Source organism: Xenopus laevis, chromosome 1L, assembly GCF_017654675.1.
Source record: "Xenopus laevis strain J_2021 chromosome 1L, Xenopus_laevis_v10.1, whole genome shotgun sequence".
Taxonomy (NCBI): domain Eukaryota; kingdom Metazoa; phylum Chordata; class Amphibia; order Anura; family Pipidae; genus Xenopus; species Xenopus laevis.
The window spans coordinates 147557688-147625037 of record NC_054371.1 but is presented as its reverse complement, the minus strand read 5'-3'; the positions used below and the strand labels follow the sequence as shown (position 1 = coordinate 147625037).

The following is a 67350-nucleotide window of genomic DNA, read 5'->3' as shown; positions in this document are numbered from 1 at the left end:
ACCTGGGGGACGAATGTGGTGCTACAAATAAAAAACACTTGATTCATCTTTACAAGAGTGTGCTGATCCCTTCATCATTTATATTACTTAAATTGATTGTGCACCTCATCTTCAAAGGAGACAGACACCCCAAGCACCTTTCTATACATTTATAGACCAGCAACACCGAGATGATTTGCAAATATCATATGCAATATGCAAAACCTCATGAACAGCCAACGCTCCCCACTGGGACCTTTCTCAAGGTAACCATGCCTACAATCCAAACACATATATATACCCATAGCAAACCAATCAATAGGAAGTGATATCAGTGACTACTGCAGTAAAGCAAGTGCTGAAAAGTGTTGTAAAGTGACCAGTGCAATAAAGTGATTCTGTGCTTACAGTCAACCATGTCAATTATAAAAAGTGCATATTAATATCATGTGCATCCATAATATATGTTACTTATGCCATGTATACAATACACAGGGGCACATTTACTTAGGGTCGAATATCGAGGGTTAATTAACCCTCGATATTCGACGGACGAAGTTAAATCCTTCGACTTCGAATATCGAAGTTGAAGGATTTAGCGCTATCCATCGATCGAACGATTTTCCTTCGACCACAAATTTGTTAGAAAGCCTATGGGGACCTTTCCCATAGGCTAACATTGAGGTTCGGTAGGTTTTAGGTGGTGAACTAGGGGGTCGAAGTTTTTTTTAAAGAGACAGTACTTCGACTATCGAATGGTCGAATAGTCGAACGATTTTTAGTTCGAATCTAAGTCGAAGGTCGAAGTAGCCAATTCAATGTTCAAAGTAGCCAAAAAAATACTTCGAAATCCAAAGTATTTTTTATTCTATTCCTTCACTCTAGCTAAGTAAATGTGCCCCACAGTGTATGTGATAATATGATTACACAATTACATAATTGTCTATTCTACTTCGTTAATCTAGACCCACTTGGATAGCCAGATATAGTATATCACTTTCACAGTCAGGTATGTCAGTAACAGGCACAATCAGCATACAGTGAAATACAGTCAATAATACTATAATAACATACAATTAATTGAAACGCATCTGTTAGAAGTCCAAATATTTCCAAATGCATTGGTGCACAGAAAATAGTTCAAGGATAGTGAGCTATTCAGTCCCCTAGGGGTCACACAGTTGAATTCATATGTCCAAAATACCCTTTGTAATAAAATACAATAAATGTTGCCACCTTTTGGTAAATCTGAAACACGATTAATAGGCATACATTTAAATGAGGATGCTGGCCTGAAGCCAGTGTTGTGCCACAAGCTGTTTAGATATTTCCTGTTTGCCCTACTTCCTTGTTTAGGAGCAAGGGCTGCTCTGATGTTTGCACAGTGCATACTAATTCACTCCTTTAGTTGCCTACAAGTCTTGCCACAATATAGTACCTGGCAGGGGCACTTAATAATGTACACAACATTCCTGGATGTACACGAGAATCTATGGGGCAAATTCACCAATCTCTGAAATTTCACCAGTGACGTCCGTTCGCTAAAGCGAAAATTCACCTGGCGTTAGAGTGTGCAGCAACGCTAGTGTCTATCTCCTTCGCTAGCGAAGTGACGCCTGCGCCCATTAGGTAATCGGCGTTGTTATGAAATGACGCCACACTGGCGAATTTTCGTTAGCGTTAGTCACTTCGCCCTTTAGGGAATCTGCCCCATTGTTTGTACAAATATGCATTAGCTGATGTGCCCCGTGAAGACATTGTCCTTTGAGTCAGTCCTAAACTAGTTTAAAAGCAATGTATCCACATCTGCTATTTAACCCTCTCAAATGCTGAGCTACTGGACAGCCCTTATACAATAGAACCCCCTTTTACATTTTTCATGGTGTAAAAAATGGTGTAAAATCCAGGAAAATGTAAAATTAGGGAAATGTATTATGCATAATATAAAGGTGGGACCACAAAACAACAATGTAGAATGAGGGGAAACTTAAAATCAGGGGATGTAAAATTGAGGTTTCACTGTATATAGTTAGCGAATCTGCTGGAAGTCACCATGTGAACCACTTACTATATATTTTCCATTTGTTCGTGTTTTCCAGACTTCTGAAAGGCTGTAAATTCTCTGTGGTGCCTTGAACAATATTCCAAAATCCTAAAGAGAATTTAAGGGCAACAGCAGCAGCACACTGGATAAATTAGAGGGTGTTAACTGCATGTTATGTTATGAAATAACTATCTCTGTTGGGAGTTTAAAGCCAATAAGAATATGCCAGAACAAACAAGATACAGTCATGCTTCAAAGGTCAAGGTCAATATAAAATCTCAGAAATCCAATAACTTGGAACAGAATTGTGTTTGTTAGCATTACTGTTTATCTGAGCCTTTCACAACCACCCACTGAGCGCATTTGTTTAGTATATATTTGTATGTTTATTCTGCTTGATTGCTTTCTTCAGATGTCTATGGGCAGCTAGTCATTATGGTCAGCCTCTAATCAGTGCAGCTGCTGTAGACACACATTGAATGCAGAAAAAAAGATGTTCCAGATATGCACGTGTTTAGGATTTGTCTCTGTCCCATCTTTATGTACGGATGTCTAGAAGTGGCACAACCACTATGACAGTCATAATAAGGCTACTACTGGATAATCTGATGAACTACTCAGATTATTTTGCATACAGGATTAAAACGAATACCTGATATTTACAAACCCCAGTCTTTCAAAGGGACGTAATGGTAATAATAGAAATGTATAGAATTTTTGTTGGAGTAAAACAGGAATACTCCAATATCAGAGAAGTGCTGCCCTATATAGGGCAGTGATCCCCAACCAGTAGCTTGTGAGCAACATGTTGCTCTCCAACCCCTTGGCGGAATTTCACTCTAGAGGACTATGGCGATCTGTAACTTCACGTTTTGATAAATATATACCCCTTTGTGTTTGATCATCTACTTGAAATTATAAGCTTCCACATTGCTTGCTCAGAGACATTCTCAATAAACATAAATAAACCTGTAATAAAGCATGGCTAATGGTTATTAAAATATTCTGCACTTCTTTAAATGTGGAGAGAGGTTTGTAAACCATACAAAGAACAATTTAGAAGGCCAACATGGCTGTTTTTTGGAGACTCCAATAATACTATAATATAATGTTATTCAGAAAGCTCAACCTTCAATAGATATTCCAATCAAATGATTACAATTTTTAAAAATGTTTTTTCTCTAAAACAATAAAACAGTACCTTGTACTTGAAACCAACTAGGATATATTTAATCCTTATTAAGGGCCAAACAATCTTTGGGTTTATTTCATATTTTAATGATTTTTTAGTAGACTTGGTATAGAGATCCAAATTACAGAAATACCCTTATCTGGAAAACCCCAGGTCCAGAGTCTTCTGGATAACAGGTCCCGTATCTGTATAGACAATCATATTTTATCTTGTGCCTTAAAGGGAAAAAACTGCAACGGTTGAGAATATTTACCCCCTAAATTTATTTTCTCTATATTTCACCAAATGACCCATAACATGGTGTATCTAATTCTTCATAGTTTTCAGTAAAGCTTGTACTTGCCAGACTATTTTAACTCTAACACGTTCTTTCTTTTTAAAGGTAATGCCTGACAAAATCTCTGCAATAAGCAGATTCAGCTGATTGTAAAAATGTTCCCTTGGCCCATTTAAATATGAGCTTTTAAAAACCCATGAAATTATATCTAATGCAGAAAAGATTAACCTGCTCATGCTTCCATCAGCAATGAATTAGAACAGCAGCGCCAACCATTCCTCAGTAAAGTTTATAATGCTACAGAAGCAGATGCTTCTTTTTAACATTTGTGTTTACTAAGAATATTTTTTTTCAGCCTATAATACCTTATGAAGAAATTTTCCTCGGGGTAAATAAGGAGAAGTTTGTACCTGAAAGATAAGGCAAGGAATGAGGAAAGTGTTTGGATGTAATTGCAGCCTTCAGACAACTTGTTTATCTTTACATTCTTCTGAAAGCTGGCCATAGATGTAAAGATTTTTAAAAGATCCAATCGTTATTGTGAGACCACGATTATCTTGAAATGATCGTTTAAATGTACGATGTGTCCAACTAAAAAGACCATTTCAGGCGATATTGCCAGCAAAACTGAGGTTAGCTGCCTGCTTGGCCCTGCAAACATAGATAGATTGCACTGGGACCGATAAAGATTATCGTGTGGTTAGTGGGATTAGTGGGGGTGCTTAACTTTTGGCACCCCCAAGTGTGAAACAACTTTCCTTCTCCTTTAAAAGAGAAAATGGCAGGAGCACTAGATAAGCTTAAACAGTATCTTGTGTGGTAACTTAAATTTACACAAATAATTCCTAGCTAAAGATTAGATTAAGCACAGTGACAAAATATCCAATCTGCCAGGGTTCATTACCTTGAGACAGATCATATTGTTGCCCAAAAACAAAATGCAAAGGTTTGTATTTTTGTTAACATTTTAGCAGGAATCCAACCTTGTACCCTATCACTGTAGAAAAACAAAGCTAGCCCTTGCACTGCCATGAAGCATTGTTCCTTTAAATGTTCTTCAAACTCCTCCTGATTTAAAGTACTTTACAATATTTACCATATTTAACGATATTGCAATTATTCCACATATTGTGTATATATATATATATATATATATATATATATATATATATATATATATATATATATATATATATATATATATATATATATATAGTCATTTTGTTGGACTGGCACTCACCATTAACTGGTCATATCCCGGGTGCTTCTTCAGAAAAGAGCATATAGAGTAGTTAAGAGCACTCACAGGTATTGTGACAATACCCGTGAGTGCTCTTAACTACTATATATATATATATATATATATATATATATATATATATATATATATATATATATATATATATATATATATATATAGATAGATATAGATATAGATATAGATATAGATATAGATATAGATATAGATAATAAATATATTTTTTAATTTAGATTAGATGAGAACATTTGCTAATACTTTTTTTATCCATGTTTTTCTTTTCAATAACTCTTCGTTTTTGTAACAATACATCAACTTTAGTGACTCATATTCCTCCTAGTAGCAGTGTCTGACATTCACTTATAATTTAGATAACACATTTGATAGATAATATGTTGACAATCCTGATACATAAGCTCTTGTGTTCTACAAATTAGAATTCAGTAAATAAATGATATATCATGTCTGAATTATATTGTGCAGGCATATTTTGTCTTAGTAAGTTTGACAAGGTGACATTTGCCAGTTTGCCACTCAAATTTATGTTGGAATGAAGATGGCAGGGATTCTGAATTGATTTTAGTGCTGTGTGTTCTATTCTGAATTGCCACTAGCCTCTGTTGTAGCTAACTGAAAGTTTAGAATAGTAAGCAAGGTTGTCCTGCTAAACAAAAGAAGATTAGTTGCAGATGTTCTAACTTGTGTAAGTATCAGACCACTTTGTAAAGAAATCCCTGAGACTTTGCAAGTTTGCAAGTTTGTACAAGTATGGGATTCATTATCCAGAAAGCTCCAAATTATAGGAAGACCTGAAGAACTGAAAAGGATAATAGGATTGCAGGCATTTCAGACACATAGGGAGGAATTGTGTTGGTAAGCACACAGTGTCAGTCGCCAAATTATAAAAAGGTTGTAAGTATAACAATATTACAGAAGGTATCGTATAGTTTTATGGATTTGTCATAACACTGCCAAAAAGTGTCCTTTACACAGCAAAAACAAAACCTGTTGTTACTGAGTTATGAAAATGATGTTTGTGGGCCAACTTTTTTTGTATACAGACTTTTAAAGGAGAAGTAAAGGTTAACTAAAGAAGTAGGCTAGAAATGTTGTACGTCATATTTTGAGCTTCTGTACCAGCCCAATGAAACCACAGCAGTAAAGATCTGTGCTACCAAAGATGCCCCAGTAGCTCCCCATCTTCTTTTCTGCTGATTCACTGCACATGCTCTGTGCTGCTGTCAGTTACTGAGCTTAGGGACCCACTCACAATATACAGAACACATAAAATATAAATGTCACAATATAAGGCTGATTAGTACTTAATATATGGCAGCACAGAAACCAGTGCAATTAGCATCAGAATTTAATAATTAGTCCAGTAGCATCATCTTATATTACAGGCCAACATAATTTTCTGCTTGATAATTTGCAACAACCCCTAAGCTTAGCTTCTCAACAGCTGCTCAGAACCCACTGAGCATGTGAGTGTCACAGACACTTTCCAAGATGGTGACTCCCTGTGACAAGTTTGAAGTCCTGGATCATTGCTGAAACATTGCTGATCAACATTTAATTTTTTTTGGGGAAAAAATCCTGTAAAAATTACGTTATTATGACTAATTCTCAAAATGGTTGTACATAAGACACAAAAAAAACCATGCCAACTTTTAAACAACAATTTTTGAAAACTGTTAGTAGAGGTGGTGAATAAGTTGGTGCAAATACAACATTTTTATATGACATTTTTATGACATTTTCCTTTAAAGACATTGTTGTGAATTCCCCCCCAAAGAATTATGTTTTCCACCACAGATGAATAAAAAAGTAGTTTAAAGGACCCAATCACACATGAAACATTTAAGGCAATATGTGAGGACCGAGGATTTTGAAGTTGGTTGTAATTAAAGTCATTGGTATTAAGGGGACACATTGTGGGATTCCCCAGACCAACTTTTGCTTTGAGATCCAAGGACGTATAATTATGCTTCTTGTTTTGTGTTAAATATCACTTATTAACTATGGTGTGTTTAGTGTGTGAAACAAGAGAACAAGGAAAGGACACGCTCTGGACACAAAGTACACGAGTCAAGTGTATCAAGTTATTCATATTTTCATTTCACTTCCTGACCTCATTTTAGTAAAAGGGGAAGTTTAGGGTTTGATATTATACTGGGGTATAGTTAGCAACAGGCTGCAGGCCATCTACTGGGAATCGTTTACTTTCCCCTATTCTAATCCATTTCTGGCCATGGCGTTGAAATTAACCAGGATCATGCCCCTTAAGTGCAGTGACCTAATGTATGTTAATTCCATAGGGGTACACACACACAAATGGGGCTTGACTTCATCTCTGGCGGTATCTATTAACAAGATATATTCTGACACAATTCATTAACATTGTCTCTTTCTGTGGACAGGGTGGGTTGTTATGTGATAATGAAGAATGCACGTCTAGATTAACAGTTCCAAAGAACAACATATTTTCAGATGTCACACGTAATACAATAGCCAACAGCGAAGAGTCAACATTCCAACTTTCTTCTGATTGTAGTATCAGGTTGCAAAAGTTTTTATTTACTCTATGAGATTAAGTAAGTGGCTGCTTTGGGTTTAAAGAAATCCCTGTTAAATTTTGTGCAGTAAGTTTTTTATTTAAATGCAATTGGTGGAGGGTCTCTCTAGAGATCTGGACTCTTGATCTATTACTACAAGCTTCATGCAAAATGGGTTGGGGGTGTCACATTAATGGACATGGATTAAACAGAAGATCATGTAGGTATTTGCAATGTGACTCCAAATGTTGCCATCAATACCTACATTGGGGTGTAACTTCCAAAATGTCCAGTTGGCTGAGCATAATGAAGAGGCAGTACTGAAACTATTTAAAGTCCATACCGCCAATTCAGGTCTCCATATCCAACAGAGTGTGGATGTTTAAAATTTTGTTGTCTCATGTGAAAAAAACTGAAGGTAAGTGCTTATTGTTGCATGAATTAAATATTTCATTATCTAACAACGCAAATTCTGTCCCAAAAGTATTAATTTATTCTTTAGACTGAGAGTTTGTTATACATATACAACAGGTAAGATTCTATTTAAACTATATTACAATATTATAGTCCTTAATGTTTCAAGTTGTTACAGTCTCCCCTATAGTATGCGATAATAATATTGGCTCATGGGCCAGGAATAATCTTTTTTTCTCTAGGTTGATTTTTTTGTTTTGTTTTTGAAATTGTACATTGGATTGTATCACTTTAAGCAACTTCCTAGGATACTTGTTTCGGAGTGAAGCAGATTTGAGCATTTGTGGTTCTTCTGTGCTTTTGAGAATTGCTGTGTTTACTGTTATGATTTAATCAAAAATTGTAATTAGCTTTAATGCTTCAAGCATATTTCAAAGCTGAAAATCAATTGCCAGTAAATGCAATGTTCCCTTTATGCATAAGGAAAGTGAGAATAAATCAAAAAAACACAGAGCAGCTGGTATCGGATTACTGACTAAGCGCTTGCTTATGCTATGACTTTGGGTGTTAAGTTAACTTTGTATAGGAGATGACATGCTATGGCATGATGATTGAAGCTTTATTTCTGTCAGTGCCGCACCTCTATCTCACATAGTGGACATTATCTTTCAACAAGAGAAGCAGATTAGTATCAAACATAGTTTTGGCATTTAAGAGCTTTTTATTCCTGGACATCTGCAATATCTCTGTGTGCATGATTAGTTTTGTTTAGGCTATTCGTATTAAAGTTATTTCTCTGTATTTAGAACATCTTATAAAGAGGCAATTGCTTTGCAGTATTACTGCATTTAATTGCTGAACTACAATTTAAATGCAATTGTGAACCGATGATATTGTTACAAGAAAATTTAGCCTTTGGTCATAATTTGGGATCTTAAAATCTGTGAAAATACTAGTAAGTATAACAAATTTCCTCTTGTGCTTTACTCATTACAAATGCAAAAGAAAATCTTCTCTACTCTCAAGGCAACTAACAACAGGAATGGTTATTACATGTATTTTCATTTATGGAATTGGTGCCAGAGGTGCCGTATATGAAAAATATTATGCAGAATAATAAATGGTCATTTTATGTAATATTTGTAATAAAATGAAATTAAGTAGAAATATTAATCAGCAGTTATCTGATAACTTGAAACCCATTTTAAAGGTTAGTTCACAAGAGGAGATTCGGGGAGATTTTGTCGCCTGGCGACTAATCACCTCTTCTGGGCGACAATCACTCCGAACTGCCTCTGCGCGTCTTCCCATCCGCTATAAATACACCCAGAGGCAGTTCGGGGAGATTGTCGCCTAGAAGAAGAGGTGATTAGTCGCCAGGCGACAAAATCTCCCCCAATTTCCTTGTGTGCACTAACACTAAAAAGACTAGTACAGGTATTGAACATATTTTCCAGACCAAACCAGGGGTCTTCTGGATAAGGGATCTTTCCATAGTTTGGATCACCATACTTTTTTTTTATGATTCCAGTGAATACAATAAAAAAGTATTTACACATAAATTATAACACACATCGTAACATTCCACAGGATATTATATTCTACTGCATGCATTAAAGTTTAAACTTCAATGTATGGATGACCATACTTAAGTCTACCAAAAAATCCATTTGAGAGTCTATGGAAGAGAGTCTTCTCTTAATTTGCAGCTTTCTGGATAATGGGTTTTCGGATAACAGATCCCATACCTATACCGACCCAAGTAATGCCAATAACAAGCAGGGATTCATCTAGTCAGAATAAAACGAACATATCTAAAATTGATCAGACCCCTATATAAATATTCCGTGCACCCGATTGTTGGGGTAACCGGCTACTGATGCCCGGGGTCACCTTCACACTATTCTCTATTTTCTAAATTAACCCTTCTACTAGCAGCTTTTCTTGTTCCTCTCTTTGCTTTCTAGCTTCCTCTGATTCTACAGAAAACATTCCTAGCATAGGGAGTTGATGGCTCTATGTATGCCATATGAGTTACAAACACTCAACTCTTGTGGGGCTAGAGTTATGAGTCTCATTGCCTTTAGTGTCTCTTTACCCCTGTTACTTTCACCCACTGATGGTAAGATTGTCTGAAAGTCATGGATTATAGAGGGATCAGGGGGTTTAATTAACTAAACTTAATTATGAAAAGGACCTTGTGGATACTATAGGTATGGGACCTGTTATCCAGAATGCTTGGGACCTGGAGTTTCCAGATAAGGGGTCTTTCTGTAATTAATTAGTTAGGATCAAGTACAAGGTACTGTTTTATTATTACAGAATAAAAGGAAATACTTTTTTTATCATTTTGAAATTGATTAAAATGGAATCTACGGGAGATGGCCTTCCTGTAATTCAGAGCTTTCTGGACAATGGGTTTCTCGATAACAGATCCCATCTCTGTATAAAGATGACAAAAAGGCAATTATACAGTCTTTTAGCATGTATGGCATCATAAATGATAGTAATGATATTCCTTGAGTTAAACACTTTTAAGTAAAATGTTTTTTTTTTTGTTCCTGAATTACTTCCAAAGTAGTTTTAGAGAGTCTCTTGCAGAAAGTGATATGCTAAACAACTTTGGGTAAAACATAATTTATAGTTGATTATATATAGTGGATAATATTAAATATTATTGTAATGGGGTGTAACAATATAGACAGCAGAAATAGTTAGTGCTGGAGGACCCAAAGGACTTTTATTTAAATGGAGTCTATGAGAGATGGTCTTTTGATTTTGGAGCTTTCTGGATGTGGGCTTTTCGCATAAAAGATCCATACATAATTACAAACTGTAAAGTGTGTTCTTGTAGCAATGCAAACTTTAAAAACAAACTAGAAGGTCGTTTGAGGCGTTTTTTTCAGACAGGAAATTATTTAGAGAGCCTTTAGAGAGATTCTTCACCGGGATGTACAAAATGAGCTAAAAATGTGCCACTGCATAATGAGATAAGGATATGTTCCTGGTTGTTTCATAGGATTTTGACAGTGGTGCTGAGTCTGGCTCAGTATAACCTTCATACAGTATTATAACATGGAGGGCACTCCATTAATCACTCACTTTTTCTTTAGTACGTTAGTGCAGTATATAGATTTGTTTTGCTGATATAACATAATTGAGGATATATAGCCCTAACTGTGTTTGGCACATTCATAATGTCATTCGTGTCTACAGTCTGGACAGCGATGAGTTCAAGGCCATGTGCAACATGACTTTACACTGACTCATCAATAACTCGTTTTTCTTATAGTGAATGTCAATTATTGCATTCCATTAAAGAGTATATCTTTCATTTATTATCTTTTTACAATATGAAGGTATGGCCTATTGTGTAGTGAAAACAGTCCTTCCATTTTGTGTTTCATTTCCTTATAAATTTGTAGTGGATTAAAGATATGCTAGCAGAGCCAGGACCATGGTCTTTGGTACCCAAGGGTAGCATTCTGCACTTCCTATGCAATCTATCTACCTCTTTTCTCCTGTCTAGAAGAGTTAGTGGTGGACACAGAGCAGCTGACCACAAGAAGGGTGAGAATGGTAAAAGGGGAACGCCACAAAAACATAACTTAAGCTTTTTGAAAAGTAAACATAATTTCAAGCAACTTTGCAATATACATCAATTAAAAAATATGCAGACGTTTCATAAATTGTAATGGTTTCTGATAGTTCCCTAAGCCTAGCTCCCTGTTCTCCTTCTGATCTCTATGACTACTTTGCTGAGCTAGCTGACTACTGTTACTTTGTATCAGCAGCCATATGCTGCTGTGGGGTAGTATGTACTGGATACCTTTTTAAATGTGAATATCAATAAATTAATTTTGTTTTTACTCTAAGAGGCCTTGGGACTAATATCGTTTTTGATATAAACCTTTCTATAATTGATTGCCTTTGGAGCTGGGGCGGGTCCCTTCGGCCTGGCTGGATAACTATGTGGACTCCCGAATTTTGAATTGATATAAGCCATATGTCCTTAGCCTGCATTCTCCAAACCCCCAAATTCCCTGCACACATGATTTCAATAAGGAAAGGAACATCATAGTGCAATGCATTGTGGGTTATGTAGTTCCTGCATTCTGTCTGTAAGCTGTGAAGTTGTTACAATCGGTGTTTAGTCCCTCCTTCCCTGCCAGGATATAAAATGATGCAGAAAGAAAAGAACTGTTAAACAGCTGGATTTCAGCATAGAAAATTACATTTATTCATACTTTTTGAAGAAACAGGTAACTGTGATGGGTATATTAGGGGTGTCTGTGTTATGTGGGCCTCTAAATCAGATTTTGGTTTGGGAGCCGGAGTTCCCCTTTAAGGTGGTGGTCTTATGATGAGCCTTTAAAATTGTGTGCTGCTATATTGCAAAAACCATGTTTTTCAACTGTATCTAGCCCCTTCCCAAAAACTGCTGTTCCCTACGTCTCATGTACTGCAAAACTGGAGGTTTACTATACATATACATATATATATATATATATATATATATATATATATATATAGATATAGATATAGATATAGATATTTACATAGTAACATAGTAAGTAAGGTTGAAAAAAGACACATGTCCATCGAGTTCAACCTTTTTTTTTAATTTTTTTTATTATCAACTACTTATCTGCCAGTTGATCCAGAGGAAGGCAAAAAAACCATCTGAAGCCTCTCCAATTTGCCTTAGAGGGGAGAAAATTCCTTCCTGACTCCAAAATGGCAATCGGACTAGTCCCTGGATCAACTTGGACTATGAGCTATCTCCCATAACCCTGTATTCCCTTACTTGCTAAAAAGTCTATCTAATGTATCAGCCTGTACCACTGATTCAGGGAGAGAATTCCACATCTTCACAGCTCTCACTGTAAAAAAACCCTTCCGAATATTTAGGCGGAATCTCTTTTCTCTTTTCTTCTAATCGAAATGGGTGACCTTGTGTCAGCTGGAAAGACCTACTGGTAAATAAAGCATTAGAGAGATTATTATATGATCCCCTTATATATTTATACATAGTTATCATATCACCCCTTAAACGCCTCTTCTCCAGCGTGAACATCCCCAATTTGGCCAGTCTTTCCTCATAGCTAAGATTTTCAATACCTTTTACCAGCTTAGTTGCCCTTCTCTGTACCCTCTCTAATACAATAATGTCCTGTTTGAGTGATGGAGACCAAAACTGAACGGCATATTCTAGATGGGGCTTTACAAGTGCTCTATACAGTGGAAGAATGACCCCCTCCTCCCTTGACTCTATGCCTCTTTTAATACAGCTCAAGACCTTATATATATATATTGTGACATGCCACTGGCCTGCACATGCACTTTTTGGGGGAATTAGCGTTTGGTAGGCAGGTAGCATAGGATTGGAGCTTAGAGACAGGGACACCAAGGTTTAGGACAAAACACAGGTTTATTAAGCACTGGACATTCCCAACAAGAAGGCAACAGAAAAATGTTCAGGTTACGGTTCAACTTCACTGTAGAACATGCAGGGTACAGTCCAGCAAATACACTGCAAAACATTCAGGGTTTCCCCCCTCTGGTCGCTCACCATCAAGGGAAACTCACCCTCTTGCACTTTGAAGTATTTGGGTTTCACACTCAGCCCTGCTGGCTTCCCCTTCTGGGATTCAGACTCACTAGCCTCTGCCAGTCCTTTTCTCTTTCTTTCCCCATAAGGGATTTAGGCTCCAAGCTCTGGAACTCTCTTGCTGGCAGAAAAGCTCCTTGTGCCCAGCTCTGTCTCTCACAGCCCCTCACTTCCCTGGAGAGCTCTGAGCTATGCTCACACATCCCTTTTACATTGTCAGGTAGATCCTCTCTCAGCTGCCACTTAATTACCTGGCTGAGAGGGAATATTAACCCTACCTGAACCGAGTATCTCTCTGCAACACCTATCTTGCAGTTTAAATGTACTCTTTTCCATGTACTTTCGTGCAAGACAGTGGTGTTTTCCAAACATGACTGCAAATGGCAAGCAGTATAGCTCCTCCAGCAGAAACAGTTTTTTTTTGCACAATGAAGAAACCTGTATAATAAGTCAAAGCAATTTTCCTATATAAATTAATTAAATTATTCTAGTGGTTGTAATGTTACTTGTAATTGTAAATGCAACTGAAAGCAGCATAGATATGGTTTATGCTACACAGAAACTCTCTATACATACTGCAATGCAGTTTCTCACAGTATTCTATTTTATTAAAAAAATTCAAACACAAAAATTCTTAATTTTTGACTGATTTGCTGTCATGAGACTGTGCTTTGTATTCAGTATTCACTAGGCTAGCATAAATGTATGCTTGGGGCATTAAACACTATTTTTAAAAATGTTTTAGTACCCTAAAACGTTGTGCTCCACACTTCAGAAAGATTTCTTATCCAGAAAACCCCAGGTCCCAAGCATGTATCTCATACCTTTAAATGTAAGAAAATAGCGTTTTTGCAGTCATTTTTTTAAAAAAGATTTAAAGATCTTTTATTTTTTGGTGGGAGATACTCCAGTTCAGCAACAGCTGGGGTGCAGAAATTTCAACCTCCTTGCTTTAATAAGCTAAAGAAAAATGTGCAATCTGAAGCAGTTCCATGGCTAAATTTGATGAAAGTATTCGTGGTTGATTTGATTATAATGGAAGCCTATTGTGTAACTGTTGGACCTTTTTAACATAAAAGTGATACATTAACCTTGTGCTAATTTGGCAATCATGCTACTTTACTGTGACATAAGAGGCAATCAGAGTCCATGCTATTATCCTGATCCGCACTTATCTACACATATGGGTTTCTAAAAGTGCAGTGCAAGTATTTGTCTCAGATTACAATATGTACCCAATGGATTAAACATTACATATTTAAAGAAGAAAGAAGGAAACAGATTTTATTTTTTTTCTTAGTGTGTAGCCCCCCCCCCCACACACACTCTACAATCATGGATTCTAGGCATTAATCAACACTCCAATTGCTTGAGAGCTATAATTCATCATAAGTGAACATGTACTTTAAATATAGGGTAGGTTAGTGCAAATCTGCCAGGTTATTACACTGTATTGTCCAACGTTATTCTTGGGCAGCCTGTAAATGCTGCTGCTACACTTCATTTATCTGATGTTTCTAGGTCCCATGTTGCTGTGGAACCTGGAACCTTTCCCAGAATCTACTGACCTGATGGCCACCACTTAGATTTTAAGTTCTTGGGTTCCATTCCAGACTATGAAGACAACACACTACCCAGCAATGTGTAATACCTTTCACTACACCTGTTTTACTCCAACCAGTGCACCTATGTGAATTCATTCCATTGGGAAGTGTTTATATCAGAAAGTTATGCAGTTTAAAAGGGGTTGCATAGGCTTGAATATACAATGGGAATTTTATAAAGGATTTCCAGATCTTTTCACAGATCTAGGCACATCTATATGTAGGACAGACTACATACCCTTTTCATAAAGAACCATTTTTATGCTGTTGCAGGGTTCTGCAAAGCCCTGTAACTAAAAAATCATACACACATACACAAAAATCAATAATGCAACATATAGGCCACTTTCAAAGGGCTACTTAACAGTGTTGATTTTTCTCAAGTATCAGAGTCTCCTTTAGGCAGCAGGCAGCAGGAGACCTATCCATGTCATTCCAATATATGAGAATGAAATATGCTGTCTGCACTGACCTTTGTACTTTAATCACTTCAATCACCTGTTTGCTGAACCTGGGACTTTACCTGTCTTGCTTGCTTGTGTGCGTTATTGCCTGCCTATGCCAATACTTTCCCTTGGCCTAGCCTTCTTACCTGACTGTCCTATATAGTGCACTAATGCTGTTTGTGTCTAAATAAAGTATATTCTAGTTTGTCCTATACTGGTTCTCAGCCCAGGCTCCTAAGAAGTCCTTGCTTTAAATACTACACCTGTGGCTTCTGAGACTTTGCTGTGGCCCCAGGTCATTACATCCATAATTGGTCTGTAAAAAAACTATAATGAAATGGCTTTGTGTATATATATATATATATATATGGATAACAAATCCAAAGGTGCACTCCATTGACTCAGTCGAAACCTGGGTGCCAACCGAAAAGGGTAAATATTTGCAAAAAAGAGCGACACTCACAGAGTTGTTTTCAATCAGGCAAATTGTTTTTATTCCACTCAACGTTTCGATACCCCACAGGGATCTTCGTCAGGAGATTACAAACTCTCGACAGGAATCTCCTGACGAAGATCCCTGTGAGGGATCGAAATGTTGAGTGAAATAAATACAATTTGCCTGCATTGAAAACAACCCTGTGAGTGTCGCTCTTTTTCGCAAATATATATATACATATATATATATAGCCTGTATACCAGCATACCCCATGTAGAGGGGTTAAAAGCAGTGGAAAGATCACTGATCCAGAGCAAGATGTATCGTAGCCCGCCTGTACAGTTTGTGATTTCATTGATGGAATGATTTCATTGATGGAATTATGTTTACAGTTAAATTATTTTCGTTTTGAAACTACTTTCTACCAACAAATAGAGGGTACGGCAATGGGGGCACAGATGGCACCCTCGTATGCAAATTTATTTATGTACCAGTTTGAAATGGATAATATTATACCTCATTATCATAAAAAAATCCTACTGTACAGGCGATTCATCGATGATATCTTTATTGTATGGAATGGGACAAAAGCTGAGTTTGAAGATATGGTTCATTGAATCAATGGAGTCTCAGAAGGGGTTAAATTCACGGCAAAATGTGGTAGTGAGATTGAATTCCTAGATCTTATGCTTAAGATTGATGATTATAAGATTGCATATTCCTTATACAGAAAATTAACTGACCGTAACACCTTATTACATGCCAGTAGCTGCCATGCGCCAGCTTTGAGACGTTCACTCCCAGTATCACAATTTTGCCGTGTCCTTAGAAATAATTCAGATCAGTTAATATGTGAACAACAGCTTATGGAAATGAAAGAAAGATTTACCCAGAGGGGACTTTGGATAATACTTTATATAGAGCTAGAAATACATTTCGACAACCACGTAGGAGTATGGATAGAACCCCTGGGCTAATTTTTTCCACCTGTTATAATAATTATGCCACCCCGCTACAGCATGCATTGAAGACTAATTGGAAGATTATACAGGCCGATGAGACTCTGAGGAAAATGTGTCCAGATCCACCTATTCTAGGTTTTCGTAGAGGCCAGAATTTACGTGATTTGTTGTTGGTTAATGACCCCATTAACAGTTATAAGAATGAAGTCTCTGGTGCCACCTGGATGCCCCCTAAAAAAATGGGTTGTTTTAAATGCCCAATGTGTACATCGTGTAGATATATGTCTCCTGGCACCACGTTTGCGCATCCACAGACTGGAAAACGTATGCAGATACAACATCATATTACCTGTACCACCACTCATGTGATTTATTTAATCACTTGCCCGTGTGGACTTGCATATGTTGGCAAAACGTATTTGACCCTGCGCCAGCGTATGGATGCCCACAGATCAGCGATTAATACAGCATATCGCGATCAGAAATCGAATAAACCAGTTGCGAAACATTATTTAGAATTGGGGCATAGATTACCGACATTTAAGTATATAGCAATAGATCATATTCCTATGCCCAGACGTGGAGGTGATAGATCAAGACTGTTGCTACAGAGAGAGTCTTTTTGGATTAAGAAACTGGGAACACTATCACCGAAAGGCCTCAACGAATACTGCTCTTTCAATTGTTTCTTAGACATCCGTTAGCTTTGGCGTAATCTGTGAATTGGGGCTTGTAATGCAGTGGGCTATGGTGCAAAATATTCCTCACTATTTAAAATGTAATATTCAAAATGTATTATTCAATATTTAATATTTATTAATGAATAGTGTCTAAAATGTGGGTTCTTGTGGTTCTCTTGTGTGTGTTGCACTGCTTCACACCTGCTTCCCTGGGTCCCAGGCTAATAGGTTGCTATGGTGACGTGTTTGGCTTGGGACCCAGGGGAAGTGATGTGGGAGAGGTGGGGCATATTATGCTTTATATTGTGTAATGAAATGGTTTAACGGTGAACATTTTGAAAAAGGTTCGAGACCAGAATCGAAACGTCAATGTAATCGTTTAAATTTTGTAATAAAGACTTCAATTTTCGACAGAGTGCGCACATCTTCTTGGATTTTGGTGTGTGTATATATATATATATATATATATATATATATATATATATATATATATATATATATATATATATATATATATATATATATATATACACACAGTAAACAGTAAAAACAAAACTTGGGGAAAAAAATCAAATACAATATGTAAGGATTGAAAATCACTTGTTTGTATATATGATTGCAGGCAAACCAACAGCTTGCTTATAATACATCAAACATATAAAATATAAAACATGGCACAAATGCTCTCATGTCATCAAAAGTTACGCCTTGAAATTGTGTTACCCACTGGCAGAATGGGAATACCTTGCATGATTTTAAGAAAAGTCTATGAATGTGAATTCTCTGTGGCCAAAATGTACCCTGTGTTTTGTGTATATATATATATCATCTACAGTATGTATCTATCACATATACATTTCTACTTATATAGGATATTGCTATTCGTGATTTATAGAAAACGTCTGCCCTAGCCAGCTTCCAGTTCTGGGATTCAGTATAAGGAAATAAGAAGAAGAAAACTCAGATGAATCTTAGCATCTTTATTGCTTAATCCTTTGCCATAGCTTTGCAGGAGATTGATTGCTGTCGTGTATAGTAGAACAATGCAATGTCACACTGCACAATAATCACACTTGATGATTACCAACATAATTATATTAAATTCCTTCACACTGATCTGCCTATGGAAATTATTCTTCAAGCACAGGCAAAATGCCTTAAAACTTCCTGTCAAAATGCATTAGTGCATTGTCTCTGCCTGGAAATACTGATTATTATAAGGCGACATCTCACATCCATGGCTTTAAAAAAGAACCCTACACAGCAAGATTAACAAACTTTCTGATCTTTACCTGCTGTAGAATACATTATCCAGAAAATGTTATAACCAATCAAAGAGCTTGGTCCGTGATTTTTTTTAGTTCACGGAAAAATATTTTTTCTCTTATCATGGGAAGACCATGTACAAAAATTATCTGAAATGCTGATCCATTGGAAATTGCTATTTTCAATACAACCCAGGCTGACAAGCGCCTATACCCCCTACTAAGATGAACACTTTTAGGTTGCTAAGACAATGACTACGAGGATCTTATTTTATGTAGCCTCAGCACCAGGATTAATGTCATTTGATGTAGAACATATAGGGGCATATTTATTAAGGGTCGAATTTTGAATTGAAAAAAAAAATTAATTAAATTGACAGTACATGATAAATTTCTATATTCGAATTTTCGAATTTTTTTTACTATTTTTTACTATTTTGGACTATTCCCTAGTCGAAGTGCACAAAAAATAGCTTGAAATTAAAACTTTTTTTCATTCGAAAATTCACCTTGACCTTTGATAAATCTGCCCCATAGTGATTACCTTCTTCATTTCTGTATCTCTGATGTATCATCTATCCTTATTAATGCCTGTTACATGTTTTTGAAAACAAATAAAGAATGCATAAAATATTTTAATATTAGAATGGTGGAATTTTCAATCTGCAGATCGGTTGCCTGTTTTGATTTACCAGGCAGGGGATATTTGAATATCTTTCAGTTGCCAATAGATGGATAATAAAAAGGCCCATTTGGTTCACGATTCATATCATAAGAACTTCTTCTTATCGAGAAGACTGAATCTTATTACATTAAATATGTTTTGAAGTCATCATCTTTACAAATGTTGCCACTATTGTCAGAAAGTAGAAAATAAATCCAGAGCAAAGTATGGCAACTGTTTTCTTAACTTCTTCCACTAGATCTTAATGGGAAGTAGCTCCTGTGTGCTGCGAATATACATTTGTATACATATCACTTTTGTACACTATTTACATCCATTACATGTTGGCTTGTGATAGGAGCAACCATTCTGCAATAGAGGTTTTGGAGAGAAGGTCTGGCAGTTGGCCTTGGAGGCACAGAAACTTGAAGGTCTCTTCCTGTGATCCCTTTGTGTTCAGTTCAGGTCATTTTCTGAAGCAGCTGCTATAGATATGCTTCTGATCTACAATTCCAACCATCCGAATGTATTGTTCAAAAAGCAAAGGGGCACATTTTGGGATACATTTGCTAATATTGAAAAAAAATCTGAAATCTGGCCATATGTTCTTTTAGTTACTCCTTACCATGGCTGACCAATATGTGGAACCTTGCACTGGACCAGCTTTCATACATTATCATTTATATTTGGATAGGGAATAGACCATTTATTATTTGTTCATTTGTTTCACTCATTCAGTAATCACCTAGACCCCTTTGTTATACTTGCAGCATTAAATCGCTTGGCCAGAAGTGCATTAGCCGGGTCCAGGTGATTACTGCGAAAGTCTATGTGAAAGTCTATGGGGCAAATTTTCGCCAGCATCAGCTTCGCACCCATTGCACCACTTCTCCAGACGCAAATGCGCCACAAATACACTAATTCGCTAATATGCTAAGTTCCATTCCGGGCGTCGAACGCTAGTGACTTCGGCTGTGCAAGCATTTTATAGCGAAGATGTGATATCGTTCATTTGGGCCTTGCGAAACTTCGCTAGTGATCTTGTGCTTAGGTCAATTTGCATAGGGCGGGAAATTTTAAGTTGTATGGACATCTTTATTATAAATGTTGCTGCACATGGTTTTTTGAACTTTAATACATTTTTGTCACACAGGATATGATGTAAGTGACAGAAGATTGAGCAAGATCTAGCTGCTTTATAGCACCTTGCTTGGTCTGAGGTCAGGGCCGGATTTACATAGTGGGAGTCCCCTTCATTCGTTTAAATTTTCGGAGCACTGGGGATTGGCGCACTGGAAGTTTAATAAAATATTGTATCTCCTGCTCATCACCAGTGTTTATAAATCCAATGTGGGTATGGTTGGACAGCATGCCGCCCCCTGAAATTCTGCTGCCCTATGCCCCAGCCTTGGTGGCTTTTCCACAAATCCGGGCCTGTCTGAGGTGCGAAAAGTCTCCTGGAGATAGAGTCCAAATGACTACTAGCGACGGTCTGTTTCGCTAGCGAATTTGTGCCTGCACCTGTTAGTTAATTGGCAATGTCCCTGCGGGTGCAAATGTTAGCAAATTGTCGCTAGCATTAGCCACTTCGCTCCTAAGTAAATCTGCCCCTATGGGTGGCAAAATGCTGGCAATCCCTCTGTCTGCCAGTTCTCTTTGAAAGAGAATAGTCATTGCTTGCATAATAAATTGAGCTTTCTGCAGAGGCATATTGATCATACAGGCACTTAAAGGTCTGTGTCTAGAGCAACAGCTTTAAGGGGCACATTTTCCAAGCCCCCCACCACTTCCCTGGTTGCTGGAAATGTTCCTATCAAATCCAGCAGCGGAGGTGGGAGGTCCCTGAATCTGCATGGCAGAATGGACGTCAAGTGCATACATGTTGCACCATGTTGTCACATATGCTGTTGTCACGTGCATGCACAGATGAGGGCACCACCAGGCCTAAATGCGCTATTGTCTTTCCAGGAAGATCATATCTGTTTTGTCAGTGAACTACATATTTCTCTAGTGATCTAAATTTTTAAAAAATATGTTGTTTAAATTTTAGGGATTTTTTTCACTGGAATGTCCATTCATGACTTCCCACCATATATAGTTTCCTGAAAGTGATAATGCGCACAGCAAGCTTTACATGGTCCAGTCATGAAAAGGCTTATAGAGCTTAGAAACCACATTCCATAAAATAATCAAAAGCAAGAATCATAGCTTAGTGAAAGACTACATTTCTAAATACAGTCACCGTGATATGATATAGCAGAGTTAGAGTATTAGTATGTCACACTGGTATAAAGCAATGTGTCTAAAGCTGTGTATGCTGGTGTCAATTAAATTAAGACCAAATCAATGTGCACCCATCCTTGAAACCAACAGCTGTGCATTAATCATATTTCTCAGATATGATTTGAAATAAACAGTAGCAGCAGAAGGAGGCCTGTCTCTTGTCATATAAACTACATGTGTTGACACTAAGCAGAAAATACTTCAGGAGATCTAATTCATCTCACATGAAGCTGGCACAGAAGTTATCACACAGTAAAATATGTTGAATACAAAAAGGAGAAGCATAATGTTTTCATGCCAAACCTTTTATACTTCCTGGGTAGATTTATCAAAGTGTGAAAATCATTTTAACATTTTCTCGCTGAAGCTCACGAGTGTAAAAAATTATGTAAATTTTTACTTTTTTTGTGGATATTTATATTTTGTTTCATGAAAGAACACATGAAAACTGCTATTGAGAATTGCACAAGGCAAACTTTAATGCTAAAGCAATTCAAGAATTCAACAACTTTTGAAATCCATTTGGTTTGAAAGGATCTCGGCAGTTTGGACCTCCTGAATATTTTACTTGGAAGAAACACAGCCAAAAAGATTTAAAATAAAAAAAAAAATTTAATTTGTAGTAAAAAGAAAAAAAATATAAACTTGACTTTTGATAAACTGTCTATTAAGTGTGGGGAAATCTCCTGACCATAATGCAGCTACAGAAATAAAAAATACATGAGTTTAACAAAAGTGCAAAGTGCATTGATACTCTAAGGATACTCTAAGGAGCATGTTCTTGCTTTCTTGCACTTCTGCCTGGGTTTAGGGTAAATGACCCCTAATGAAACCTATTGTTTCATTAGGGGTCATTTACCCTAAACTATTATAAGTCTGTGTAAAATGATCTTAGCTGGAAATATGGAAACAGTATACAGTAGCGCATAATACAAACAGCCGCGTTTGAGTTATGCGATTATGAATAGTGAAATATATGGTTTTATAACACATTATACAAATTATAAATAGGTCCTTTATTTGCATATGTATGTTATATTTAACATAAGGGCTCTGTAAAGGTCATGCTCAGGGATATTAAAAAAGCCATCAATAAACATTTCATGTATTAAATGCATATTTCCCATAGTGCTTTTATACAAGTCAAAGAGTGTAGAGCAGCCCTGAGATTACCATGCTCCTTGTATCTTGTCATCTACTGGGGAATACATACTCTAAGCTTCTATAACATTATGTGCAAGGACCATAACAGGCAGCATGTTTCAAGGGCAAACATGTTATCGTTACAGTGTTATTTCTGCTGTCCTGTAAATTTGTTGATAGGTCTCTATCTCACCAATGGGCAAAGATGATCCCAAATGTATGGGTTTCTCATTACTTAAATAGAACATCATACCACTATATCGCCAAAAGTAGGCACACATTTTTATCCAAAAGTAGTACTTGCTCTAAAATCCCATGTTGTAACAATCACTGCAACATCTATGCTATCTCTGGAAGCAATATGAGCACAAAAACCCTTCTTAAGGAGAGTGGGATTTTTATGGGTGAAGGCAAGCAAGCCTCGTTTGCTGTCATTAGACTCTCAAGGGATAAATGGCAATTATGTGAAAATCTGATGGAAAAGTCTGGCTTTGGAAGATGGCAGGAGAACGCTGTCTGAATACACATGTTATTGGTAGTTTGGTGTAAAAAGAATAATGGTGTGGGGCTGTTTTGGTCAGGACTCCTGGTTCCATTGAAGGCTAAACCTCCAATGTACAGTGATATGCTTGACATGGCAAGAATTTTAGCACAATGCAAGATCCATACAGAAGGGATTTTCTGAGATGGCAAAGGAAGAATAAGGCTTATGGACGAATGAAAAAAATTACCTTGAGGTTTTGGTTAAGTCTTCTACTTTGATCACGGCAGTATCAATGCTTGTGCTTCCTAGCACCAACGTACCATTGCCATTCTTTCACTGTAATACTGTAAATCTAATTAATTGAATGCTGTTGGTAATAAAATGTTGGTCCCAACCTAAAGGAAACAAAGAGTAATGTTCATATAAGAAATGATTGGGTGACAACAGTGCAGTGATGCTTAAAACAAAAAAAAAATGTTCTCCAATAATAATATCTGATTTTTTTTTAGACCATGAACAGCCAGTACATGAGGGTAGAGATTTTTGCTTTCGAAACCTGCGAATTGAAAAATGTTTGGGAAGAGAGAATCCAAAAGCAAACGGAAGAAAGAGAAAATGAAACTGCCAGAAAACAACGCAGTGCTTTACAGAGGTTAGTACAAGAAACAAAAATACAGGCAAATAAAGGCAGTTTTCTTACCAAACAACAAAAAATATAGCTTTTGGCAGCAGTATTAGTTCAAAACAAAAAAAGGCAGTGTATGTACAGACCCTTCACCCGATGACTGTGTGCACAGTCAGATAGAATCCTTTGTGTCAAAATCCTAGACACTCTTTCCCTGTCTCTCCCAGCTAGTGATTCTGAGAGACTGACCAGCCGGGGTTTTAAGGGCTCCTGATTAGCCACCTGAGGCTAATCTGACCCAGCTGGTCAGCTTGTAGCCCCTCACTCTGGTAAGATCATTCCTGAATTATAACTTAGCAGTCATGATGTATTTGGGATAAATATGAGGCCATCAAAATGGAAGAGTAATTCGCTGGTATTGGCTGGTGTTTTGCTTGATTTATACTAGTCACCTGCAAAACAAAAAGTTTTTTTGATTCAACTATCACTCATAAACCAAAACAGAAATCCAGACTGAACATAACCCTAATCATCTCTTGTATGAGGTCATTAGTCTCTGCTGTACTTCCTTATGGGTTAACACATCACTTGAGTTTTTTGCGAAATAAAGTCAAATGCTATTGCCTGCATGCTAATCCCATGTGCCATGTGTTATTAGTGTGATAGTGTGATTAGCAGACTTTCAAATATAAAATCATACATTAAAATCACAATTCATGATTTCGATCTGCTGCACTCAAGACCATAAGTACAGGACACCCTAAAGAGATGATGGAAAAGGAAGAAAACATATGTACAATAAATGGATAGTAAGTGAGAAAAGAAGAAAGTATATGACATCACTTCATAATTGATGAAGTGATTGCTGCAATTAAAATATTTAAAAATAACCACCAGTTTAGCTTACAAAACAGGTATGACCCTTATAATAGAAGCCAGGGCGAGGTGACTATATGGTTGTGCTTGGTACCACCATTATGTAAACTGGCCTTCTTTTTTTTATTGTTTTTCAATTATTTGAATTCTTCTAACTCTTTCCAGCATTCAACAGGGGCCTAATAAACAAATGCTCTGTAAGGCTACAAATGAATTGCTTTTGCTACTTTTTATTACTCATCTATTCAGGCCCTCCACCTCTCCTAGTCATATTCCAGTCAGCTATAGGATAATGTGGACCCTGGCAAGCAGATTGCTGAAATTGCAAACTGAAGAGCTGCTGAATAAAAAAACGAAATAACTCAAAAACCACAAATAATAAAAAATGAAAACCAAATGCAAATTGTCTCAGAATATCACTATCTGCATCATACTAAAAGTTCATTTAAAAATGAACAACCCCTTTTTAGTATGTGTATTGAATATTGGGAACCCTGAAGCTACCTCATCTTTCAAGCTGTGTGGACAAGTATAATATGGGCTCTTATTTCCTGAAGTATGGAACACATGGAACCAGCTAAAGACTTGGTTTACCTACACTTTAAATAAATTTAATGGCATCAATTACATTTTTATTAGCATAATATCTCATAGTATATTTGCCAATAAATACTATGCCAGTTTTCCAAGATTGTCTTTGAAGAAGTTTGGCGAACGAGTTGAGGGCTTGATTATAAAAGTACTTTGCTAATGCTTTTCTGCATGAAAGGAAAACATGAGATGGATATTAGCAGCTACAGAGCTAGATCAGGTTTTGGAGAGAAGGAGGGAATTCTGGCAGCTGAATTTATAGCAGCTTGGATGTGAGACAGAACAGAAGCCAGAGAGCTAGCTATATTAGTCTTCATAGCATTGCTGTGACTGTAAACTTATTGTAACATTCTGTTCTCTATGTAATTATACTCTTATTTAGCACTCTGAATAAAATCTGCACTTTAGATCTTGTTTCTTATTCATATTCACTCACTCAGGGAAGCTTGAATATAATTACAGAATTGTAATCTGCCACTTCTAATTCCCATTAAATGGCACCAAGAGTGACAGAAACATTGCATGTTCAACAAGTAAAAATGTCTTAATACTGCAATTATTTTTTTTACCCTTAGACACTGAGGATTTCCCTATACTGAGGATACTGAAGGAAATTATATTTGACCCTTTTTTTATTAATATATATATACAAAGCACATTACATTCACAAACTGCTTATCACTTATCTTCAATGCAAAGTGGCCCATAAAGCCCTAGAGCACGAGTACCCAAACTTTTTTTACTCAAGAGCCACATTCAAATGTAAACAGAGTTGGGGAGCAATACAAACATGAAACATGTTCCTGGGGGTGCCAAATAATGGCTGTGATTGGCTATTTGGTAGCCCCAATGTGGACAGGAAGTGTAAAGGAAGCGCTGCCAGTACACCTGGTTTTTATGCCACCAACACTTGCCTCCAAGCCAAGAATTCCAAGTCTCATCTGAGGCCACTGGGAGCAACATTGAAGGGGTTGGTGAGCAACATATTGCTCACGAGCCACTGGTTGGGGACCACTGCCCTGGAGAATGCAGTATGGCTATTTGCATAGCTACAAACTATATTTGAGCCTATCTACAGTATATCAAGCCCTATCATTTTTAATACTAGTGGTCCTTTAATAAACTATACCATATATACCTAAATTTGAAAACTGTAGATCCCACACTGTCCCCTTTAAAATGTAATGTACTGAAAAGCTGAGCCGAATAGTCCCAAAATTATTTTAAACAAATCTATCAAAAATGTCCCCCTCTCTAGACATGAAGGGAGCATGAACGTGCTTTATGATGCAAAGTGAGCATAATGCTGCTAATCCTCATGCTGCACTGGGACTTTGAATTTGGTAGCGAACACAATCTTTGCAAAAGCAACATATTTGTTACTTCCAATCAAACCACTGGATGTGGGGCACTAAGACTTTGTTTTAATCCCAGGTATACAGTCAAACTCACAGACAATAAGAAGCGCTCTGTTTAGAAATTATGCCGGAAGTCGAACTGAAGCAGAAGCAGAACCAGTGTGCATTCATGAGAACTAATATCACTCTTTTAGATTCCCCTGTGGAAATTTACAGCATTCCTTTCTTCATTGCACACCTACTATATCATATTCTCTCACCTTTTTGTTTGTTTATTTTTTTTATTTTTCCTTGCAAATCTAAAGCTAACATATTATTGCATTTGATGAAGTTTGCATTATTTCAACTGGGTTACATAAATAAAAATATAAAATGATAATAAATACTGTTGCACATATCAAAGAAGTAAATGCCCTCCAGGGTTCTCAAGTGCTGATCAAAAAGAATAAGGGTATTTTACATAAACTGACAACAATGATTCAGACCAATAAACGTAATTAATCTGGCAATAAATCCACAGCATTCTGAGCATACAACCTGTGCTGCTTAACATTTTATTTTACCTAGTGGGAAAAATATGTTGTCACTTGCTGCTTTAGTCGCAAGAAAAACAAACAATTAATGGAAAAAGCAAAGCAGAGACCAGTTTAGAAATGTTCCTGTTGCACTTTACATGAGGTTCTGGCCTATTTAAATGCAGAATGATAGCTTATGTGGCAATATGCTTTAAGAGACAGAAACTGTTATTTTGCTTTTTTGCTCAGCCTCCAGCTGATCTCTGTGTACTAAAAGACAAATCACAGAGGGGAACTATAGTTTTGAGTCGTGGTGAAATGTGCTGCCTTCAGCACCAATTACTTGTGACCAGAATACGTGCTTTATTCTTAGATTTCGGCTATAGATGTTGCAGCACTAAATAGTACTGCACTTTTTCATAGCCCAGATGTCAGCTTAGGGTCATTAGTGTGGAAAATAATTCAGTCCTACTATTGGAATGGAACCACCTGTCATCCTGTTCCAAGAATTTCTTCTCTACTTTATTCTAAGATAAAGTTAGTGGTTAGTATGGGGTTGCAGATAAAGCTGTAAGAAAAGTACCTGTGCAACAGGGTCGCCCGCCGCGGCATCGACGGGGACGCCCGCCGCATGGTCCTTAATCGCCGGCGCCTGTGCCATGTTGTTTCTAGGGCGCGCGCGGCGCGCCTGTGCGCCTCTTAAAGGCGCAGGCACGCTGGCTTGTTTGCGCCAGCACGTTTTGGCGCACGTTTTGGTGCGAATTTTGAAAGTTATTTAAGGGCCATTCAGTGTACAGCCCTTTGCCCGTGATAGAACTTGTTCTAGTGGTTTTCCTGAGCCTTGTGCGTCTGTCTTTGAAATTCTGATCTGATTATACGTGTTTAACCCTGCCTGTTCCTCACTATTCTGGATTCTGTATCCTGTCCTTTGCCTGCCTACGACAACTCTCCTGCTTAAACCCCTTGATTGACTACCTGGTTTTGACCCTTGCCTGCCTGACGATTCTGATATCCGCCTGCTTCAACCCAGCCTGTCTGACCATCCTTCTGCCTAATCCTCTTGTACCTGACCTTCGGCCCAAAAAACTCTGCTACCAGCCGTGCCCCTTTGCCAGCCAGAACATCTTGCCTTGTACCCCTCATTAAGTCCAGGTGGTACCCAAGCAAGCTGAGGGCTCCTCACGAAGTCCAACGGTGGTCACACTACTGGTGAAGCCGAGCCGAGACCAGGGTACTTGGCACTTGTTCAGGTATTGGGTGCCGGCCGTGACATTATCACGGGCCATGGAGGACGACGGTCACGAAGCTGCTGCTACCTCTGCTACACCATCTCCTCAAACTTCCACTGAGATGTTGCTCTCTACTTTGCTGCAACGTATGGAAGAGCAAGAGCAAAAGCAGAACTATTTACTTCAAGGGTTCCACAATCTGACCCATCGGTTGGGGCCTTCGCAGCAGCCGCCTAATCCTGTCCCTGCACCTCCTGTGGGTTCTTCTGCCAATTGGGGTAACTCATCTAAACCCCATGAACCCAAAATTGTGTTCCCCGAGAAATTCAGTGGGGATCGCACTAAATTTTTCGTCTTTAAAGAGGCATGTAAGTTATACCTTAGTTTTTTCCCTCACTCATTCCAATCTGGTGAAGAGAAAGTAAGGTTCGTAATGACCCTGCTTTTGGGTGACCCCCAAATTTGGGCCCTAAGGCTGCCTTCCTCTGACCCTGCTCGTTATTCCCTTGACACTTTCTTTGACAGCATGGCAATTCTTTACGATGACCCGGATTGTGCATCTTCTGCCGATACCGCGATTCGTAAGTTGCGCCAAGGGAAAAGGGATGCGGAGGTGTATTGCACCGAATTCCGCCGGTGGGCAGTGGAAACTGGGTGGAACGATTTGGCTTTACGGAGTCAATTCCGTTTGGGGTTATCTGATTCAGTAAAAGATAGTCTGGTTAATTACCCCCTACCTTCTAACCTGGATGGTCTCATGTCCCTCGCCATCCAGGTAGATAGAAGGCAAAGGGAGAGAAGGGGTGAGAGGAGTACAAATTTCTCTGGGGTTACCAATATAAGATCTAATATGGTGACCAATGTAAAATCTCCTAACCCCTCTGTGCCTCTACCTCAGGAGGAGCCTATACAATTAGGCATATCCCATCTAACTCCTGAGGAAAAGGCACACAGGTGTTCCCTGGGTCTTTGCATGTATTGTGGTGAAAAGGGACATTTTCTGAACCAATGTTCTAAGAGGCCAGGAAACTCCGAAGCCTAAATGGAGAAGGGGAGCTCCATTTGGGTGCAGGAGTTTCCTCTCCCCAATCTGCCTCTAAGGTTTTGTTACCAGTAAAACTAACCTGGCCTACGTGCTCTGTCAAGGTGTCCGCATTTGTGGACTCAGGGGCGGAGGGTAATTTTTTGGATGAGAATAATGGCAGTAGACAAAAGACCCTTAGGGTCAGGTGTAATTTCTAAGGAGACTGTAACTCTCTCCATGTGTATTAATAATTTGCATTGTGAGGCGATAGCTTTTTACCTTATTGAGGGTGCTTCCTCTCCTCTTATTTTGGGGTTACCGTGGCTCCAGAGGCATAACCCTCTGATTGATTTGGTCTCAAGAGAGGTGGTTCAATGGGGTACTATGTGTGGTGGGGTATGCTTTCCCTCTGTAGCAACTACATCTCTTGAGGGGTTACCTGCTGCATATGCAGAATTTGTCAACGTCTTCTCTAAAAAGGCAGCAGAAACCTTACCCCCACACCGGCAGTATGACTGCCCAATAGATCTTGTCCCTGGGTCAACTCCTCCTTGTGGTAGAACCTACCCTCTTTCATTGCCCGAAGCCCAGGCAATGAAAGAGTATATTAAAGAAAATTTAGAACGGGGTTTCATCAGACCTTCTAGTTCCCCTGCGGGGGTGCGCTTCTATTTGTTGGGAAAAAGATGGTGGTCTTCGCCCCTGTATTGATTATAGGGGGCTCAATAAGATCACCATAAAAAAACGCTATCCCCTCCCTTTGATTTCCGAACTTTTTGATCAGGTTAAAGATGCTAAGGTCTTTACCAAACTTGATCTTAGGGGGGCATATTACCTGATATGTATCAGGGTGGGTGATGAGTGGAAGACTGCATTTAACACCAGGGATGGCCACTACGAATATCTTGTAATGCCATTCGGTCTCTGTAACGCTCCCGCTGTGTTTCAGGAGTTTGTCAACGACATCTTCTGGGACCTGTTGGGGATATTCGTAGTGGTCTATCTTGACGATATCCTGATTTTTTCTTCCAACACGAAGGAACATCAAAAACATGTTTGTGTGGTCTTACAAAGACTGAGGGAGAAAAATCTTTTTGCGAAACTAGAGAAATGTACTTTTGGGGTTTCTTCTGTTCAGTTTTTGGGATTTAACATTTCCAGCAAGGGTTTAGAAATGGATCCAGGCAAGGTGAGAGCAGTCCTGGATTGGACCCAACCCCTTTCATTACGTGCAACCCAAAGGTTCCTCGGTTTCGCTAATTATTATCGTCAGTTTATTAAGAATTTTTCCCTCATTGTGGCTCCCGTCACTAATTTAACTAAGGGCACTGATCCCAGTATGTGGCCCCCTGAGGCTGTTCAAGCATTTGAATTCCTCAAAAAGGAGTTCAGTTCTGCCCCAATCCTTCGTCACCCCGACACTGCGCTTCCTTTTATTGTGGAGGTTGACGCCTCTGAGGTGGGAGCGGGGGCAGTCCTTTCTCAAAGGCACCCGACTACCAACAAGTTACATCCCTGTGCTTTCTTCTCCAGGAAGTTTTCACCCACAGAGGTGAATTATGATATAGGTAACAGGGAATTGTTGCCAGTCAAATGGGCCTTTGAGGAATGGCGGCATCTCTTGGAGGGTGCAAAACATCTGGTGACGGTCTATACTGACCACAAAAATCTACTATATATAGAGTCTGCTAAATGCCTTAATCCGAGGTAGGCTAGGTGGGCTCTATTTTTTCACAAGGTTTAATTTTTCTCAGGCCTGGGACTAAAAACACCAAGGCGGATGCACTCTCTAGGAGTTTCGAATCCATTTCTTCTGACTCTAGTGAGTGTACTCCCATTATTCCCAGAGAAATTATCATAGCAACCCTTGAATCTGACCTTTCTTCTTTATTGCTCCCTCTTCAAACATCTGCTCCTACGGATACCCCTTCGGGGAGATGGTTTATACCACAGGAGTTAAGGGAGCAAGTATTGAGGGAGGTTCATGATTCTAAAATAGCAGGGCATCCAGGCATTTCTAAGGCGGTGTCCCTGTTATCCCGTCATGTTTGGTGGCCATCATTCAAACAGGATGATATAGCCTTCGTTAATTCCTGCCCAGTCTGCCAAAGATCAAAGTCTTCTCGAAATTCTTTTCCTCTGCTTATCACCCCCAAACCAATGGTCAAACTGAGAGGGTAAACCAGTCCCTGGAACAGTACCTCAGGTGTTATATGTCTGACAACCAGTCCACGTGGGCGGAACTGTTACCCTGTGAACTGCAGAAGAGTGACCTATAAGTACATTGCAACACCTTGGATAGACAGTCATATGAAAAAGTTTGGAAACCCCTCTCAGCCTAATTAATAATTTACTTTTCCCAGGAACATCTGAGTACTGGTGAACAAAGATTTTTAGTGAAGCAGTATTCAGTTGTATGAAATTAAATCAAATGTGAAAAACTGGCTGTGCAAAAATTTGGGTGCCCATGTAATATTGCTAATTTGAATGCAGTGTGTGTCAACAAAAAGTTTGCCGCTCTACAAAAAAATTTTGACACCCATAGACTTTAATGGGTGTCGGCGTCACTTCGCTGGCGGCAAATTTTTGGCGAAACGGGTCAAATTCACCCAACCCTACCTGCCAAAGTTGGTATCCACACAAAAATATCTAGGAATGGTCTCTTGTAATTTATTTTAATCACTAGATTGCAGTGGGGGTGGGCAGGAAAATAAAAAATGTTGAAGATTCTGGTAGAAGTTAGCCCCCAGTGTCAACCTGGCAGTGGAAATTACTCATGGAAAGTATTATAAGGTAGTGAATGTGTGACCCAGATCTTTTTGGCTGATACCAGGGAATAATTAAGAAGCCAAAAGGATACCAACTTTTCAAGGTAAGAGACAATTCCAATATCATCTATATTAGTCAGGCAAACAAGTGATAAAAAGAGTACTGTTGATCTCGCTTCAGTTTGAGACATTCTGGAAGAAGCACCAAGCTAAACATTTGGGATCCACTGAGGAGATCAGAGGTATTAGCACCCCAGCAGTCATTCCTTCAGTACTGGGTCACAGTGCCCATGCTAGCAAGGTCTTTATAAATCATTACCAGGATTGTGGTGTTTATATAAAGGGCCTGTAGGTGTCACTGTGCACAAGAGTTATGCTGTGTACACAGTAGTTTCTACACTGTTTTAAAGTATTAGAGTTGAAGTGTAATGGCTGAATGAACCTGCTAATAAAGTACTGTTATACTCTACTCATCCTTGGCTACCAAAACATAACATATTGGCGGCGAGATGTCTCTTCTACCTCTGCAGCAGCCTGCAGATTTTCTTCCAAACCCTGGTGAGCCTACCATACCTTTTACTGCTTGGATTCGTATGTTTGAAAATTACAGTATTGCTGCTGACCAAGGGGAGATTTCTGCTGCTAGAAAGTGTGCTTTACTTATTCACTGCCTGGAAGCAGAGGGACATTGTATATTCTATACATTACCATTACCTGATGAGACTTATGAAACTGTACTTACTGCTATAAAGAACTTTTTTGTGCCAAGAGTAAATGTGGTTGCTGAAAGATATAAATTCCGCCAACATGGACAATGTAATGACGAATCCACAGAACAATTTGTAGCAGCTTTGAGAGAGCTGGTTGTTACCTGTGAGTTTGGTAACCTAACAGATGAAATGCTAAGAGACCAAATAGTGGAAAAAACAAATTCACCACACATTAGAGAGAGACTGCTCCTAAAGCAGAATTTAACTCTTGCAAAGGCTATTTCAGTTGCTAGCCAAATTGAAACAGCAGTGGCAGAGGCTAAAACTCTCAGTCAAGGTACTGCTGGGAATGTACAGACTGAGTATTCAGCACTGTGGCCTAATAATGCACAGTCACAGGCAAAATACAGTTTTAAGGAAAGGGATTCACCTACACTGCAAAACTGTGCAGCAAATACAAATAAAAAATACTGCTTTCACTGTGTTTAAAACCAACACATTGTAAATTATGCTACATGTCCTGCAAAAGTTGTACAGTGCCACAAATGAAAAAGAATAGGGCATTTTGCTAAGATCTACTGTAGTTCTGCTAAAGATGTTCATGAAGTCACTTCTACAAATGTCACAGTATCAAGTGTGGATAAAGCTGGTACATTTATTCCAGACAAGTTTATATGCAGTCAGTGTCAATACTGCTTCTGCTGACAAGGGACACTCCATTAACCTGATGCTTGATACAGGTTCAGCTGTTTCTATACTACCAAAGGATATTTTCTTGAAATACTTTGCAAAAGATCCACTTGTTGCACCTGCCCTGAGACTGGTCGGTTACTTAAAGGATCCAATCCCTGTGCTTGGTTGCTTGCCAGTGACTGTAAAATTTGAATCAAATACTGCAAATTGTGACTTTTACATTGTGAATAAGGGTACTGCTATACTTGGAAGGGATCTCTTTGATGCATTAAACCTGCAATTAGTTGATGGTCTCATTACTACAGCATCAGTGCCTGCCACACAGCCTGTGTCTAAAATTTCACCACTTTAGCCAGTACCATTCCCTAATTCAGCATGGGAAAAACTTGCTATTGATATTGTGGGTCCTTTTGCAGATGCTCCCATAGACTGTAGATGTGCTATAAACTTGATAGACTATTACAGTAAATGGCCTGAAATTGCATTTGTTTCTCATATAACATCAGCTACAGTAATAACATTTCTGTCTATAGTCTTCAGCAGAGAAGGTAATCCAAAGGAGTTAATATCAGACAACGGACCACCGTTTGTCTCATCTGAGTTTAAATTCTTTCTGAGAGAGAGAAATATTGTGCATAGGAAATCTTCAGTGTATTACCCACAAGCAAATGGAGAAATCGAGCGATTCAACAGAAGTCTGAAAGAAAGACTACAGTCAACAAATCTTACTGGGAAATCTTGAAAAAGTATTTACAACAGAGTTATTACATAACTATAGAGCAACGTGCCATGCAACAACCCAATCATCTCCAGCTGAATTATTACATGGCAGACCAATGCGTACATGTTGTAGACATCATAAAATACTGTGTCTACAAAATTGTCTACTGCTGACATTGTGAAACGTCAACAAGCCAAATGCAAGGCTTATACTGAAAGAAAACATTGTGCAAGAGAAGTGCACTTTCAGCCTGGATCTTTAGTCAGAATTAAGAAACCAGGACTACTAAAACAAGGACAATCTAAATTTACTACACCACTTGAACTGAGACGCCAGCAAGGACCATACACATATGAACTGTCTGATGGATGTATATGGAATGCAAGTCGTCTTGCTCCTATTAGGAATGAATTTGGAGAAGCTCCATTTGATGAAGGACATTTTGCTAATCCTGATGCCAACTGCAATAGGCCTGAAGAAAGTGAACCTATAAGGCATACTGAGAGAATCAGAAAACTACCTGCATGGACCAAGGACTATTTGATGTGAATAATGCATACTGTTTAATTGTTGCTGTTTATTACATTTGCCCAAATGCTTTCCTACTATAGGGGGAACATGTGGTGTTTATACAAAGGGCCTGTAGGTGTCACTGTGCACAAGAGCTATACTGTGTACATAGTACTTTGTAAACTGTTTTAAAGTATTAGAGTTGAAGTGTAATGGCTGCATGAACCACTAATAAAGCACTGCTATACTCTACTCATCCTCTGCTACCAAAACATAACAAAGAGGTCCCCTCAGTGTCTGCCAACTTGGAGTGTGGAAGAAGGTTAGCAGGATGGTGCACTTCAGAGAGGCAACATATACTGTGATACCTAGAACTATCTTTAGTATAATATCTAAAACTTAGTAATTATGAAAAGGTGTGAGATTTATAAGAGCTTTGCTGTAAATAAATGTGTGCATTCAGCAGCCAGAACCATGTGGATCACTAAAACGTCTATCACGACTGTGGTGTTGGCAAGAGTAAATCAGTCTCAATACACTGTGGGGACATTGGAAACAAACATCACTAGTGATGTTACCCCTAGCAACCAATTAGATCTTTGCCTTTGTTTTCTAACTTCTATGTGACTTTTCAAATGTATTGCTGATTGGTTGCTATGGGCAACGTCACATGTGATGTTTGTCTTCAAAATTAGTTACTACACCCCTGTATAAAAAGATGCTAAGAACTAGTGCAAAGCTCAGGAAAGGGAAAGCAGAATAGGGGTCAGTAAATTAAATAATTTATATAGCAATTTTCTCCCATGGGACTCAAAGCACTTTACATCTGCAAGGCAGCCAATACAGGTAGAGATTAAGTGACACCAGGAGATTACATAAACAAAACCGGTAAAGTGTGATGACTTTATTTGTAGAGTGCAGGGTCTTTCCATTCTAATTTTGTAAATATAAAAGTTGCAACAAGAATCTGAGATTCTGAGAGACCATGGGATTAAACTTCATAGGCAGGTCAATCCATCTCTGTGTCTCTTTGGGGTAACCACTGTGCCAGTTAAATAGAAACACCTTTTGAAATTGAAATATATGATTAATACCTAATAACCATTTCATGTGTAATTACTTTCTTTGATTTATTTCTATATATTTCATTTCTAGGCTTCGCAACGAATGGACAGAGAGGCTGAATAAAAAAATGGAAATGCTGAAAAATCAAAACAATTCGTGAACATCATTTTTTTTCTCCATAGACTATGAATTGCTGGAAGAGTCAGCCAAGTAAAACATGAATGATTAGTTAAATTCCAATCATATAGAGTACTATTTCCTTATTACTCAACCTTGGAGAACCTTAGAGAATGGGTGGAAATAGGCTAAGAGTTTCATTATATAACATTGTGATGTACAATAATACAGACATTTTATGTTTGTGGTTGCTGGTATAAAAACAGAATCTGGTAAAGTTGGGTGCATTGTAATTATGATGAATAAAGTATAAACAATGTACATTTCTATTATAATTTAATTAAGTGTGAACTTAAATGTAATTTTTAATATTTAATAAATGGTAGATAATAGAAAGTACAAAGAATTCTACATATCTATATATGTATTATTCTCATGCTGAGTTTGTTTAGTAAAAGCCATCATCGGAAATCCAAGCGGGAAATGGAAATTAAAATAGTGTCATATCATTCCAAGGATTCTGTTTGTCCATCAATCTTTTGTAAACATTGTTGTAGCCTTTCTCAAACTCCGGTGTTGAATTTGCTTTTATAAAGCCATGCTCCTAGATAGGACCACTTAATAATAATATATGGACAATATCGGCAATTGGCAAAGGGCCCACCAGGACATGGAAGCGGTTTCATTAGCCCTATCATCTGAAATATGTTTGTTGTAAATACCCTAGAAATGGTAGAACCCTCATTTGGATTGGAAGAGCTCTACAACATAATTGCACTGTATTTATTCCCTCTGAACATGCAGCAACTTCTGGCCAGGTAGAGTTGACACATTGTTAGCCCTAGAAAATGCACACATAAGGCACTGCATGGATGAATCAAACAAAATATGTTTTTATTTAATTTTGTTTCCGTTTTCTTCTCAGCAAACTATAGAGGTTAGATAGAACTAAACAAAGCAGCAGTTCAAAAAGGAAGTATTTCTCTGTTCTTATTCCATTACTTTGTACATACAAGTAAGCTGGTGGGATATTTTTATAGTTAAGTGTAATTTGCTCCGTGATCTGTAGATGGCAGCAACTCCTAAAGTTGCTAACAAGGAAAGCCCTTGGGAAGTTTCTAGAGTAGAGGAGGTCTTAGGCCCTACAACCTTTACATGGAGGTGGAGATAGTGGAATATAGCATCCTGTAGAGCAGGCTATTTTTGGATAGTCTAGCTATGGGCAGGTTAATTTTCAAATAGCTTGCTTTAGAGTTGGTAGACAGCTAGGTTAGCTAGCAAGGGCACCTGTAGCACTTTCAAGGAGAATAATATGTAATGTAAGACCGCAGGCAATTTGTCTACCAGTTCAGCACAACTGTTTCTAAAAGCCTATGGATCTACCAGTGAGGGCAGGAGAAGAGCATTGTGGTGCTAGATACAACAGAGAAGGCAGAGGGAAGTAACACTTCTATGGGGTGGTCCCATCAATTTCACCATTCAGACAACTTTGCCATCTGGCTGTATGGAGGCTACAGTGCGGCACTGGGAGTACGGTCAGTATATGTGAGGACAAGTGTTTTGAGGGAAACAACATTAACAAGGGCCACCATTGCTGAGACTTTGTAATATTTGTTCACAACTGTGAAGGACTGCCACTTCAATACACTTGAACACTGGGTTCAGTACTGTAATTAAGAAAATCTTAGACCTTATCCAGGCCCAGATTTTTGGCGAGGCCACAAAGACCCAGACCTAGGGCAGCAAGTTTTTAGGAGTGGCATACCATCCAGCTGCATTCTAAGAAGGACTGGGGATGCACAGCTCAATTCCTGTGAGCATAATCCTGGGGGGTAGGGGGGGTATGTGCACAAAGGCGGGCGCTAGGACCCTGCATCCTAGGGGTACCCAAGATGGAAATCTGGGCCTGACCTTTTCTACTATTTCTGTCCATTGAAACTAATCATACGTAAAAGGAAAAGTTCTGTGTAAAAATAAAAACTGGGTAAATAGATAGGTTGTGCAAAATAAAATATGTTTCTGATATATGTTTTTAAAGGAATTGTTCAGTGTAAAAATAAAAACTGGGTAAATAGATAGGCTGTGCAAAATAAAAAATGTTTCTAATATAGTTAGTTAGCCAAAAATGCAATGTATAAAGGCTGGAGTGATTTTATGTATAACAAGACAGTCAGAACATTACTTCCTGCTTTTTAGCTCTCTTGGTTTACACTGACTGGTTACCCTGGTTACCCAGGCAGTAACCAATCAGAGACTTGAGGGGGGGCCACATGGGTCATATCTGTTGCTTTTGAATCTGAGCTGAATGCTAAGGATCAATTACAAACTCACTGAACAGAAATGTACCATGTGGCCCCCCTTCAAGTCACTGACTAGCTCAGAGTTATAGAGCTGAAAAGCAGGAAGTTGGATTCTGGCTGTTTTATTAGACATCTGTTCACTCCAGCCTTTATATATTAAATTTTTGGCTAACTAACTATATTAGAAACATTTTTTATTTTGCACAGCCGATCTATTTACCCAGTTTTTATTTTCACACTGAACTATTCCTTTAATACATATAATATTCTAATATATTTAGATAGTTGGCCAAAAATGTAATCCAAAAAGGCTGGAGTGAACGGATGTCTAACATAACATAACAGATGGCAGCTTCGTGATTTTCGGCTCTATAATAGTGATAAGTGAAATTGTTCGCCAAGTTTAGCTGCAAAAATTACACCCAAGAAATTTATTGCGTGTCAAAAAAATTTTGTTGCTTATAAACTTCAATGCATTTTAATGAATTTTCCTGAAGTGAAACAGGTCATCACTACTCTGAGTTAGTCAGCGACTTTAAGGGGGGCCACATGGGACATAACTTTTCAGTAACTTAGAAATTGATCCTAATTATGCAGGTCAGATTCAAAAGCATACAGTTATGACCCATGTGGCCCCCTCAAGTCACTGATTGGTTACTGCCTTGTAACCAATCAGTGGAAACCAAGAGAGCTGCAAAGCAGGAAGTAGTGTTCTGGCTATTATGTTAGACATTCAGTCAGTCCAACTTTTATACATTACATTTATGACTAAGGGTGAGATTTATGAGGGGTGAGTTTGGAGCGGCTAATTAATTAACTTACATTTATGACTATCTATGTTAGAAAATTTTTATTTTATTTATAACATATTTATTTTATTTTACCCAGTTTTTATTTTTATATTGAACTGTTCCTTTAAATAAGTACAGATGGGGAATAACAGTCAGAATGCAGAACTATGCTGCAAACATTTCAGAATTTATTAATCACATCAGTATATATAGTATATTATGTTCACAATAAAGGCTTTACACAGTTTTATTTTAGGTAGGCTATTAGAGTCATGCCTGACCTACTTATATGCAGAGCACTGTACATTTCTTACAAAACATTAACTCTACAGATATTAGATAACTTGCATATAATAAGTATACAGGTATGGGATCCGTTATCCAGAAGCCCATTATCCAGAAAGCTCTGAATTATGGGAACGTTATCTCCCATAAACTCCAATTTATCAAATCGTTTTTAAAAATGATCTATTTTTCTCTGTAATAATAAAACAGTACCTTGTACTTAATCCCAACTAAAATATAATTTGTCTTTATTGGAGGCAAACAATTTATTTAATATTTGAATATGGGGATCAAAATTGCAGAAAGATCCCTTATATGGAAAACCCCAGGTCCCAAGAGTTCTGGATAATGGTTCCCATATAGGTCTGTGTATAATTTAGAGAATGAAAGCTAATATTTATTTACTGCATCTTAAAAATAAAAGTACATGTACCTATCTACTCCCTCATTGACTTTATACACCTCACAAGCATTTCATAAGAGGCGTAACAAATGTTCAGTCCACCAGAATATATAACTATGTAGTGAGATCAACAAAATGAATCCCTCGCAACTGTCTTAAAGGCATATAGGTAAAATCAAGTTTCCCTTATATTTTGTAGTAGGCTTTTTCAGAATTTCAAAGTACCATATTTAGTTTGCCACAAGAGTTTAAGATTGTAGTTATGTATGCATTTATTTATTGCATTTATTTATGTAGCATGCATGAGGTCTCTGCCCCATAAGCTTGCAATCTATTAGGAATATGAGACAAATTAAAACAAAGAAGGAGGGCATAAGTCAGGACTGTATTGTAGTAGAAGAAAACTAATGAAATGCTTCCAAAGTGATTGGTTGGAATGTATGAGAATAGGGTTAGTGTAAAGGCTTGTCTAGTGAAAGAAGGCAGAGCATTCCAGAGCTGCAGAGCAGTCAGGGAGAATGGATTTATGTGTTCACCTCTTGTAGTGAACTGTACCGACAATAGATTGGCCCAAGGGCTGGGAAATTAATTGAAGGTCAGCCTGAAAGTATTCTCACACTTCTACAGTTAATAACCTGATTTTATTAGAATGGGCACTATAATGGGCAATAAACCAGATATAGTTTATAAGGTCTAAGGTGGATGAGAAACGTGACTAAAGGTTAAAAGGAAGTGGGTTTGGAGAAAGGAAGTGGGTTATGAGGCTTTTTTTGTCTTGCACAGCTCCCACCCTCCCCAAGAAATGTGGCATTAAGGGGATGGTGGTGACGCTGTGGTTTGCTTTACTAGTGAGCCACAGTGGCAGGAGGTGCTCCCCTAGAGGAAAGCCAGGTACAAAGTATGAGACCTGGCAAGGGTCATGCCTGGTGTCAAAGTGATGAAAGTCCTGGTGGACATGAACCTTTAACAGCTACCAGAGTTACAGGGAAGTTAATGATTAAATCTTTGTTGTATGGCTTCCATTGGTCTTATACTTTGCTGATGTTTTATGTTCTTATATTTGATATTTATTCATGTAAATTTGTTAATAAACAAGCAGCCTTTTCCACTCAGAAGAATGTGTGCGGTTTGATGTCTTATTTAAAAGACAAGGAAAGGCAAAACACAATACTGGGTCTATGGAAAGGCTTACCTGAATACTGTCTAATAGTGCTTCTATTTTGCTCAAATTCTATGTCCTTTACCATATCCAAATCAGCAAGACCCAAACACATGTGCAGTGCATAGCCTTACAAATAGGGGCATGTGCAGATCATCTTTTTTGTGGGTGCATGCTTTCCCCATCTCCAAGCCTATTGCAACCATTTATATTGGTTGCTATGGTAACCAATGCACCACATAGACACCAATTGGCAGCAGAATAGTATTCATTCGTTGACTGTGCTGATCACGGTCTGTTCTCCCCTTACTTTTCCTGCCTTGCCACACTATACCACCCTGCAGCTTGTACCAGCAATACTGAGGTTTGCAAGTTAAAAAGAAAGCTGGTATGCGCAAGGGAAGCAGAGCGCATGCATGATGTATAACCTCTAAAGAGGGCAGCCACAACTTACAAGCACATAAGAAGTTTTATCAATGAAGCACAAAGTAAACAGAAACAACTTATTTAATGGCTTCATGAAAATAATGACTTTCCTTGTCCTTTAATAAAGGGAGGAGGTGATTGTTGAGGGATGGACCAGCCAATTGAGGTTACCAATGGTAAGCAAAGTAATGAATATTCTTTATAAGCCCCCTGATGACAGTCATCATTGACCGTGATGCATGCTGGGAACAGACACAAAGTTATTGCAATAGCACACAACAATTCAGCTGCCTATCCAGAGTGGTATTATCACACTATGAGACTATAGCAAGGTGGTCTCCATGAAGTGGAGTATTTATTCACCGCATATGGGAAGTGGCCCGGGTGCACCATCCTAAGCCCGCATGGGGAGCAGACAACCATAAATTAATCTGGAGCAGACACTCAAAGAAAGGCAATCTTCCACCAAGTAGTAGAAATGAAGTAGAAAAGATTTATTGTGTCCTCTGCCTTACGCGTTTCGTGTTACAAACACTTAATCATAGGCTGTGATTAAGTGTTTGTAACACGAAACGCGTAAGGCAGAGGACACAATAAATCTTTTCTACTTGATTTCTACTACTTGGTGGATGATTGGCTTTCTTTGAGTGCCTGCTCCAGATGCATTTATGGTATTATAACATTGTGTGCCACCCTTGAGGGTTGTTTCCGGAATCCAGAGGAACTCTTTTATAATGTAAAGGCTATGGTTATTATGCACTTTTGCATATATACATAGGCTTTGTCGCAAGGCATTGCTGGGAAATAAAAGACACATAGCAACAGAAACTCTTTGGAGAACATGCAAAACCTTTTTCATACAGTTTATATGTAACTATCAATAAATAAATCAAACAAAAGGAAGGGGGAATCCAGTACCCCACAACAACCTTCACACACAGCACAGGTTAGACCGCACTTATGTTTTCTGCCCACGTTTATGGTTGGGTGCACGTCCTGTAGCCTGTTCACAAGGGCCACATCAAGATATAGTGTATATAAATTTTCATCCACTAGACATCACTCCCGTTTGTTTAAAACCATCTTTATTGCTTTTCAGGACAGCAGCATAATGCAACGTTTTGAGTGGCAATCCACTCTTTGTCAAGCATAAAATTCTCCATATTCACCTAATCTTAAATACCATGAGGCACAGTGCCCCCTCGTGTCATCACACATTTTTACAAGGTACATAGAAACAACATACATACAGTAAGTGTCCAGTTATTGTTACATAAGTATCATTTTGTATTCACATGCCTTCCTGCAATACTCAAATTTAACTGTATCCATATAACATCAAAGAGGACAACTTATCTGAAATGTATCAGATACAAGCTGTAACCAGATCCCGAAAAATGAATTTAAAATGTCCATGCAACCACACATAAAAGATAAAATCAACTCACAATTAAAACTTATTTTACAACAAATTGATTCAAATCATAGTCATGGTTTAGACCGTGAGGGGCTAAGGTACCCAACTTCCTTATCCACTGCGCCTCTCTACGCAGTAATTCGTACAACAACCTGACAGGACAAAAGTGCTTAGTGTAACTTGATGTACAGAGGGGCAAGTGGGGCTATCAGTGATGCCGAAAGATCCCTAATGGGAGGCACAGTATTGTAACACTGTATTTTCTGCAGGAATGGCTATGCTATGGCAGGATAATTACTTGGGGTGGGTGCAACAGACCTAATTTATTGCCTTTACAATATGGCACGGCAAACCAATCAGGGAACCCCTGTAACACATTTCTTGGTAAGGCCATGCATAGTAGGAGTTACTTCACCAAGTAAGTGGCATGCTGATAAGTGGTGCATAGAAGCACAAAAAGAACCGTCAATAGTTTAGGGCTGCATTGACACATGGACCCCACTGATTGTTTGATTCTGTATTCTGCGCAGTAATCCTTGAGCTGTGAGCACAATAATCGTTGAGTTGAGGTCACACCACAAAGAAAAGGCATAAGGCATCCATACATCCATAAAAATAAGATTTTTATTTTCAATATATTGTCTGTATTCTTTCCAGTATTGTCATTTGCTTTTTAAATAGTTCTACATTATATTAGGCACTGTAAGATAATACTATACGTATATGTAAGCAGATTCAGGGTCAGACTAACAAAGAAATCGTGACAATTTTTTTTCTAGACACAAAAGTCTTTAAAAGAAGAAAATCGATATTTTATCCTTTGCAAAACTTACCTTATATTCAAATCCCTTAAATAATACCTCCATCCCTACAAACAGATTAACTGTGCATTAATAATATAGTAGTACACTTCAATGGATGTCACTTTTCTATTGAAATAACCATTCTTTTATTCTCTAGTAATATTTATAATACAAATGTATAATATGAATAACGGGGAATAAAAGTAGTATTAAGCTGTGGCCTTACATTTTAGAGGTAAAATATCAACACTGCTGAATTAAAAAAACCTTTCAGAACTGTACAATACACTGATGAAAATGAAAAAAAGCAAACCAAAGAAAGAGTTCAGAGGATCCCTGCTTCTGAGAATTTATAATCTTATGGGTTAAGGACACTGTCAGTCTACTAGTGGATGAGAAAAGTGAGTAAAGCCCTACAGTCTGTAAAGTTCTGTAGCCTGAGCCATGTTACAGTACAGAGATAGAGATCGAAGCATTTAAGGATAAGGGTAGGCTTCTCTGAAATGTGCATTTAAGGAACAACATTATAAAATGTAGCCTTATGCACCATGAAGAGATTTTCACAGATAGGTTGCTGCCCTGAAAATGCCTTGGTGACTTGCATGAGCAGGATCTCAAGACCTATATTAAAGAGCAAATTTTTTTTTTCTGATGAAATTTTTGCTAAAAAGACAATTCAGTAGAGAACTTTCACTGTGTTTCACCAGGCAAATCTTGCTCAGGCAAACGCTGCTAATTTATCAAAGTGTGAACCTTTCAATTTATTACCAAAATCTATTTTGCCAGGTTCTGAATGAATAAAATGAAGCTACATCCTCAACATTCTTATGTCAGTGACATCATATCCTGTATTCCTAAAAAAAAAGTCATAAGCAAAAGTAGAAACGCTGGCAGTTTTCATATTTAAAGTGAGATTATGTTTGCAAGTGTTAAAATATCTTGTTTACACTTTTTTAACAGTTGAAGCTCATGCCACATTAGTTTTAGGGTGGGCTCATGGCCTAGGACAATAGAGGATTTTTTTTTAATAAAAAGTGGCCACTTCAATTTCATCAATTTTACCAACATTACTACTAAATACTTATATTATTAAAGCTTATATGAGCTTTATATACCCGCTTAATTGACATGAATTGGCGTAAGTGGAAGTTAGTTAACAAAGTTTCGTTAAGAAGGATGTACCGCTAGAGAAAATTCTCTATGACATTTTCCTGCCAACAAATCATTGCTGACAAAAGTACACCAACGTTCTTTTGTTGAGATGTAATTAGTCACAAAATAATGCTTGGTGTAGCTGCGCAAAGTAGCTGAGACTTCTAAAGTGAAAATTCACAAGTAAGTAAATGTGCCCCATTGACTCAATACAACAACTCTGAAGTATTGCAAAACAACAGAGATGTATGGTATGGTATCGTCTGTGAGGATGGGTTATATTCAAACAATGTTGGAATAGTTTACATGACAGCACTTGAAGAGAAAATGAGGAATAGGGAAGCTAGTAAGGTTAACATTACTACAAGTCTTTGAGACAAGAGTAACAGCGATGTTGTTTACAACTTTCATCAATGAGTATACAGTGTAAAGCTAGACAGTTAAATATGTATGTATATTTTTATTTATATAGTAGTAAAAAAAAATAGAAAAGTATCAACTATCAGCATAAGCTTTTTGGAAAAAATTTTACCAAAGAGCTGGACTGATTATAAGATGGGTATGTATAAAACTTTCTTTCTGAAAAGAGAGTTGAAAATGAACATATTTCACTGTTCAGAATCACAAATGCATATATTCAATGAACAGTAATGATTCCTTTGCATTATGTATCCATTCAGAGGCTGCAGTGTATAGCCATGTCACCTCCCTGATTTTGTCAGAGGTTACCTGGTTTGGACTCCATCTCACAATCTCTTATCACCATATGTCAGTTTCAGTTTCTCCATTAAATTCAATCTTTGTGTGGTAAACATTCAGTAACACAGTGTGCCTGCTTTGAAGCCTCCAGGTCCACTATCATGTGGAAATGCACTGGCAGAGTGCCACTGAAGGGGGCGTCCTCTCCCAATAAACTGTTTCCCCACCTCTCTGCAGTGTTCAGTATAAAGTCGCCCAAGCCACTAACCTAGTCACTACACACTCATTTCCCTAACCTAACTGGCATACAGTTGCCCCGGGGCTCTACAACAAATACTCACTCCTCGGTGGGAATCAAGCTGTCCTTGCTAGCTACCCTAAATCCTAGAGTAGGCATATAACAATCCGCAACATAAATATCTATCTGTTCATAGCAAGGATCAGGTACCCACCTGGTCTGGCTTACTATTATCTGCCTCTCCTGCCGATGATGTTAGGCCAAAGAGGAAGTGCACAGCTCTTACACTTTCTATTATAGGCTCCTGTAAGGGAAGTCCCCTACAGCCCAATTTATGGGTTGGTGCCCTCTGCTGGCTGCTCTGAATTATATAATATATACCGTACTCTATAAAAAAGATTTTTCACCTTTTCACATTCTTTCAGCAAGATTCGCAATACAACACAGTTCTTAGCATAAAACACTTGTTTTGGTCTAACATATATTCACCTTTTATTCACCTGCGGTTTTCATGTCCAAAAAAAAAGTAAAAGCTTGCCTTTAAGCATTTCTTTAAAAAATTCAGCATATATTTACATCTTGAATGTCACATTTATCTGCATGATGCCAATAAGGGAGTTATATAATGGCCTGTATAAGCAAGTATGTCAACAAAATAATATATAATATATATCAAATGCCATGAAATCAAAGGTGATGTTCACTGTTATTTGAATATGGATTGGTATCATCTATTATGTGTCGCAAACAAACAAATAAAGCTAACATTATACTAGGACTAATGACCCTTCAAATATGTGAGAAATGAAGGTGTCAAGAAGTAAGCAAATGGCAGATCAATCTAATTCTTTGGTATGCATTTACAACGTGTAAAACAATTTCTACGGAACTTGCTAATGATGCTCCATGAATGCATTACTATCTTAAGTGACAATGGCCTTACTAGGAAGCTGGTTACCATTTATATAAAAAAAATGAAAGAAATGATAAGGACACAATCACGAAAATGAAAGATTTTATTGGAATTTTCAACTTCACAGGATAAATGAATGCCGCTTTGTAAAAGGCAATAAAATAAATATAATAATGGTCATTTGAAAACAATAAGTATTTTATAGAGCTACATTAAACTAGGTAATATCTGTGACTGAGAGAATCTGTCTGGAAGAATCAAGCAAAAACTTTAATTTGTCAAGATAACCTGACCCCGTGGATGAGATCTCATTGGAAACTAATGAATGATACATCATTTTCCTGATGAAAAAGTAAACAATTTAACAACTCCAGTTCATGTCATGCAGAGTTATACAGCCTTTAAATATTATGTTTCACCACTGCTGCCTAGAAATGTAGGGAAGGTGGACACCTATATGCCTTCCCCTGGCCCCCATGAATACAGTGATATTGAAATAGGAAGAGTGAATATTTTCACCTGATATAGTTTTGCATATTTTCTCCATTGCTAAAATGTATTTCAGTATTAGAGTTTTGCCATCCATTTTGTTTCACCAGAAAAAATATGCAGTTTTTTTTTTGAAAAATGCCAGCAAAAACACCAGCAGCATTATTAGAAATTCTTCATGCATTTTTTTTAAGAGTAACACATACTACTTTTATGTTATACAATTTATAGTTGTATTGCCTATAAGTATTCCTATAATTTGGAAGTTATTTATAGACACTATACACTTATCTGAATGTTTTGACTATTTTGGACTATTATGTTAGGTTTCAGAATAAAAGCAGTGCTGTGCTCTAACATCCTTCTTAATCATCAATGCCTGGTGCAAACTGCAAGTGGTGATAAATGGACAGGAGGTTACGAAACGCGTTGGCAGTTTTGTAGACACTGAATATGTAGTACCTTATGAACTTTTAACGTGATGAAATAAAGGTAAGACGTTTTAAACAAATTCTGGGTTGAGAATACTAATTAAGATGTAATTGTTAAATATAAAATAATCAATCTTTGACACTGACCGGTAAAATTGTTTTGCTAAATTTGTTACATATTGTATACATTTTAATTGCAGGATCCAAATGTTTTGGCTATTGTGCAAATTGCTAGCAGTTAGCTCATATCTAGTTGCAAACAATAAATCACCAGATAAGGGATACTGCACCTTTCCCTTTGTGACCAATTATAAATGCAGCTTTGTAATATAAAGTGGCAACAGAAAAAAAATGGAAAAATATATATTTATATGAAAAACATAAAAGTAGTAAGAACAAAAGATGATTGTTTTAATCACGATTCATGTATAGATACAGAGGTTTGTGTATTCTTTTACCTTAAGACTAGTGATGGGCGAATTTGCGCCATTTCGCTTCGCGAAATTCACAAAACAGCGGGTGAATTTTCGCAGGCGTTTCGCAAATTTATTCGCCCATCACTACTTAAGACGTAATTAATGTAATATTAAATATTAATTAATTGCAATATTAAATGCAATATTTTAAATACCCCTGTCTCCTGTTAACTAAACCTCATACAGCTTCAGTGGCTGCTTGCTAGGGATCCCTGTTCTTTTTTTAAATTTTTTTTCATGTTTTCTCTTTTCCCTATAGGTTTTTCATTGTCTTATTCTTGTCTAATGAAAAAAAAAAACAACTTTTAGAAAGTCTAGAATGTGAAAAATATAAAAGCTTTCCAACGTGTAGGCAGCGATTATACAGATTCTTACAAATGTGAACGGGGGACTCCTCTGAAGAGAAATCATCCCGTCCGTATATTCAGCTTGAACAAAAACTTTTATCAGGAAAGAGGCCATATGAAAAGAAAATTGCAATGATAGATCATTTTTTTTCCTGACAAAGGATGAATTGGCATCATTAGGTGGTAAATGAACTATTGAAAGAAAAGACCATTCCGACATTATTAAACCAAAAAGAGAAATTTTACAGACTTGTGGCCTTATCATAGACAGCCATATTTCTTCCTCTATAGCTTGGTCTCTCTAAACAGTTATTTAGCAATAAAAGTAAAGTGCCCTCATTTTAGCTGTCCATATCATCAGAAAAATGCACATTTACGGAGGGAAAGACAGGCTCAGCAAGATGTGATTGTGAAGAATGGATTTTTAGAGATAGTTATCTATAAATCTTTCTGCCTCTGACTACACAAACTGAGATTTCCTTTCAGCTAATTAACTATCTTGCACTTCTCTGTTTCATCTGTCATTTATTATTAATTAGCACACTTACATTCTGTGACGGAAGGTTGTTCCTATACCAGTGAGTGTTTAACAGAAAACATGGGGAACATGTGGCTATCCATCTGTTGCTGAGACAGAAAAGTAGCATAGCATGGTACTCCAGACCATAGTGTCTTTATCAGTCAGAAGCTGAAAAAAAGTTAAAGACAGTTAATCTAAAATTAAGTTTTAGTTTGTTGTGGAAAATACTATCTTTATCAACATGTATGGGATGATAGACTATCTGCTATTAAAATATAAGTACATTAGTAATCACAAAGGAGATCCATGACCATTAAAGAAGGTACAGTATGAAGCTGCTAACAGGTCAGGGTCAAACCAGGGAGTCTAAAGAATCGAATCATCACACAAAAGAAGGTAAACTTAGTTCTAGATACAGTCTAGGTTTAACAGAGAGGACAGCCCAACCTGCAAAAATAACAGTATAATGAGTGGGAAGCTTTAAAAGAATCAGCAAAAATAAAAAAACCAGCCCAGATGAGGATCACGTGTAAGGCTACATAAAAACCTACTAAAAGATATGACCATAACCAACCCAGTGTAAAAAAAGTGGTTAATTTGAGATTGGGGTCAAATAGGAGTTTTAATAGATATGCAAGATACATTAAGAAGGCAGCAACATGGCATGAGACCAATTATCTGCTTTGCAAAGATGAACACTAGGCTAGGCATAATATGAAAAGTTGTACTGGGTGGTTTCAGTAAACATGACTTATTAGAAAGCAGCACAGAGGACCAATGAGGAATCAATAATGGCTCTGAGAAGTACTGTAGCCTCATAGTAAGGATGAATGATAAAGCAGTTGATATAGATTTATGTTTTGTAGCACTTGCATGTTGTTTGAGAATCCCAGGTGCATTGAGGCACATTAAGCCAATGACTTTTGGATCTTCACACATCTAGTTCCCAGGGGGCTATCGTAATGCTTTTACCATTATTATTATCCACCACAGTCTTTATAAAAGTCACTCAATGATATTTTAGAGAAATCTAAGTTACAACTGTTATGTATTATATAAGGAATAGCCCACATCTATAGTACTGTCAGGGAGCCGGGAGCCCCCTCTGGGGAGTAGTCCGGATCTAGGAGGAAGCCCCTCAGGAGGGATCAGGGTCGTGGTATCCAGGGGTAAGGCAAGAGAATAATCAAAATCCAAGCACAGGTCAAAAGGCAGGCGGAATACAAACAAAGTCCAGGGCCAGGCAGGGGGTCTATGGCAGGCAGAGTATCAGCGAAGTCCAGGTCCAGGCAAGGGGTCACACCAAGGAATCAGGCAGATTATAAGCAGGGGAAACAGCAAGGGAACCCAGGAATCTCTAAGGGAACAGGATCCTATTTTCGGGCGCCATCTTGGCGCCTCAGGCGTTCTTTTATCTTTGAATTTGGCGCCCTTGCGCTAGCGTCAGCGCGCCTGCGACCGGCGCGCCGTGCTGGCATCACTGCGCCGGCGTCGGAACCCACGTGGGTTGCCTGGGCGCCGCCATCTTGGATTCTTCGCCGCCGGGAGCGGACGCGACTCCTCGCGCTCCCGGCGGTCTTGACAGTACCCCCCCCTCACGGGGGGCCTCAGGACCACCGGGACTTGGTTTCTGGGGAAACTTGGAGTGGAAGTCTCTTACCAAACGAGGAGCATGCACATCACGGTGTCCCTCCCAAGAGCATTCTTCGGGGCCAAAGCCCTTCCAATGGATGAGGTATTGAAGGGACCCTCTGGAGATTCTGGAATCAAGGATTCTCTCCACCTCGAATTCTTGTTGACCTTCCACAGAGACAGCAGGAGGAGGAGATTGGACACCAGAGAAACGGTTGGAGACGGTGGGCTTCACCAGGGAGACGTGGAACACGTTGGGGATTCTCATCTCTGGTGGGAGTTGAAGTCTGATGGCTACAGGGTTAATTATCTCCAAGATGGGGAACGGACCCAGGAACTTCGGACCCAACTTGGGAGATGGCACCTTCAAGCGAATATTCCTGGAAGAGAGCCAGACACTATCACCCACCTTGTAGGGAGGAGAGGGCCTTCTACGGCGATCCGCGAAAGTCTTGTGGACTAGAGCACTCTTCTCCAGGTTAGACTTGGTTGCAGCCCAAATAGCAAACATATGGGCTGCCAGATCATCTGCAGCCGGGACGTCCGACAACACGAAGTCCTGAGGAAAGGCTTGAGGGTGCTGTCCATACACCGCCATAAATGGAGACCTTCCTGTGGAGGAATGACATGCATTATTATGAGCAAACTCCGCCCACGGGAGGAGGTCAGACCAATCGTCCTGGCAAAGAGACACGTGGTTCCTCAGGAACTGTTCTAAGGCTTGGTTCACACGTTCAGCTGCCCCATTCGTCTGCGGGTGGTAGGCGGACGAAAATTGAAGTGTTATTCCCAAGTCTTTACATAGGGAACGCCAGAACTTGGCGGTGAACTGGGTGCCTCTGTCGGAGACGATCTCCACCGGGAAACCATGCAGGCGGAAGATGTACTTAATAAAGAGTTGGGATAATTCCACCGCAGAGGGTAACTTCTTCAAAGGGATGAAATGGGCCATTTTGCTGAAGCGGTCTATGACAACCCAGATCACAGTATTCCCACCGGAGGGAGGAAGTTCGACAATAAAGTCCATAGAGAGGTGCGTCCACGGACGAGAGGGAACCGGCAAAGGCTGTAACAACCCGCTGGGGCGGGAATGGCTAGGCTTAGAAGTGGCACAGACATTACAAGCAGCCACAAAGTCCTTTACATCCTTGCGGATATCAGGCCACCAGACTAGGCGCCTCAAGAGTTCAAGGGTCTTGGCCGGACCAGGATGTCCAGCTTGCCTGGAGCAGTGGGTTTGTTGCAGGATAGCCAGGCGAAGTTCTGGAGGGACGAAGGCCATGCCAATCGGAGTATCTTGAGGAGCTGAGGACTGCCCAGCCAGGATCTGGTCGGCAAATTGGGGATACAGAGAGGCAATGATCTTGACTGGTGGAATGATTGGTTCCTGCCTCTCAGGGTCACGGTCCACCGGAGTGAAGCTACGAGACAAGGCGTCGGCCTTCAGATTCTTGGAACCTGGGCGATAAGTCAAAACAAAGTTAAATCGGGAAAAGAAAAGGGCCCATCTGGCTTGTCTGGGATTTAGCCTCTTGAGGGACTGTATAAACTCCAGATTCTTGTGATCTGTGTAAATCTGGACAGGAATTTCAGAGCCCTCCAGGAGGTGACGCCATTCTTCAAGGGCAAGCTTGACTGCCAAGAGTTCTCGATTTCCGACATCATAGTTCTGCTCTGCGGATGAGAACTTCTTGGAGAAATACGCACAGGGGTGCAATTTTACATCAGTGGAGTGTCTCTGAGACAGGATAGCTCCGGCTCCGACTTCAGAAGCATCAACCTCGATGCAGAAGGGTAGTGCAGGATTGGGATGTCGGAGAACAGGAGCGGACGTGAAGGCCTCTTTCAAGGACTGAAAGGCTTCTATGGCAGATGGAGGCCACAGGCTGGGTTTACCCCCTTTCCGGATGAGGGCCAGGATAGGTGCAATGCGGGAAGAGAACCCCCGGATGAACTGTCGATAATAATTAGAAAATCCGATGAATCTCTGGATTGCCTTGGTACTCAGTGGGAGAGGCCACTCCTGGATGGCCGACACTTTCACGGGGTCCATCTCAAATCCCTCTGGAGAGATAATGTACCCTAGGAAGGGGATCTTGGATACCTCGAAGACACATTTCTCCAACTTGGCGAAGAGAGAGTTCTTCCTCAGACGAGAGAGTACCTCCTTCACCTGGGAGCGATGACTTTCAAGGTCCTTAGAGAAGATCAGGATGTCGTCCAAGTATACGACTACGAACCTTCCTAGGAGATCTCGGAACACATCATTAACAAACTCCTGGAAGACGGCAGGGGCATTGCATAGGCCGAAGGGCCTCCGTCCTTCTTCTCCACGATAAGAACCCAGCCCCTGCAGGAGAGGTAGAAGGGCGGATAAACCCCCGCTGGAGATTTTCTTGGATGTACTCCTTCATAGCGGTAGTCTCTGCAGGAGAGAGAGGGTAAGTGCGCCCTCTGGGGGGCATGGCTCCTGGCAGGAGTTCAACCGGACAGTCGTAGGAGCGATGTGGGGGAAGGAACTCTGCAGACTTTTTACAAAACACATCGGAAAATCCCTTGTAAGTGGAGGGCAAAGTCTTTAGTTCCGCAGTGGAGACATTCACCTTCTCGAGGGGTTTTGGCGGAAGGCAATGTTGCAGGCAAAATAAACTCCAACGAGAGATCTGCCCAGTGGACCAGTCTATGGTGGGGTTATGCAGACGTAACCACGGAAGACCCAATATTACTGGAGTAGAAGGACAGGGGATGATGAAGAATGAAAGTTTTTCTTGATGCAGCGCCCCAACTTGTACAGATAGTTCCGCCGTGAACATTGTGACGAATTCAAACTCCAGGGGTTTGTCATCTATGGCGGTAATTCGCAGGGGTGAAGACAATGGGTGCAGGGGAATCGTCATGCGTTCGGCAAAGAAGGCGTCCATGAAATTGCCATCCGCTCCGGAGTCGAGGAAGGCCCTTTCGAAGATAGACTTACTTGCCAGGTGAATCTGCAAAGGAAGGAGAAGTCTGCGTGAATTTTCTTGATACTTCTCCTGATGCCCCCTACATGAGAAACCTGAGACATACCTCGGGGTACAAAACTCTTGGCTTTGGCAGGACAGGCGTTGGCAAAATGGGAATGCCCACCACAGTACAAACAGAGACCTGCCATTCGTCTTCGGAGTCTTTCCTGCTCGGAGAGGCGAGCTTTTCCTACTTGCATAGGTTCCTCCAGGGGAGACGTGGACACATGAGTCACAGGGACAGCGGGTGCTTGCAGAATCGGCCTTTGAAAGCGAGGGGCCAACATGGGAGAAAATCGTCTGCTGCGCTCTCTCTCCACCTGGTGTTCTCTGAGGCGGGTGTCCACCTTAATAGATAGAGCGATCAGTCCTTCCAGGGTGTCAGGAGTCTCTCTGGAGACGAGATCATCTTTGATGCGGATGGATAGGCCTTGGTAGTAAACGGCCTTGTAAGCGTCATCACACCAGGAAGTCTCCGCCATCAGTGTTCGGAAGTCTATAGCGTACTCATTGACACTGCGGCTTCCCTGCCGGAGCTGCAAGAGACGGGCAGGGGCGTTCGTGACCCGACCTGGAGCATCAAAGACAATGCAAAAGCTTGGAGAAAGTCTTTAACAGCATACGTAAGTCACCGGGGAATTCTTCTCCCAAAGAGACGTTGCCCACTCCAGTGGCTTGCCTTCCAATCGAGACATCACATACCCCACCTTGGAACGCTCACTTGGAAACTGTGTGGGTTGGAACTCAAATTGAATTTGGCACTGTGTGGCAAATCCCCTGCAGGCTTGTGGGTCCCCACTGAAGCGAAGGGGAGGTGGAATGCGAGGCTCACCTGTCGGGTAGCTTGCGTTCGTAGAGGCTGCCGCCATGGGGGGATTTCCAGTAGGTGGGGCAGCGGAGGGCGCAGAAGGCACTCGAGCAAGCAGGACATCGAGTGCTTGCCCAATGCGAACCTGCTGGTTTTCGTAGTCCTCCATGCGGGATGCCAGTCCGCGGAGCGCTCGTCCGACATCAGGTGTGGCTTCCTCAGAAGGATCCATGGCCCGAAAATAATGTCAGGGAGCCGGGAGCCCCCTCTGGGGAGTAGTCCGGATCTAGGAGGAAGCCCCTCAGGAGGGATCAGGGTCGTGGTATCCAGGGGTAAGGCAAGAGAATAATCAAAATCCAAGCACAGGTCAAAAGGCAGGCGGAATACAAACAAAGTCCAGGGCCAGGCAGGGGGTCTATGGCAGGCAGAGTATCAGCGAAGTCCAGGTCCAGGCAAGGGGTCACACCAAGGAATCAGGCAGATTATAAGCAGGGGAAACAGCAAGGGAACCCAGGAATCTCTAAGGGAACAGGATCCTATTTTCGGGCGCCATCTTGGCGCCTCAGGCGTTCTTTTATCTTTGAATTTGGCGCCCTTGCGCTAGCGTCAGCGCGCCTGCGACCGGCACGCCGTGCTGGCGTCACTGCGCCGGCGTCGGAACCCACCTGGGTTGCCTGGGCGCCGCCATCTTGGATTCTTCGCCGCCGGAGCGGACGCGACTCCTCGCGCTCCCGGCGGTCTTGACAAGTACAAAGTAAAGATATTACAAGTCAATGTGAGTTCAGTGAATACAAAAAAAACATTGTGTTATAGTTATAACATCTTTCAACACTGATAAAATTATGGTAAAAATTGCATTGTGAATATTTTTCCTGTTAACGGTTTTTATTCCATTCCACCCTAAGTGTTTTTTAAAACATGGGCTACTTACACCCTTAATGGGAATCAGATGGCCGAATCTTTAATGGAAAATGACCGAGGAGTGCTGGATTATAAATGTAGCTGTAGCAAACAATAGCTAACAGAAACAAGATATTTTATATAGCAAGATATTTTCTTGTTTTTAACAGGTATTGAGTCATAGTAGGAGAGGTATATTTACAAAGCACTGGGAATGCCACATTTAGGGGCAGATTTATCAAGGGGTGAATTTCGATACTTTGTATTTCAATTCGATTGTCGAATTTCGAAGTATTTTACACTTCGAAATTCGACCCTTGATAAATCTGCCCCTAAATGTGGCATTCCCAGTGCTTTGTAAATTATTTTTACGGTATTTTTCACTGAATTTGGCCATCGAACGATCAAAGTAAAATCGTTCGATCGTACAATTAAATCGTTCGAACCGGACGATTCAAACGATTTTAGCATACGATCGAAAGATTTTACTTCGATGTGTGAGGACTTAGAAAAATGGTCTAGAAGGTCCCCATAGGCTAACATAGCACTTCGGCAGGTTTAATTTGTTGAACTATTTAAGTCGAAGTTTTTTTAAAGAGACAGTACTTTGATTATCGAATGGTCAAATATTCGAACGATTTGACTTTGAATCGAAGTCAAAGTAAATTCGAAGTCGTAGTCGTATTCGATGGTCGAAGTATCCAAAAAATTACTTTGAATTTGAATTTTTTTACTTCGAAAATTCCCTCGAATTCACTTCGACCCTTGATAAAGCTGCTTCTTAGAATGTGCAGTAAACATTTTGCCTTTAGTAGCCAAAAGGGACAATGTAAAGAGTCTATGCAACAGTAACTAAGTTTATAATAGGTTTTGAATATATATCGGTTACGAAAAGGGCTTAATGATTTGGAACAGTTTGACATTAGAAGAGGTGCTTAAGATTGATATGTTCTCTACTTTTCAATGTATACAGTTGTGAAATATTTGTGATTCAATTGCAGCCCAAAGAAAATGGTTTGCTTAGCAACCTTCAGCTTAGGGAGAACACCAAAAGATTCTTGCATAAGATGAGCCGGCATAATCAGGACCTCAGTCAACATATGCCAACACCCTTAAACATAGAGTGGACAGAAAGCTTGACGCATTTTGTGCCTATTTAGTCATAGGCTAATATTACTACTCTTAGGGCTTAATTAAGATCGCTCATGCTTTTCAGTCTTTAAGGAAACCATTACTCATTCCTTACTCATGCTGGGTTTTGAGGCGAGAAACCTTAGCAATTTCTGTACATTTACCTGAATTGACTTTTGGAACAAAGAAAAACTTTGTCAGCTTTTAGGTGCTTATTTGCTTTGCGGGAAAATATTACATTTTCAAAATTTTTTCAGAATTTTCATCTGATTTTCATTATTTTTCAGAATTTTTCACCCAAAAACTCATATTTTTGCCCAATAAAATCAGGGTATTGCACGAAACCCAGCGCACATCAAAAAATCATTGGGATTTCTCCCATTGACTTATATGTAATCTCGGCAGGTCTGAGATGCCGGATTTTCAGATTGGGACTTTTCCATCCTCGGGGTTTAATAAATTCTGAAAAATTTGTTATTTTTTAAAAATCCGATTTATTTGAAAAAAATCACGAATTTTTGGGATTTTTTCATTCAGAGTTTAGTAAATAACCCCCTATGTGTAATTTTATTTAATTTTATTTAAAATGTAAGCATTTCCTCTTAACTATACATTTAGACTATTTGTTTTTCACAGTTCCCCTTTAATGTAAAACTTTAATATTAATGTATTGCCCATCTTTCATGTCCAAAAAATACATAACATTTTGGCAATGCAGGGTTTATTAAATGATAATCAAGGATCCTTCACATATGATGTGTAGGACAGATTTAGATTCTACCAATGGCTTTATTGACTATCTGCCCTACAACCATCTTTCCTGCAGTGAAAAACTATTTATGCCTAGCCTTTCTATATAGAGGATTGCCTGCTGTTTTCTCTACCTGGTTCTCCACATATGTAGACAGGAGATAAAGTGCCAGAGAAATGAAATTGTCAATGGGTGATCATACCTTAGAGTTACCTTCTTATAAAGCAACTATTAAAAAGCCTCCATTTTTAGCACATTTAACGACTATTCAGAATCATCAAAAAATTCTGCAGTGTTTTAGCTGGCAAAGAATTAGTTTGTAGTGTGATCTTACAGGAATAGCCTGCAAGGCACACATATAATATGCACATTTCCCAAGTGATGAACTTTAGAAGGATTATCTTCTTACTACTCTTCTATCCTACTCTCATTGAACCAAAGCCTTTGCTACTACAAAAAGCATATATTTAGTAATCTGTGCAGAACTGGATCTGAAACATAATGTACTTCTTACATGTAGCTGAGGGAGTTGAATGTAATCCCTTATTTTCTATAGCTGCTTAACAGTGGAACACTCTCTCGGATGACCCCTCACTGCAAATGTAAGAAAGGTGTTGATGCTGAACTTTCATTTTAGATACTGTGTATGGAAGAAATTGGTGCCAGAATCTGTACCCATTTAACTATGTTTTATTGAACAGCAAAGGTACTTCTTTGATACTCTTAATGGCAAATACAATTATTTAAACAATTACACTGCAGTGAAATGGATCCCCCCCTCCCCACAGTGAAAGCCTCATATGAATAAATAACCTTCAAAGCTGTGGTCCCTACTCCAAGATGGATGTTGTTTACAGAATATTAAATCCACACTCTAGTGGTCATTTACATACAAGTGTAGTGAGCACTTTTCCTCAGTGCTGGTCCTGGGGTGACTGTAGCTCTAGGGTTCCTTTGCATCAATAGGTGCAGCAGTGCTCCATTCAGAAAGGGAGGCAGGTAGGACTGCATGGCGCAAAGCACAGCTACTGTATATGGAAGTGCACGCAACTGAAATTTCCCTACCCATGCAGAGAACTTAAACAGTGCATTGTTTATAAAAACTGCTTAATAAGAAGAAGGTTACTTTCCTCAAAGAGTGAGTCTGAGTATTAATTTACCAGTTTTTCCAAAATTTGGAAGGCTTGCCTACAGTGGCCTTGGTAAGAAACTTGGCACAAGTACTTTTATTCTAACATTCTCATTATTTCTCTGTTGGAAGTGGCAGCTTTTTTAATGGATCACTGATAAATGTGTATGTTTTCTTGGTGAAGGAATGGTAAGTGCTGAGTGTAAGGACACAATTGATGGTCAAGATTTCAGGCTAGGATAAAATCTTTTATAAAACAGCCCTTCTTTAGGGCAAACTATTCAGTTTAACCATCTCCCTTTTCTCAACATTACATTTAGCTGTTTACCCCTTAGCATCCTAGGAAGGAATCAAAATCACGAGGCTAGATGTCATCTGTGGTTGCCTTAACAAATACTCACCATCTCACCATCTGCACCTCCTTTCTGTCCAAAGTTATTGAGTTGATTTAAGTGTAGGGATTATGTTCAAATCAACCGTTGTTCTTTTGATTCCATCCTCTTCCAGGTTTGTCTTTTTTTGATGCTTTATTTACAATAGCTTTGATTCATCATGAAGTTCCATCTTCCACTCATTTTTACTATCTAAGATTTGAGTTCAGTGGAATAGTGATTAAGGCAGCTGCTTTGTGAAACACAGGTTGAAGGTTCAATTCCAGCTTCATTTAAAATTTATTTTCATGAAATTGTTTTCTGACAGTGGCCTTGGTTTTTTATAGATCCGCATTGATGTAGTAGTTAGGGTGTGTGATTTATAAGAGGGACATTAAGAATTCTATTCCAGCTTGTTCCTTCTTCTGAAATTTTGCTATGGTTTGCTAACAGTGACCTGTGTTGATTATGAAGGGCCATCTGCCTTCAAACCATTCCCCTGTTGTGTAGGGTGTCAATGGTGTAGTGGTTAGGTTAAAACCTGGTTCTTCATGAGGGACCATCTGCCTCCAAATTTGCTTACCCAAGTGTACAGCTTCAATAGTGTAGCGGGAGAGGCTACGAGCATGCATTTTACAGCTTATTCTGTCTTTTTGGGATGGTTTGTTTACAGCATATTTTATAGGAAAGAGATCGCCAAGACCGTAATTTTGAAAGACATAAGACCACTATTGAAGAAATGGGTGCTGGAAAACAACCACATGGAAGTATGCCATGAAGAAAAACTTTTCTAAAATACAAAAATATAAAGGGCCATAAGGCTATAAGAATAATGCAAGTGATATGGCCAACTTGCTTCAAACATAAATAAAAGTACTCCCAAAAGAATACATATTATGTGCTTGGGTCCCCTAAATGTGTATCATCCAAAATAAATATGTACGCACTCCTGCAGCCATGGCATTAGAGGTTAAAACTTGTAACTTTTATTCCATCTTGTTAAAAAGTATGCGTCCTAACGCGTTTCGTATCAAACGATACGTAATCATAGGCACTAAATGTGTACTGTCTGCGCTCCCATTGAAGAATGCCAATGTAGGGACAAGTAATATAGCAAGGGTAAAAGGCAAATAGGCAGAGAGCAAATTTTCTGTGTGCACATTAAGATATGTACACATATTTTATTTAAAAAAAATTAAATCTATCCTAAAAAATATCTCAAAAGGAAATATTTACCAAATTGCCCATTATATCATCACACAACTAAAATTGCACCAGTAAAAAGAATTTGTTCTGTCGTCAAGCTTGGTTATAAAAAATGCTATTGAATATATGAAAGTAATTAAGCACATATCTTTTCCTTTTATAAATCAATGTACTTTCTTATCTCATAGTACAGGCATCTCCTCTATGCTATCTTTGAACTACAACACCCTTGTAGCATTGGAATCTTTAGCTCAACAGCAGCTGGTAAGCTACAGATTGAACATACTTAATGAGTATCTTTATGCTGAACATGGCTTCATGTTAAAGAAAGAACATAATAAATTATTTTTATGTATTTTTTTAACAGGAAGGATGAGAAGGTGTAGTGCTTGTAGTCTAATTAGTTTTGTTCTCAGTAAATAAACATGTTTCATAAATTAATCATGGCAATTGCAAATATTTGTAACTCCATTATGTCCCCTTGCTTGTACATCCTCAAACTGCACATACATCTGATTTGTAGGTATCAGCAAACCCACTTAAATAACTATACTGCTAGCACTCTCCAGGTCAAGTAAGGAAAAGCTAAATAGAATGAGATCAGGTTTATATTGAGATTTGCCGCGCGCCTGGCGAATAAATTCGCCCATCACTAATGTAATCTAAATAAGGTAATAAGCTGTATCTAAATATGGAAAACTTGGGTGAATGGGTGAATCTGACCTGTTTTGCTTCACCGAAAAATTTGTGAAACTCCGAAAAAATTTGCGAAATGGCGAAAAATTACCCACTTTCTATTCATTCCTATAAGACTTTTAGAAGCATATTTATCAAATGGTGAACTATAAATTTCACCCATTGATAAATACGATTAGGAAAGTCTCTGTACCTCTAGTCTGTTACAGCAAATCTAGAACCAATGAAATATTATTGTCATCATTATTATTATTATTTTAGGAAATGCCTGTGTGGGACCAAGAAACAGTGACAATTTAAGATTAAGGATTCTGCTATATTTCAATAGCATTTCAATAACTAAATGTTCACGCTCCCACAAGCAATAATGAGATTTAACCATAATCTGAGAAACAGATTAATACATACGTTTAAACTGGTCCCTTAATCTTTGTGAGGTTTGGTTGCCATTTAAGCCTTTATGAGCCATGTTCCACACATGCAGTTTATACTAATTCTACAATAATGAAGGTACAGGATATGCACTGTTATACAATCCTGAAATATGCTTTTTCTCATTGTTTTGTTTTCATATTTTCTAGCTCAGAAATTAATTTACCTTCAACCCAAACAGCACAAACCATGGAATAGCTTGTGTCAAGTAAACTGTTTATTCCCTGTCCTCATGAGAAGTTTTTTCTGTTGATTTCTTCAAATCCATGCTTTGGAAACTTTCCAGCAAACCTGAGCTAACTTTAACTGAGCTAAACAACCTACACTGGGGTACCTTATGTCATTTTTCACCATCTGTTTAGAATTATCTGTGAAAAAGTTTTCTTTACTTGTTCACATATTCTACAAATGAAAAATGAAGCGTTATCTGTGAATAAGGTAAAGCTATTTTATGGTATTTTCATTACAAAAACAAATACTTTAAATCAAGACAGCAAAGCATTATCTGCCAAAATTGTAGTCAACTGATATAAGTGGATAGTGTGGCTCTGTAGAATAAAAATTATGGGGGGGGGGGTCATTTAATACATAAAAGCCAGCACCCTAGTAATTTTCTTTAAATATTTTGCTAATAGGGTTGTCATCTTTGACCTCTGCAAAAACTGAACAAGGGGTTGGATGATGGCATTTGGGTCGGAGCAGTGGCAAATGGGGGTGGAGTTATGACATTTGGGGGCATGTTTGTGCCTTGTGTGGTTGGGGTTGTGACATCAGAGGTGTTTATCGGCCAGATTATTGGTACAGACTGAAAAGCCCTATGAAAGACTGGACTATTAGGGTCAAAAACCAATAGTTGGCAACCCTATTTGCTAACTAGGCCCTATCCCCTTTCCAACAAGCTTTGCTGTCTTTGATTTTTGCAACCCAAGTAAAATAAGACTGATTTATCTGTATTAATGTAGGTTGGTGATGTTTGCTTGTGTAATGTAGTTGCCCTGAAAGTAATGTATGTACATGTACTTAGGGGCGTAACTCCCGGGGGAGCAGGGGGTGCAACTGGGCTAGGGTCCGCACCCCCGTAGGGCCCTCCCGGCAGATCGCGCGCGTTGCAGCTGGCTGGAGTCGGCTGCAGCCGCAGAGAAAAATCACACGGACGAGGGTGGGGACGGGCCCAGCTGCACGGCCCGCAGCAGGGCCCGCCCCACCTAGTTCCGTTACTGCATGTACTGGAAAGATGAATTAAATGACATGGCCTAAACTGTTGGGGTGTTAAAGGATACATCTAAACCCAAATAGAAAATGAATATAAACTTTATCAGAATCTAAGCACTTTGCAAATTAATTAAATGTTCCTGGGGATGCTAAATAAGGGCTGTGAATGGCTATTTGAATTGGCTAGACTGAATTGGCTAGATTCTCTGTTTGGCGGTACATCTGTTTTTTATGCAAAAATTTGCTTTCACGCCAGAGATTCAAAAATAAGCACTCTTTTTAAGGCCAACATCCAAGGGGCTGGTGAGCAACATGTTGCTCACAGGTAACTGGTCAGGGATCACTGGTATAAAGTGTGTGGTTCCTGAATGAGGACTCTACAATGACAGGTACTTGAGTGAAGAATGAACATTTTAATTGCCCAGCTACTGAAGCAATTGAAACGGTATACTGTGTGTTTAGCCTGTTCTAATCTAGTTAGTCAGATAGACCCCATGCATTCCCATTAGCAGGTTCTTTACAACTTTATTAAATGCTTGTTGCTTTAATGTTTCTCTGATATAATGTTCAATCATATCAGTATACTTGTGTGTTAGTATTCATCATAGCCAAAGTGGGATTTCCCAAGGTGTATTTCTTGGGTCTTTCCCACTAGTAACATGGAGGGTTCCCATGTCTTTTTTTTTTAAATGTCTCTCCTCATTTATCATAGGTTCTTGTTGTTTAAAATATGTTATTCATCCTACAATAACACTTTTGTCAGTCAGACAGGAAAAATATGTTAAAAATATTCATCATCATGCTCTAGTATTTTTATTTGGTTTTCACCCTGCATTATAAAACTGAAGCTCGTTTATCAATGTCCACTGGCTGTAAAACTGGTGTAAAAAAAAAGGTAACAGAATTAGAAGAATCCATGGCTTTGTTTGATTATTTTTGCTTCATTCATCCAACCTGGAAGGAGGAAGGAACAAAAAAATAAAAAATAAACCACATTAAAATTTAATGCATCTCAACTAAGTCACCTAGGATCTATTCAAAACCAATGACAAATTTACAGGATGTTCTATAAAGAATATAGTAATAATACTAGTTATAAAGAATATATGACTGGTTATTATGTTAAAATTACTTAAATGTATTCTTATTTAATTTTAAACTAATTTAATGAGGCACCTGAAAATTAAACCCATTGGTTTTTTGTAAGATTATCTTTATTGATTTTATAAACCTAAAACAAGTAAGAAAGAAAAAAAAAAAGAGAGATAGATAGAAGGGTGGGCATTCCCATTATACGATAAAGTGTATCACGCAGTGAATTGCCAAGTTAAGATCTTTTGACTTCCACAGAGTCAAACGACAACAGTATCTGCGTTTCTGTAAGCCAACTATCCCAGATTTTTTTTAAACTTTTCTGGGAAACCCATTGGTTGATTGTAATTACTTAAAGTTTATCACAAGAGGGCAACATGGGGGGGCAGGTGTATTAATGTAAAATTGTGATCTCAAATATACTAGAGTTTGGGTTTTTCAAACTCTAATAGATTAAAGATTTATCAAATGAAAAAAAAATGAACATTTGAAAGAACAATTTTGGCAATGGAAACTTGATTCTATAGAAGCTTTTGGTTGCGTATGGTGCGTATGGGTGCATTCAAGCAATTGGATGGAACAATGTGATCTTTATTTGCAATAAACTTTTTTCTTAAAAAATCATGGAGAAAAAAAATGCAATTGTCATTATTTTTTAATTCTTGATTTTGAAATGGATAAATAGGCTCCTTAGTAAAAGTGGAGGCCCTGAGGCTTGGGAGTTGGGAAAGCAATAGAGAGTAGGGCTACAGAGAAGTGGCCCCCCAATGGTTTGGTTAGTCAGGGTGAGGAGAAGCTGCAGCAAGCAATATTCCATTGTGGGTAAACTCCAATCTGAAATGAATAATACCTGATGTTCCATAACTTTAAGATGCTGTATTAAAGACTTTGGATATTGGTTATAAGTGTGAACAGCACTTCTTTTCTGCCACTCCTTTTGGAAAGCATGATTCAGGGTCAAATAAGAATGCAGCCACAAGTGTGCTAAAATGGACAAAATGCTGTTGAAAGTTTGGCCATAATGATGCCATTTATTAAAGGTTCATATCTCTAAGCACTCTTGTTGCCCTTCCATGAAGTTGCGCTGTACACCAATAAGGCTGCCCAGTCAGCTCTGACAAATAGTGTGCAAGTGCCACCATTAACTAAACAGAATGTGCCAGTAATTCCAGGGCTTCAACATACAGTGTCAACAGACACAACAGACGTTAAAATGATCACCTGCTAATGACTACAGAAAATTACGTTAATTGTAATAAAAAAATTTTAAACGTTGGCCACAAATGCAGTAGATAAAAACAGTGTTCAGTCCCACTGCATTTTGGGAAAAAACATGATATGCTAGAGGTCCACATAATTACTCCCTTGCAACATATTAAGTCCCTTTAGCCCTGGATCTGGGCTTTACAAACAAAAGTCCCACGGGGACTGAATGAGGAGTTTAATTTGGCCTGTTATCTATAAAGTTGTTAATATGTTGCTTTCTTCTCTCTATGTTACAGAAATGAGAATTGAATCGGTATGTTGCAAGGGCAAGGTAAAAGCAATTCCCTCTTTGTAACAATATGATATGCATAGATGAGGGCAAGATAGTTTCAAGCTTGTGCAAAGTGATATATTGTTTTTAATTTTTGTAAAATAATTTTAACTTTTCCCACAGATACATTTTGGTAAATAATTACTGCACTGGATTTTTTCGCAGTTTTTTGGACTTTATATTTATATTAAAAAAATTTTTGCACAATTTTTCTAATCAAATGTGTTAAGGTGTTCTAATTAATTGCCATTAATTATGCATGATGGTGGGTTTAAATATGCATCACTGGTGTGGTTTGCTAGTCTGATGAAGGGGTACGTCCCCAAAACGTTACGTTGAATAAACAAGCAGGGCTTGGCCTGCTTGCATCAATGTCCTGAGTGCCGGTAATTTATTTTATTACCTATACTGTTGGGGGTGCCGATCCCCTCCTTTGCCGAGCACCAGACGAAAATTGATGGGAGAGGCCAGGGTGTTTTGGGTGGTTATCTGAATTGTACCTATCAAGTTGTATACAGCCCAAGTAAGTCCTGGCGGTACTGGTATTGTGCTTTTCAATATGATACTTGAAGCTTAAACCGTGGAGTTGATTTGTGATGGCTAACAACTGGTCCAATTAAATGGGCATGAGCAGGATAATCAGTCCCATAAGGTAATTGGTGATTCAGCGATCGCAGTGATGCAAATAATCAATTCTGCCCACCATGTTAGTAGTACAAGTAATTAGCCAGAAGCGCTCCCGGTATTAGTGCAAAGTAGTTCGAGCAGAAATAAGGTTTATACAGACCATATGTCCGAAAGTATCGCCACCAGACCACCTCCAGTGCGTAAGGTCCGCATGGATATTAAGCAGCATCTTGGACTTGTTCCTCGGATCCTCGGGATGGGGGCCCCATTCTCCTTCGTGCAGCACTGTTCAGATATTTTACCATGGGGCACAAAATTCCCTTATGAAATAAAGTATGAGCTTGCAATACTTTTTTTAAAAAAAACTTAAAGTCCCTTGAACTGAAAATCTATGTTCCATCGCACTAGCATTAGGAGAGGAAATACTCAAAACACTTCTTTGTATGCCATATTCCAATTGAGTAATCAAATGATTAATTTTCTTCCACTGGAGAGATTGAAAGGATAGGAGGTCTACAGGGAAAGAAGCCAAAATGGAGAAGTTAAATCAATTGCCGCACTTCTGCTCTTCATATCATTATTAATATCAGCTTTTTCCACTTTGTCATCTACTGTTCTGGCTTGGACAGCACTGCATAGCACTCTACACAGCGTTTCCCGCCCAGTCGTGTGTGCTAAGGCACCACAGTAGTCATTAAACTGCATAATTAAAGCAGCACTTAGATTTCCATGCCACTCTCTTCTATTGTGTTTGTGTGAGCAGATGGACCACAGTCTGTGAACATTCTCTGCAAATGCAGCTGTCATTGAGTCCAATTCATGCAACATGACAACCGTGGCCTCAGCTATCCTGACTGAAATGGCTAAACCAGCTTCTATTCACAGCCAATTTCTTAAGTGATTTAGAGAGGATTTTTATACACACAGCTGTAACTCACAGGTGAATTTAAGTTTGATGTGTAGGCTTTTAGATGTTTCCCCCGCATGGTATCTTAAGCCCAGTAGGTGACGGGAACAGCAAGCAAGCTGGCATTCAAGCATCTGTTTTGGCCTTTTCATTGAGAAAACCCATTAAAATGATTTTAAAATGAGCCTTTGCCAAACAGCACATTATTCTGTATGCACTACATTGTACTAAAAACTAGAAACAGAATAGGAGATAGCCACTGATATTTGTCATGTTTAAATAGGTATGTCAACTTCTAGTTAACGTTTAGAAGGTACTTTTTTATTTAAAAATTGCTCATCTTTTATTGTTTCTGAAATATTGGAATTCCTATTGGGCCCTTTTTTTCAGGCGTCAATTTAAAATGCTATTTTTTTCTCGAAATCATTGACCTCAGCAACCAAAAATATGATTGCTTTGTGTTCAAGCCCCCTGTTCTTCATATCCCATCTGAGTTGCTGCTCAGGTAAAACCGGATAGTTGCGGATATTTAAATCTAGAGAGCTGCTGAACAAAAAGCTAAAGATAACAGAATTACTGTGAGGGTTTAGTTGTGTATTTATATAGACCTTTCTGATAAAGCTTACTTTGTTTTAACCTTTCCTTCTCCTTTAAGGTCAGCTCAAAGGTAACAATGTCCCCTCACATTGATGCCAATTGGTTGTGCAACTGTGACATGCCCCTAGGAACATTACAGGCAGCTTGTCCCATATTGCACATGCAACGCTCACTTCACTTGTTGTCAAGGAATGGTGAGGGCTGCGGTTGATACTTGTTTGTGAGTCCTCAATGATGTCAGCAGCATTCTAAACATGTGCTATTGATCTTAGAAACAAACATGCTCTTCAGTAGCTTTTTCAAACGTCTGCCTAAGACTTGCAATGAGTTTTCTCAATAGACTTTAATGGTGCAGCCTAACACACTGTAATC

The 67350-nt window shown here is 38.8% G+C and overlaps 1 long non-coding RNA gene across 1 annotated transcript; it reads left to right on the top strand.

Annotated features, from left to right (window-relative positions):
- Positions 1-7413: 7413 nt before the first annotated feature.
- On the top strand, positions 7414-36420 carry LOC121394244. Its single transcript, XR_005961579.1, has 3 exons — positions 7414-7723; positions 23807-23949; positions 36073-36420. It is a non-coding gene; the product is annotated as an uncharacterized LOC121394244 (long non-coding RNA).
- Positions 36421-67350: the final 30930 nt, after the last annotated feature.